Raw genomic sequence first — 72,089 nt, forward strand, 5'->3', positions numbered from 1 at the left:
GCCGGTTCCATCTCAGGCCGCTGGCATGGCGCGACAGACCTCTCAAGCCGCACCCACTGCTCCTCTCAGCAGTGTATTTCTTCAGTCTGCCAGTTCTGTTCCCCGCTCTGGCTCTGGTGAATTCTCTCACCCTCCCACACTTCTGACTGTTCCCAGTGCTTGTATAAATAAATAAATAAATCTTTAAAAAAAAAAAAACTTAAAAAAAATACTTGTAGCATAAATAGTAAAACTTGACTTGCTCCCTACGGTAGAATAAGCAAGATTGGCAAAAATGTGTTAACAAGCCCCCTTTTCAGGCACATAGATGCTCCAATCAATGACAACTGTCTTTCCCTCTGCACTTAGATGCAGCCCCAGAGTCTTTTACAAAACAATGCTCCAGGCAACTACTGCTATTCTATAAATGTTAACATAGGAACATAAGCATATTTGTATTCTTGGATGTAGGAAAGTTATTTAAATTTATATTACCTATGCAGTTGTGAAAACTCTAAGTTCAGGAGTTCTCAGTTTAAATGGACTAAATATTGGAATAAACATTCCACTTTTCCTTTAGTAATCACTAACACAGGTAAAACACTTACACCCCCAGAAATATGTTTAATAATAAGTAAGCATCCAAAAGGCAAGACAAAGACATCACGTCTCACTTTTCAAACTGTGCAAGGTGCCAACCTTAATACCTAAAGAATAGTTACAAAAGATACTCAATTTTAAAAATAAATGATGGTTACTGTCACTTTTGTGTTAAAATTATTGAACATATTTAATACATACCTCATCAATCAAATGTGTAAATAACTATGTCACTGAGATTCATCTTATCATATCAGACAAAATCCAAACACTTTATAATGATCAATGCAATCTGTTTCCAACTTTTCAGTCATATCTGCCACTACTTTCTATAATGTGGCCACCAGATATGTTATATTCTAGCCATGCTGAACTGTACCAAGCAAAGTATGGCATTTTACACCCCCAGATATTTGCAATGTTTTTGCATTAAATGACCTTCCTTCCTCTGCTTTGCAATTTCTAAGTATTTGTCAAGATGAAAATGAGTTCCTCAGAAGCCTTCTCTGAACTTGGGCAACATCTACCATTCCCTCTGACCCTTGTGTTTTCAGAGCACTCTATAAAGATATGTGCAGGTCTCCCTAGGTCATGACACTATTATTAATCTCCCATAAACTATGTACATGATCCTCAAAGATGGGAAACACTGATGCTTTCATGATTGTAACCCAATTCTTGAACACTACTTGAACAGTAGAAATTCCAAATTCCAATTCTTGAACAATTTCTTGAACAGTAGAAATTCCAAAAACATATTTTGTTTTTTTGGTTTTTTTTTTTAAAGATTTATTTATACAGGAACTGGGGTACAGGCCAGATGCACAGGAGGGTGAGAGGATTCACCAGAGACAGAGCAGTGAACAGAACAGGCAGACGGACGAAATTACACTGCTGAGGGGAACAACGGGCGAGACAAGAGAAGTCTGCTGCGCCATGTGGGACCCTCGCCGGCCAGCCGGGATCGAACCAGCGCTGCAGAGGCTGCGGACAACTTCACAGCTCTGTGCTCAACCGCCTGCGCCACCAGGGGAGGCCCTGGGTTTTATTCTTTTTTAAAAAATGTATTTCATATATATATATAATAATCATTGTTCATTTTTGCACAATTTTTGCTTTCTCCTCTAAGCTGTAGTCCCCCTAAAATTGCCACCACCAATTCAACCGTGCACCATCACCATAGTCCCTTGTGCTCTTCCCTCCCCTGTTTTGATTCCTCTCCCTCCCTCTCCCTGCAGATGTCTCTGATTTATAATTCCCTGTTAATTTTGTTTATTTATTTATTATTATTCCAAAAATATATTTTGAATAAATGAGTGAACACTTGAACAATCACACTAGCCTATATGAATTCAAGTTATAACTGAAACCTCTTTTTTAGGTGTATATAATCTCTCCATCACCAAATTCTTAATGATGCTATCTTTGAAAGTCTAACAAAAAATGACAACCTCTTTATTTATCCATGTGAATCCCTCCATTTTCTCTTTCTTCCATATTCCTATAACAGGTAATGAAAAGCATTGTAGGATATTTTGACTTAAGACAAAAAGAATCACGTATCATTATAGAATAAGTTGCATGATTTTTTTTCCTTTTTTAGTAATTGTCTTTTAGTTTAAATTGTGATTTTTAGTTGTCTGTGAGACAAGATAAAAATGAAAGATAGATTGAGTAATCTAATTCTTGTTATTTAAAAGGGAAAAAAAAACTAACATGGTCTATACTAAGGGGAGGCAGACCATTTTTCAGGCACTAAATTTTTAAAGAAAGTTCTCATTGAAACTTTTATATATGAAATATAATACACTGAGTACAATTATAATACACTGAATCCACTGAGTGGACTTTACCTTCAACAACTATGTTTACAGTATTTACTAGAAAAAAAATTATGACTGCTATTCATTTTATTGTATTTAAAGGCATATTATTAAACCAAAATTCAGTGAAGACAATTATACATAAGTTAATATGGTCTAAAAATTAATCTAATGGTTCAGTTTCTGTCAGGGACTGTTGTCAGAGCATCTCAGAAAGTGGTTCTTAATTCCATTTGAATTTTAAACCCTTTTAAGAATCTCTTGAAAGCTATGACCTTGCAGCACAAAAATATACATGAGATGTCTGGCTTTGTGTAAAATTTCAAGAAGTTCATTGGCCCCTTCAGTTTATCCACTAGTGCCAAGGATTAGTGTGTAGATAGATGACATTGTCTTTAAATAATTCCACGTACATATCAGTTTCAGGCTTAATTCTTTTGATAAAAAATGAAGAGTATATGATTCAAGACTGAAGTTTAACTGAAATTCCTAATTATTTTATCTGACTGACTCTGAAAACCCTCAGGACAAAATTCCTCCCTCTGATAATAGCTTTTCTTATACTAACAGTGCATTTATCTGCTGAGGCAATGTCACTTTAACATTCTGCATAAATTTTTATGGCTGCATGAAAGCGGATCCTTAGCCTCTGGTAACTGAACTGTCAGATCATAAAGTTGACATCTCGTTATTAAAAGTCACAGAGAGGCAGGGATCAGAGGTACCTAAGGCAAAACAAAAATTTCTTCAAAGAGATATTTGGGATTTACATGAGCTCAAGAAATGGTGGGTGATGCTGGAGGCTTTTTATGTCCTATATTTTTTACAACATTATTTGATTTACTTGTTTGCAATAAATTAGGCATTGTCAAATAATAAACATGAAAGAACTAAGGTTCTGAAATGTTAGATAGCTTACCCAAGTTTTCCTACATTTACCACCTCACAGAGTTCTTTCTTTGGTTTTGTTTCTTTTCTTTTTTTTTTTTTTTTGGTAAGAATGTTTAACATGTACTCTCAGGAACTTTTATACATACAATACAGTATTAACTATAGTCTCCATGAGAAACCTGTTTATTCATCCTATAACTGAAGGTTTGCCTCAGTTGACTAGCATCTCCTTATTTCTTCCATCCCCCAATTCTTCCATCCCCCATTATCTAGCAACACCATCCTACTCTGTTTACAGGAATCCAATTTTTCTCATTTAAAGTGTATGCATAGAAGTGAGATTATACAGCATTTGTCTTTATCTGGCTTATCTCAGTTAGCTTAATGTCCTCCAGTTTAAAACATGTTGTTGCAAATGGCAGGATTTCTTTATTTTTTTTATTGCTGATTAATATTCTATTCTGTGTTTATACCATATCTTCTTTATCCACTTAAACATCTACTGACACTAAGTTGCTTCCATATCCTGGCTATTGTAAGCAATACTGCAATGAATATGGGAGTGCATGAATTTCTTTAAGATACTGATTTCTTTTCCTTTCAGTATATACCCAGAAGTTGGATTACTAGACCATTTAGTAGGTCTATTTTTAATTTTTTAAAGAACTCTATACTGTTTTCCATAATGGCTGTACCAATTTACATCCCTCTATATATACAGCTTCATTTTTACCTTTATAGATGCATAGCCATGGCTAAAAAAATCATTCTGTAACAGGGTGGTCCCCACGAAAGGGGGAGGTTCCAGGTTTCCTGCCCCACCCAAGGGAGGGTGGAGCTGAGCAGAGAGAAGCTGCAGCGGAGACTGAGGAAGGAAGGAAGCAGGATGGAGAGCCAGAAAGAGACCTGGAGGAGGCACATGGAGCAGAGAGACACATGAAGAAACTACACTTGCCTTTTGGTCGTGGACTGGGTGACACAGATGTGGGTGAGAAACCCGTGGGGAGGTGACAATGGCGGTTTTTGTCTTGATTTTGATTTTGCTCTTTTCCTCTGAGACTTGTCTGGTTGTTTCTGATCCTTTTCTGTAGGTCCCCACTGGAAGATGCTTTAGACTTCGGGCAGGCTTTGGGGCCTTGCTCTGGGCCAATCCTGCTTGGGTGAAATTTTACCCACGAGGGGATGGGTAACTTTGGGTACTTGATTTAGAAACTATATTCTTTGCCTTTCCTGTATTGTTTCCTAATTACATTAAAGTACCTTCCCATATGAATGTTTTGGGTTGATGCGGCAGATGGCAGAACCTATTTAGAGCAGGCAGGTTTGCGGGGTCTGGGGTGCCCCTCTCCCTGTCCTGTAACAATTCTACTTATTACACTGAATTTTACTCCTGGGAGTTGGGACATAGGAAGTATTTTCTCATACATTTCTGGATTGTTTAAATATTTATAAATAGTTTTATCAATTTGTGAAAAGATAAATTAATAATTCTATAACATTTTACATAAGATCATGGAAGCATCATAAAAAGATGGTGCAGTAGATAATCTTTAAAATAATAAATAATAAATAGATGAGGTATCTTATACATTCTGCCAAATATAGAAGATTATGAGGCTGTAAGAGAAAAGTTGAATCAAACTTGCATTTTTAATATCAAGTTATAAAATAACATCTCAAATATCTTTTCTATCTCAAACAGCATTTAATGAAACTCAAAATAGAGGTTAAAAATAGAAGTGTATTATAATATAAATTTTATTTTAAATAAAACTGATTTGAAAAATAGGCTCCTATTATGTGTGTCACCAGATTATTAAAATGTACTATAATATAAATTACTTGCTTTCAGATTGCTTCTTAGAAAGTGTGTTTATTGAAATTTAGTGACATGAAAGATATTATGCAATAACTTCTTGCTGATGTTCAATATTTTTATATTTTTTAAACATAACTTGAATATATAACTACTCAATAATTAATATTCCCAATAATTTAAGCCTTTCCTTTTAAGAAGCTAAATAATTATCTACATGTCTGATTATTGTCAAAACAGCAATAAATAAAAGGTGGTATAGTGGAAGCTGTGTGTTTTTATATTAAAACTATAGAATTTCCCTATAAGACAGTCATAAATAAGTACAATAGCAGAAATATACCGCTTAGTTAATGATCAAATATTAAAATCTCATATTCAATTTAGTTATATCTACTTATGAATGTTTTCTTATTTCCATTTAAAGATGGTTTAAAATAATATAGAGAAAATTTTGATTCATGAGTAATAATCTTCTATCCAGCCATCTAACCAAATTCTCTTATTACAATTTTTAGATATTTACTATTATGAGCAGATCATGGGTTTGTGTATTAGTTTTCCATGACTGGAGTAACAAAATATCATAAACTAGGTGGGTTAAACAACAGATATGTATTTTCTCACAGTTATGAAGCTAACAGTCCAAGATCAATCTGCCAGCGAGGCTGGTTTCTCCCAGGCCTCTTACCTTGACTTGCAGGAGACAGTTAAGCTTCCCTGCTGTGATTTTACATGGTTATCTTATTACTGGGGTCCTTAAAGTGTCCCAGTCACCCTTATGACCTCACTGTAACCACAATTACCTCATTAAAGACCCAATTTTGGGCCTTCCCAGTGGCGCAAAGGGTTGAGCGCAACACTGTGAAGCTGCCCACAGCCTCTGCAGTGTGGTTTCGGTCCCGGCCGGCCGGCGAGAGTCCCACATGGCGCGGCAGACCTCTCCTGTCTCACCTGCTGCTACCCTCAGCAGTGTGTTTTGGTTGTCTGCCTGTTCTGCTCCCCACTCTGTCTCTGGTGAATCCTCTCACCCTCCCGCACCTCACATTAAAGGTTAGGATTTCAACATATAAATTTGGGGGACAGAAGGAGACATAATTCAGTTCATTAGAGTCCAAGAACATTAAGATGCCATATAAAAGAAAAGAAAAAAATCATTTTGTTTTATTTCCCAGTATTTTATATTATTTCATCTTTTTCTCATTGTATTTTAGAGAACTTCCAAAAAACACTGAATAATAAAATATTTTCTAGTTATTTCTATTAGTCTTTATCTTATCCAAGCAATATTCTGCTGTTCTCTTCTTTCCCACCATCATTTTTTTATTTTGACTTACAGAAAAGTGATAAAAATAGAGTATTTCCCATATATCCTATGTCCAGAGTCCCATTATGTTAACATCATACATAATCAAAGAACATTTATCAAAACTAAGAAATTAAGAAATTAACCTTGGGACACTACTAATAACTAAAGTACAGAGCTTTTTCAGATTTGACCAGTTTTTTTAAAGAACATCCTCTTGTTGTTCCATGACTCCACATTATAATTTCATTGTCATCTTGTTGGTCTCTTCTCATGTGTTTCAGTAGTCTGCCATTCTTTACGGCATTTTTTATTAATAACTGCTATCTTTTATTCAAAGCTTTTCAGTGTCTACTAATATAATTATATTATTTTCTCCTTTAATTGGAAATGTAATTAATTTCATGAATAGATTTCTCACATTGAAATAGCATTGCATTCCTGGAATGAGTTCTACTTAGTCACTATATGGAGGCATTATTGTATTCTATTTGCCAATATTTTACTTAGAACTTCTCCCTCCACAAAAATTAAAAATGTATATAAACTTTGATTCAACAGTTCCACTTCTATGACCCTAGCCCATAGAAAGAAAAACACCAGTAGGTTAAGATATTTATATTTGAATACAAATATGATAATTAGTAAATGTTAAGTAGCACAATTTATAGTAGGAGAGAAAATATCTGAGTTCTTGTATAAAAAAAGTCTATTTTTAAAATTTATGTACTGTTAGACAGATGGTGTTCTCAGAATATTATAAGGTTGGGTTGTAGGTAATGAAGAGAGAAAGCAAAGAAGAGGGGAAAGGGTCTTTAAAAATGTTTACCAATTAAAATCCCAGCAGCCTATTTTTGTGAACTTGAGAAGCTGATTCTAAAATTCACATGAGGTGCACAGACCTCTCCTGCCGCCCACTGCTCCCCTCAGCAGTGTGCTTCAGCCCTTCTGCCTGCTCTGCTCCCTTCTCTGGCTCCGGTGAATTCTCTCACCCTCCCGAGCTTCTGACTGTACCCAGTGCTTGTATAAATAAATAAATAAATAATAATTTAAAAAATCTTTAAAAAAATAAAAATAAAAAAATAAATAAAATTCACATGAAAATTCAAGTAACACAGAATATCCAAAAAATGTCTGTAAAACAATGAAGTTTGGTGATTTAATCTGATTTGAAGACTTACTGTAACCAAAGCAACATAGTATCAGTGGAAGAATAAATTTACGGACAATGAAACAAAATAGAGTCCCCTAAAGAGAGCCACATATGTGATTAAGTGATTTTTTAACAAGGATGCTAAAGTAACTCAACAGAGAAAGGAAAGTCTCTTTTACCAATAATGCTAGAATAATTGGATACACATACGGAAAAAATGAACCCTATTCCTTATATAACTATCATAAAAAGCAATTTAAGATGCATATAATCTTCAACGTAAAAGCTAAATCTACAAAACTTTCAAGTGTAAATAGGGGAAAAAATACTAAAGGAGCGCATGGATAAAAAGAAATGTTCAGAAAATGTAATACTATGCAGAAATTAAAAAACTAATAAAGCAGCATGTATAAAACTCAAAAACATTTTCCTAAGGAAAAGAAACCAGAGACAAAGGACATAAATTATATGAGCCCATAGCAGTGAAAGTTTAGTACAGACTAAATAAATGTATAGTGACAGAAAGCTGAACTGTTGTTGCTGGGGCCAGACGTGGAAGGTTGATTTCAAATGCACTTACAGAAACTTTGTGGTGTCATGAAAATGTTTTATCTTTTAGTTGTGGCTAGAACTTTCCTGCTCTCCTTAAATATCTCCTTTCCAATATTCCCATGATGAGGGGTCAGAAATGTAGTTGGCAAGACAGCGAGAAGTAAAAAATTAAAAAGCAAAGAGCAAAGAGTAACCCCCTATTTCTTGCCAATACCATGGTCAAGGATATATATTAATGATACTGGGAGAGGGGGAGGGCCCCAAATATAAAACAAGATTGAATTTTTAACTGGTAAAGGAAACTGGACATTTTAATTACTAAATTAACTACTCTGTTCCTTGACTTGAAATAAACAAAAAACAATTTCCAGAAATGTTACAGGGACTGCTTGAGTTTTCATGCAAGGATAGAACATTATTTAAATGGAGAATGGATTATAAAACCAAGACCCTTTACAATTACATGTGTAGAAATTTAAAGAAATATTTCAGAAAAAAATGAACTATATACAGCATCCCTATAGCATTGTTTGTAGCAAATAAAAATGTGTACCTAACATCACTGACTATTATTTCCAGGGGATGGAAACAATAATGAAAGGCTAATTAAAAGCCAATTTACATTAGCAAGAAAAAGAAAAGTTTTGAGTTTAAAGTTCAAAAAGTTTAAAGGACAGGGATGTCCTTTGGAAAAGAAGACCAAGAGCAGGAGAATCCACTCTTTTCACATCTGGTAAATATATCTGATCCTGCAAAGGACCTCAAGCAAAACAGATTATGGACAATGTTAAGATTCCAATGTTAAATCTGTTCCAAGAAGATGTGCTTCAGTGCAGAGAAATCACGTGAATAAAGAGTTGTTTGAAAAAGTTTGTTTTTGCTCCAACACACAGAATATTGAGGGAAAGATCACTGCTAGAGACCTCTAAAGAGGCTGGTGGGGAAGTTCAACAAGTAGTGGAAACATGCTGAAACCTTAGTATTTAAAGCTCAAAGGGACCTTGGAGAGCTTCTAAATCAACATTCTCCTCTTGCAACCAAGCAAGTGAAACTGGTTCATAAAATCACTGGCATTAAGTTATGTGTGGCAGTAACTTAAACTCTATTTTAACTGAAGCCAATCTGTACTGTTTCTTGTTTGTCCATCCAATATCTAGTGGATTTAGATATGAACATATTAGAGATATGTTAACAGTTCCTTCAAGTAATGCCCTCTTACACAAGAACCTCTTCCTATGCAACCCCCTGTAAAGTTACTCTCATTTACGGTGTCACATACTCCTAGTGTTGGAATGAAGGCCCAGCCCCATGTCAGTCCTTGTACTAGCGTCTGCTGGTCTGTAAATGGAGGTCCCTCCTGATTACAATTTGCCCTATTGGCCTCCATTGCTGCAATTTATGACCAGCAAATTTATAATCCATTCTTTTGGTGTGGATACTGTTGCCAGAAGTAATTGGCCTCTTTCTCTTGCCAACTCAACTCTTTTCAGGTCTTGTTGGTTTCAGACTCTTGGTTTGCCCTGTTGCCTCCAGTCCCCTGGTCTGATGGCTTTTTCTCAACTCTTGCTGTGGGTCACCTCATTCTGATTGCTCGAGTTAGTGTTCAACTCCTCCCCTCCCTAGATTGGTCATGATAACCTCTTCAGTCTCCTCCCTGTGTCCCAGTTAGAGGAGAAAGGAAGAGTGGCATGCCATTGAGCTCCCATCAACTTCCCAAGCACTCCTTCAACACAGGCTAAAGTCAAGAGAAGAAAAATCAGGGCATGTATTTAATTGGCTCCATAGACCACCCCCCACCCCAACTATCTCTTCTTTTCACCAACCCCCTGGCCAAAAGGAGGTTAACTCTTCTTATCTCCCTAGGTCCCTCCTCCCCTTTTTTCTGACTCCAGTCTCTCTGGTAATGCTTAGAACAGATTAGGGGACAATGCATTAAACAGTGTGACATGAAATACACACATTAAGAACTCTGGGCTAAACTTATAAGGGAAAGAAATTCCTGATTCTTCAGAAAACTGGCTTTCAAATCTATTATCTTGATAATTTATTAAATGCATGCCTTCAATCGATAAAGGAAAGTCACAAGGTCAGCCCATATTCAAAGAATGGGGAAACAAACTCCACACCTGAGTAAGGGAAAGAGCAAAATACTGTAGCCAAATATTGAAAGATATCATAAAAGAATAATAACTGAATTAATCTGTCAGTCTTTCCAGAGCCCCACCCAACAGCACCATTTGCATATCATTGTCCACCACTAAGCTACAGGCAAGAAATGAACTCTTTCTGCTGGACCCATGACTATCTAAGGAAAGCAGGATTTTGATGGTAAAAGCAGAGAGGGAAAAGGAAGTAAGCATCTAGCAGACCCTGCCACATTAAGCATCTGCCAAGGTTAGATGGGCTTCTCTGAGTTTATGTTCTCTACTCTTAATGACACTTAAATAAATATCCCTTAATAAAGTAACATCTGCTCTCATTCTGTGTTACATAATAGGTGCTAAACATAAGTTTAAGCCTCCCTTCTTCAAAATAATATATTGAAATCTCCTGATATATCTAGCACTATGAGATACTAAAGATTCCTTCTCATTAAGAGAGTATAGTTGCTAAAGATGGGCTCATAATGTGTAAAGATGTTAATACGGCATTTACACATGTACACACAGAATACTAAGGAAACTCAAACGAGGGGAAGGGTCAATCTTCATAGTCCATTGGTGACTTTCTCTGGTACAACATTTTAAAAATATAATTAAAATTTTAACATTTATTTGTTCAATCTGTATCAGCTTCTGTTATAGACATCGAGAACACAGTAGTAAAGATGGTTCCCCTGGAAGATAGTTTCATAAAGTCATTACTGCTGTATACAAAGAGAGCGTGACCTTGTAGGGAGTGCTGAAGGGAGCATGATAAAATATATGGGGTTGTCAAGGAAGCCATCTTTAAGGAGGTGACCTTTGATAAAAACTAAAAGAGGAGGAGCCAGGTATTTGAAGATCAGGCAGAAGAGTCAGCAGTACAAAGGTCCTGAGGTAAAAACTAACTGTAAATAGAGAGAGGGCCAATGTGACCAGTGTATAATGTGAAAGGAAAAGAGCTGTGGGAGTAAGACTGAATAAATGGGCACAGGCCAGACTAACCATGCACTTGTAACATGTATTAAGCACATACTTGCTAACCGTGCAACATGATAAATGACTGAATTTTGTATTAAATACAATGAAAAGGCATGAGAAGATTTTAATGCACATGCAATTTAATTATGTTTCCTTAAAAATCATTGTTGTGTACAAATATAGACAGCAGGCCTAATGGGTTAAAATAACTGAAAAATAAAGTACTAGGAAACTAGTACATTCATGGACTAAAAGAAAAGTGTTTCCTTTGTTTTCATAACATTAAACAATAGTTATACTGAGCAGAGAGCAGCACTTCAGTCCATTCAATATACTTCCTCTCTTCCATTCATTCACTCTCTCTCACTCACTGCAAGCTTTTTCTAAGCACCTTTTATATTCTAGGTAGTGACACTAATGAGCAGAACAGAAGATTATTTCCAGGACTTTAAGCTGGACTTCTGATTCCTGGAAATGTTAGTGGTAAAATCACTGAAAAAATTCCTAACATCCTACCCCAAGCTATATTTAATAACTGCGATCAAATATTATAAGTCAGATAGCTTCTGATTTGAATATTCTATGAGAGTTCTATGGTATATTTTGAAAATTTTTTCAGAAATTACCTTTGGAAAGTAACATTCAAAGAGAAATATAGACACAAATATGGGGAAACATATTATTCAACATACTATAAAAATATTTAATGAAATCATCATGGATAAAAGGCAGATATCCTAGGAATTTTTTCCAAGATCTTTTTAACCTTCTTCCTCAGAAGATGTATCTCCTCTAGTATTTTTATAATGCACAGATCTATACTGTAAGTCTAATCTTTAGTATCGAATAACTCTATCCATTTTAAATTGGAAAAAAAAAAAGGAATTTGGCTTTAAAGCCACAAGTATAATCTGCTTGAAATTTGTGAATCTGCTTGAAATTTGTGATTGTGTTTATTCCTATTGTTTTCTCAAAAAAAGAAAATATATAATAGTTAGAACTCCTAATCCCTTCACCTCAACCAGTAATATATTGTCATTACTTAGATCACTAATGAAAACAAATGCCATTTCAATATTAACTGAAGATCACAGAAGTGGGAAATATTAACTTCTAATGATTTGCCAGCATGAAAGAGTTTGTAGATATAAATGCATCCTAAGACTGGAAACTAAACATTGCATGAAGAAGCTAAATTCAATTTTGTCTCTCAGTAAATTTCAAAAAACCTGGAAACATTGTGAATCATTTTGAATTTCATTTTGAAAATACATTAGTCAGTGGAGGCACACTGATCTATCATTCTAATGAACAAGATGACTAAGCCCTGGAACAGACACAAGTTCTCATGGACCTCCTCAACCTTTAGCATCTGCCAAAAATCTGGCAAGTTCTGCCAAAAACATTGCCTACACACAGCAGAATATTGTAAAATGGGTCCCCAGAGTATGACTCTATGTTTAAATACAGACTCACCACCTTAGCAACCTCAGGTCTAGGGAACTTACCAGGACAAACCCCAACAGCATACGCCCAGATGGTCTGGTCCTTCAAGCCAAGACATTCAGAGTCATAGCAGAACATATCTATGGGGTATGACTCAAGATTGAACAAGACATAAGGACAAAAACTGATCTTTCATTAAAATAAAATCTTTATTTTAAATTTGAAAAAGCCAAAATGATTGAGACTATAAAATTTTAGTAAAATTGCTTCAGGATCAAAGTGTAAAGGCAAACTTGACTGCCTATACATCCTAATGGCAAAAAACACCCAAAAGAATGAATCAGAAGACAAGTTAGAATTAATATGAATTAAGTTAAATGCAGTTGCTGCTCTCTAGCAAGGTAAATGAGTTCCTGGACCCAATTTCAATGTAAGAATGTGGAGACTTCCCTACATCAACCCTCTGGGTTTCCTTCAATTCATCAATTCAGGTCAATTTTGCCACTATCTACCCAGAGATAGCATCAGATTCCACTGGCAAAGGGCTCAGTCCCCCAAGACCACCCTCCACTTCAGACATCAGTTGCATACCCAGGATGTTACCCGTACTTTTAACCAACTAGTTGCAGATTAGATGTTCCTCCAACCCCTCCCCTAGATTTGACTAATTTGCTGGCATGACTCGAACTCCAGAAACCCATTTATTCACTAGATCACCAATTTATTACAAAGGCTATTAAAGGACACAAATCAACAGCCAAATGAAGAGATATATAGTACAAGGAATGTGGGAAGGGATCAGAGATTTCGTGCCCTCTCCACACTAACCTCCCCAAACTTTTGCTTCATGTTTCACCAACCTAGAAGCTTCCTGTCCTGACCCTGTCCCCTTGGGCTTCTATGAAGATAGGCATCATTACACAGACATGATGCATCAACTTAATGACCTTGATGATCCATTCAAGCTCCAGTTCCTCTCCTTTCCCTAGAGGTTGGGGATTGGAAAGCACAGGAATGAAAGAATCAACTCTCCATTCAAGTGGTTAGTTCTCCTGGAAAACCAGCCCAATCCTTAGGTGGGGCATTAACATAGCAAATACCATCCACCACTCTCAACACTTAAAAAGTTCCAAGGATTTTAGAATTGTGACTCAGAAACTGGATGGAGACCAAATACATATAAGAAATGTATTTTGGCTATCTAAAATAAATCACAGTATCATACAAGATAATGCCATTAAGGAAGGAGGAAGAAGGAAGGGAGGAAATGAAGGTATGAGATAATAACTACAGAGAAAGGTTAGGATAAAAAGATATCCAAAAAGTGGGGCCTCCCTGGTGGCACAAGGGGTTAAGCACCGCACTATAAAGCAATCCGCAGCCTGAGTGCGATCCCTGGCCAGCAAGGGAGCAACCCACCTGACTTGCCAGCTGCTCCCCTCAGCAGTGTACTTCGTCAATCTGCCTGTTCTGTTCCCCACTCTGTCTCTGGTGAATCCTCTCGCTGCCCCCATCCCCCCCCCATCTCTGGCCTGTACCCCAGCTCTTGTATGCATAAATAAATCAATCTTTAAAAATAAATAAAAATAAATAAAAAGATATCCAAAAAGTAACTGTTCTGCTCTCAAAGATTACAACAACATGCTGTAAGGGCTATGCTCACCTATAGCTCAAGTTGATTTAATGATCACAGTAATCAGTTCCCAAATGTACTCTTCACTTTACAGTCTAACTAAACACAGGAAAATAAAAAATCAAAGGTAAGAATAGTCATGGAAATGAGGCCATTTAAGCCTAATTTACTTAGCAAATTGAGATTTATAACAAATTAGTATCAGTCACATTTTTGTAATTCATTAAAATTGAAGTACTTTTTGTGCTCTAAAACAATCATGTTAGGTGAGATTCTAGCTTGAACAAAAACTTAAGTTATCAAACATATTTATGTTCTATTTTTGGTGATCAAATTGATTAAAGTTGGCTTAAAAGCAAGTCATTCATCAGGGAAATTAGCGGTACCTATTTTCAGAGACTTTTAAAAATGCTTTTTTAGGGCCTCCCCTGGTGGCGCAGGCGGTTGAGCACCGCGCTGTGAAGCTCTCCGCAGTCTCTGCAGCGCCAATTCGACCCTGCTGGCGAGGGTCCCACATGGCGCTGCAGACCTCTCCTGTCTCCCCGGCTGCTCCCCTCAGCGGTGTATTTCATTGGGTCAGCCTGTTCTGTTCCCCACTCTGTCTCTGGTGGATCCTCTTACCCTTCCGGGCATCTGGCCTGTACCCCGGTTCTTGCATAAATAAATAAATAAATCTTTTTAAAAAATCACTTTAAAATTTTTTTTAAAAATGCTTTTTTAAATTTACCCAAAGTAATAATACAACGATGAAAGTAACAAATGCTCTGAGACTCAAATTTGGATGGGTTACTTAAGATGGTATTGAGATTTAGATCTGAGATGTAGGTAGGATGAAAAGACACCTCCTAATCCTGTGTTCCAAAAACAGTATCTTACAGGTATGCTATATGGGGAATTCAGCTGAATATTGAAGTTGCACAGGTCCTAGGCTATATGGCAGCAAGAATTACGCTGACTTGTGGCAATGGTTCCACAAATGCTGACAAAATTAAAAATGGAACCCATTGCTACTTTAAAAGCTTCAGTAATTAAAACAGCATATTGGCATTAAAAAGACACATTAATCAATAGCACAGAATAGAGAGCCCAGAAATAAAAAACATGCATATATGGTCAATTAATTTATGACATAAGGAGCTAAGAATATACCATTGGAAAAGGACTGCCATGTGTAAAAGAATGCCAATTCATGCCAAAAATCACAGAAAACTTAAAACAAAATAATTAAAGATGACAAAGACTGAAACCATAGACTACTAGGAGAAAGCACAGGATGATCATTGACATCTTCATGAATAATATGATCCATTTTTTTTTTACTTCTTCATACTGTGTCTAATTGATAAAGCTCCATAATAGCACACAATTTCGAAAGCAAATGAAAGCAAGTTATAGATATAATAATTTGAGCAGGACTTTTTTTTATCTAAAATAGATACCCTCTAAATATTGCAGGTTAGGGCCTCCCCGGTGGCGCAGCAGTTGAGCGCTGGGTTGCGAAGCTGCCCGCGGCCTCTGAGGAGCCGGTTCGATCCCCGGCTGCTCCCCGGCCACCGGAGGGGGATCCCACATGGCACGCGGACCTCTCCTGCCACCCGCTGTTCCCCTCAGCAGTGTGCTTCGGTCCTTCTGCCTGCTCTGCTCCCCGCTCTGGCTCTGGTGAATTCTCTCACCCTCCCGCGCTTCTGACTGTACCCAGTGCATGTATAAAACAAAACAAACAAACAAAATAAATAAAATAAAAACATGCCTCTATTAAAAAAAAATTTAAATAAATAAATAAATAAATATTGCAGGTTGTTTTCAGAATATTTTGGTATAACTTTTTATAACAACTAGGCATCTTATGTTTGAAGGTATTGTGATTTTTCCATATGTATATATGTGTATATAATATATATCATTTTTAATAAATTCATCTTGATTTTTGAAAAAATACTGTAAAGTTTAAAGAAGCTAATTAATCATTAGAGGTTAGTAGTACTACCTTTCATTCAAAAAAATTCTAAAAACGAAATACATAATTTGGTTTTCTACTTCTTAAAAAATACTTTATTTCAAGTTAATTGTACTGGTTTTTCTCATTTATATTTTGTGCATAGAAGACTTGAGTGGTTCACACTAATTCCATAATCAAATATTTATATTCTTCCTAATATTTCCTAATAAGATAGGCTGAACAATTGCTCAATTTTCTCAACCACAAGATCACAACTCTTTCTACTTTATAGGGTAGCTGTGAGAAACAAATCAAACCCAATAAAAGTACCTTAACAGCACCTAAGATATATTATATATTAGCTATTATTATCAACATATAATTGCTAAATAGGAAATATTGAAATTATGTGAATTAAATTTAAAAAACACCAAAAAAATGACATCGGCTATCCATCTGCAATTTAATTACCTTTTAACAACCTTTGTGTCACAGAACTTACTTAACATTATTGCATTCTGCAAACATTGGCCACTGGGGAAGCATGCAGGAAATACAGATCCAAAAGAACTAGGTTAAAAATACAAAGCAGTGACATGTAACATAATACTTGCTATATCAAAAAGGCAAACTCTTGCACACAATTGAGTTCATGTTCACAGTGGAAAACGCATGTAAGACCAGATGGGTCTCTATAAACATGAATACAATGTAGAATTACAGTGCCTTTAGTCAAAAATCTCTGTTGTCCCAGTGTTCTTCTGACTTTTAAAACCTATGTCAAAATACAGTCAATATTAGCAGTTCTTTAGAAACTAATTTTTGGCTAATAAATTAATCTGTTAATAAATAATAAATTACTGATTAATCATTTGAAGTCTTCCTTTCAAAGCAATGAATATGAACAGCCTGATTCTTTCTAGAATATTTGCAACCACATCATAGAGTGGTTAAAGGATATTTTGGCTATGATCAAAGTATATCCACACGTAGTAATTAATGTTCACATTTCCAAATACTAGTATTAAATCTTTTATTAAATAAATGACTAATTAAATAAATAAGTTCAAAAATCTATTATCAATAGTGTTGGAAAATGCCAATTTTACTTTCAATCTTATTTTAATTTTAATGCTGTTCTCCCAAAAACATGGTATTAATGTTTTAAAAGAAATATTTCTGCAAATGTATTACATTTTTTGGTAACAACATTCACAAGTAAAATGAAGAGGTGACAGACTCCATCTCTGAGATAATACCATCGCAGACACAACTAGAAATGTGACAATGTTCAGAAATACTGTTGCCATCAAAAAGCACATATTGCTAAAATCAAAAAAATTACGTTTAGTGCATATTTCCTGCCATAAATTATAATCTTATCCTACTGCCTCTCCTTCATCTAAAACCACCTTCCCCCCCCTTCAAAAAAGCTCCAACAGAAAATGCCCTCCTGGAGATCCTTGCAGGAAATTTCTATGTGGAAAAGTTCTGTAAGTAAACATGATTAACCCAGCTCTGACCTCTAACCATATGACTAGGGAAACTGTATGAAAGTTGGCTTAAACTGGATTACTTATATATTAAAATTCACTTGCATATGATGTTATCCAAATACAAGAAGCCAAGAAACAGCTATTAATTTGTTAAAACAGTTTCTAAGGTGTGGGAAACTCACATTGCAAGATCTTAACACTATTCAGACAAAGAGCCCATAGACAAATCAAAACAAAGGTGAGAAAGATGAAGCTATATTTTATAGGGGTTGAAGAAACTGGAAGGATCACTTCCTATAAACTGAAAGAGAAAAGAATTATAATTGACTTGCCTGTTTCAACCCAGATATCTACTGAACATGTATTAATTTGTACTGTCTGTGAGGGCCAAGTTCTTCGCAAGCAGGAAATGCATCTGAAAAATTTATTAAGGGCTATCCTATCAGAAGGTGCTTAAAGGTTATGCTAAATTTTCAAGAAAATAATTTTTTCAACCATTTTTAGGTCATTTGTTTCAAGTGTTCAAACTCCATTTCTAAAATTTTCTTATAAAGTTCTATTTAGTTCAAAAGGTAAATGATTGCCGTAAGAGCCTAAGAAACTGAAGTTTTTAAATCCTTTGCCTTGAGCCTGGAAAGTGTTAAGAACAGAAAGAAGTGGAAGGGAATGTTTACATCACTCAAAACAGCTACAGCTGTTCTGCATCAAAGGAAAAGTTTCACAAATAAAATGTGCTAAAAGCTAAAAAAGAAGCTCGCGAAGTTTTGAAAGGACATCTACCTTCTTCAAACTTACTTTTCTAGGTTATTATGTTACTTGATCTTGTCTTAATGTGACCATGATCTAACATTTTAATCACAAAAGATAAGACTCTTTCTGCCTTTGATAAATGCAAAATCTTCCATCAACTCAGCAGCTGTGTATGATTAAGAATGTAAATAGGCTCAAGAGACTGATTCCATTTCCAGGTCCTCTGTTTATGAATCACCTACCCAGAGACATAATTTAAATGAAAACAGAATTTCTTCCTAAAGCAACAAACAAATTAACTAGTAGGAATACTACAGCAAGAGAACACTTCTTTATAGCACTGTTGTACTGAACAAAGGCAGGCTCCATTTTCTTTAAGACGTTTGCAAAGGCTGACATATAGTCAGAAAACTGAGAGTTTCTCTGGTTTTCATTTTCTGGAAAAATAAAAATATTACTTTCCCAGTAATAACAAGTTAAAATCCAGGTATTATTATGGCAGATGAAAGATCTTTCAATGATTCAGTATTTTGATGGTGAATTATAGTGCATTACGTAAGGCTCTTCAAACAAAGATTGGGTTGGCTGGTTCTGTTTACCTGGCTACCCTTGACCCAGATTCATGTGCTTGATTTACAAATCAAGATGAAATCTCTCCTAATGTCTGGAGTTGTGAAAAATTGTGCTGTTATTTAGCATTTTAAGTCAGGAAGCCATTATTCTAAGTGAAGGACTGGTAAATGAATACCAACTTGAGTAAAAGTAATGCTAAGTTATCTGAAATAAGAGACTACATAAATGAAGCCAAAAGTAATGTTAAGTCAATCTCAAATACATAAATATCCTGACCACTGTATTATAAGTTGCAGTGCCTGGCCATATGCAGTTTTGCTTTTTGCCCCTCACACATGGTGATGCTTAAAAGAAAGTAAAAAGATAGCATTACTATGTAAATAGAGCTGGTATATTACGTTCAAATCAAACTCTTGAAAATATCTGGAACTATCAAAACATCAAATTTTCAACCTTACCTATATACAATATTTATCTGTTAGTTGTACCTCAATAAAATTATTTTAAGCCTATGACTATTAATTCTTAATATTGGTCTGAATTTATATAATTCATGAAAAGGAAAAATAACCCAGAGAATAAAACTCAGTGACCATGGTGACTTTTAACAGTCAATTTTTAAATTAAAATATAAGTATGTTAAACTAGCACATTGTACACTTTGAACTTACACAATGTTAGGTGTATGCCATCTCATTTAAAAAGGTTAATTTGGAAATAAATAAATTAGAAAATTAAATACCATGATTCATATATTCAAATTCATCCTTTCACCAACAGCCTTACTTTAAATCATCTTTTTAAATGCTGGATTAAGGCTATCCAAGATAATAATCACCATCTCTACTCTTCCCTCAACTCATGTAAACTCAAACCACAATGGCATGTAGTGATAAAAGGCACTCCTGACACAATAATTCAACCACATTATCCAAAGTATCCAGAAATATTTGTGAATCTATTAGGTATTTTGATGTAAAGAACTGAATTATTTATTCAACTGGTACTCTTGAGTTTGATCTGGAAATAGAGGAAAGTAGAGTAACTGAGGGTGTCCATGGTCTGTGTACTTTACAAGTTTAAGTTCAATTCTTGTGACTATAATCATTTACCTGAAAATTAGTATGGACCCATTCCCTTATATGAAGTTTTGTTTATAAAATATTCACTTTGTGGCATCTATTCTTGATAAACAATATACATTTTATCTCAACAGAAAGCTATATTCACAAAGAGAGAGAGATTCTGCTCCCAAAATTGTAGAAATATCTTCATATTTTACTGATTCTTATAAGGCCCCTCCGTGCTAACGCCTATTCCTTAGTCAATTAGAAATGAAAACCTAATTGCTCAATTGACATTATCCCACAGTATTATGTAAGGCATTAATAAAACAAGGAAATTATCTTTAGTTTCTCCTTAATACATTCATTGAGAAGACACTGAAATGAAAATTAAATTCTATTTCAAATTGGGAGGCAAGGTGGGAAAGTTTTAGTAATTACAACAATTCAGATTAAAATTATCACTTGGGCCTCCCTTGCTGGCGCAGGCGGTTGAGGGCAGCACTGTGAAGCTGTCCGCAGCCTCTGCAGCACCATTTCAAACCCAGCCAGCCAGCAAGATTCCCACATGGCATGGCAGACCTCTCCTGTCACGCCCGCTGCTCCCCTCAGCAGTGTATTTCAGTCAGTCTGCCTGTTCTGTTCCCTGCTCTGTCTCTGTTGAATCCTCTCACCCTCCCGCACATCTGGCCTATACCCAGGTTCTTGTATGCATGAATAAATAAATTTTAAAAATAATAATAATAATAAATAAAAAATAAAATTATCACTTAATTCCTTTAAAAACTATTCATTTCATTCTAACAATAAAAATATCCTATATAAAAAAATAAAAATACATTTTTATGAGATAATTTATTTGTGACAAAACTATTAGCCAATTATTTCTTCAAGCAGCTATCATAAATGAAATTACTGAAATTTTACTGTTTACTAAATCACTTAAGAAGAGCAAAAACCTAAAGAATGTCATGATACCTTTCTACCCACTCCTAACCATAGTTTGATGGAAACTTTAAAATGGCAATTACAGGGCCTCCCCTGTGGCACAGCGGTTGAGCGCTGGGTTGCAAAGCTGCCCGCAGCCTCTGCAGCGCCGGTTCTATCCCCGGCTGCTCCCCGGCCACCAGAGGAGGCTCCCGCATGGCGCGCAGACCTCTCTTGCAGCGCCCGCTGCTCCCCTCAGCAGTGCACTTCGGTCCTTCTGCCTGCTCTGCTCTCCGCTCTGGCTCTGGTGAATTCTCTCACCCTCCCATGCTTCTGACTGTACCCAGTGCTTGTATAAATAAACAAATAAACAAACAAATAAATAAATAACTCTTTAAAAAATAATAAAATGGCAATTACAGTACTTAGAATGTTTGTTTTAGAATTATGACAATTCAGACTGTAAAATTAAAAGGGGAATTCAATGTCAGGCACTAGGTAGAAGAGAGCAACAGAAATGCTTCCCTCTTAATTTAAATGTATGTTTTATTCTAACCCAAAAGAAAAATAAAATATGTAAAACACTCTTAGTCCAAACTTTCAACTTTTTAAAGTACATTCTCATAAGTCCCAAGAAAGAATACCATTTATTTCCATGTAATTAAAACTATAGTGTCAAACCCAAAAGATGTATGACTTGAGAATAAAACAAATACTAAAGCCAGAAGAAGAAAAATTATTTTTATAAACTTATTTATAACTTATTTTTTATAAAACAGAGCTAATATGTATATCTAAAAAACCCAATAACAGAATTACTGAAGTACTTCCAGTGACTCTAAAGACTTGACAAAATAAACAGAATTTAGTATTTGAAGGTAAGTTTCTTCACATAAACTCTGCACTTGGTTTTACTTAATGATTTATGTTACATTTAAAATATAATAGACAGGGCCTCCCCTGGTGACACAGGCGGTTGAGCGCCGCGCTGTGAAGCTGTCCGAGGCCTCAGCAGCGCCAGTTCAATCCTAGCCAGCTGGTGAGAGTCCCACATGGCACAGCAGACCTCTCCTGCCTCGCCCGCTGCTCCCCTCAGCAGTGTATTTCGGTCAGTCTGCCTGTTCTGTTCTCTGTTCTGTCTCTGGTGAATCCTCTCACCTTCCCATGCATCTGGTCTGTACCCCGGTTCTTGTATAAATAAAAAAATATGTATATGTAATAGACCTGTCAGACCCCAGACCCATATGTGGGGGGAGGGGGGATGCATAAGTGACCAGAGGCCTCACAACTTTCTATAAGATACCACCAGTACCGGCTAAACCTGCAGAGACCTTACAATTTTCTGTGAGATTCTGACAGTGCCCTCCCAGACTAGTGACACTGAGACCCACACTAGAGAGGGTGTCAGTTGGCCAGAGACCTTGCCACCTTCTGCAGGACCCCTCCTGTATCCACTTGGACCTGCAAAGGACTTGCAACCTCCTATGAGATACCACTCCAGCGTCTGCCCAAACTGTCAGAGTCCTCCCAACCTCCTGTGGGACTCTGCCAGTACCCACCTGGACCTACAGAGGCCTTATGATCTCTCATGAGATCCCCCCACACCCACGCTGACTGTTGAGACACCGGGTCCATGTCAGGGAGTAGGCCAAAGTGGCCAGAAGCCTCACAACCTCCCACGAGACTTCACCATAGCCAAGGCTGCCACCGACACTGTATGCCCAGCCCTGCCCCTTGGGTGTCAGGGATCCTCACTGGAGGACCCACCCTGCAGTCCCCACTGCCCCAGTCATGCCAGCCATGACCACTACCACTGTGCTGCATGCTCGGATCTGCTCTGATTCCCCAGTTACTGTAGCAAAGATGCAGATATGGAATAGCTCTCTCCCCTCCTCCCCTTCTCTGGTAACCTTAGTTCTACAGTCAGTTTCTAGGGTTTGATATTAGTCTGTCTTTATCTGGCCCTTTGTTTGCTTTCTCTGTATTCCGCATATAAATGACACCATCCGGTGTTTGTCTCTCCCCTTCTGACTTACTTTGCTTAGCATAATCCCCTCCAGTGCCATTGTTTTTGTCACAAGTAGTTATTAGGAAAGGGGTTTAAAGCAGAATTTATTTGGGACAACTCTTTCCCAGGAATGAATTGCTACATGCTAATGGGGTCAAAGACACTAGATAATTCTCCAGAGGCCCCTTTCTATTCAAAAAGGATTTTCAAAATAAAGTGGGGAGGTGGAAGAAGCTAGAGAACTGTTGCTTCATGCACCAAATGCATTCTCAGACTACTAACATCTGTTTCAGTTTACATATTTTAAGTATGACTTTACACATGGAAATTAAACTTAGGCAATAGTACTAAGAAGCCAGTCTGCAAAAGAATTACAAATACCATTAACAGAATATGTCTATGTCTATATTCTATACAAAATACCTTGTGTGACACCAATGACCCCATCTCAAAACCCAAGAGTTGAAGAACAGTTCTTCATACTCATGAAATTTTTATAGCAGAGGGATAAATCAGTAAGAGAAGAGGTCTCATTCCAAAACAATGTAGAATTCAAGAGCTTAAAGAGCCCTTTGTGAATAAAGAAAATAAAAGATCAAAAATCTTTTTGAATTTCCCTATATTAAGAAATGTTCATTAAATAACATTCCACTAAATATACTTATTATATAGACATTAAAATATTTTTTAATGTGCTAATTAATAGAATTACAATTTCAGGTAAACTAGAGCACAAAACATGTGAAAATAATGATGTACCTTTGCTGCCACCATGTGGTCGATTTGTGATTTTTGCAATTGTAGTTTAAGTTTTAAAAAATCTTCATGCCAGACTCTGGAAAGCAAATACTATTAAAGCCTTCATGAATATAGGGTCTGTTCACTGATAATTTACATACTGCACAAATCTTCACTCAATGGATAGTAACTAGGAATCTACAAGATAGTAAATACTGCATTATGGTATCTAGAAAACAATATATTGTTTTGCCCTCTGGGAGCGCCCATCTGTGAACATCAAAACACAGCAAATCAAATATTAATGTGAGACAATTCAAGAGCTCTTATAAAACTGAATAGCAATGAGTGATAAAGGAAAATTTAAGTCCTCTGAATAAAAATCACTTCCTCATGCTCTGAGAAAGATAAATGAGAATGTTCATGGAATAGAATTGAGAAGTTTTGTGTCTCTTGAAAAAGGATTTAGATATACAGGATGAAAGCAAGAAGGCAGCTCAAGGAATTGTATGGTGAATATAACCGAGGTGAAAATGCATACGTTGTGCAAAAATGAAAAATGATGTAAAAAATATATAAAATAAAAAAATAAACTGCTTTAGAAATTAAAAAAAAAAGGAACATTGAATAGAAGTACAGATCTAAAATCATCATGAAATATTGGGGGTGGGGGTTTCCCATAGTGAAGGTCATAGAGGTAAAAATAAAAGAAAATAGATTGGAAAATAAGTCAAGACAGTTTGTGACAGTCCTTTATTGCCAGACCGAGACACCTGCACTTCAGGAGTAAATGGTTCATTATATCAGGTATTTCCTTCCCACTGTAGGTGTAACTCCTCTGTCACATGAATGTATATGAGCTTATATAAAAATTTATTTTCCAAACTGAGAATAATCAAGCAGCTAAAATCCTCTAATCCCACTCCTGAGGAAGTAATTTGAGGTTACAAGCCTTGAAATCAAAATCATCCAGAAAATCACAGCCAAATCTCCAGGGGGGAAAATAATTTTAAAAAGTATTAAGGGAATTATTACTGGGCCCAAGGAGATATGTCACCTCTTCTTAATATTTTACTTAAATCTTCCGTTTTGAGAGAAAGGGGTATGCATTGTAGGGAAGGACAAATATCTTAATAAATAAAGGAGAAAGTGAAGCTTACAAGTCCCCCGCACAGCATGGTGTAATGCAGTGTAGGTTGGGGAGGGGCAGAGTCAGGTTTGGGAATGAAAGGCTGGCATAGTTGCAAAGTGTGATTCAGATGCCCAGCTAATAGTAAAAACTCTAGCAGTGGGTCTATTTGCTTCAAATGGCTTATCCAAAAAGTTTTTAAATTAGAAAGTTTTTTGTTTATCATAGATCATTGGATGCTACATTGATTTGTTCTTAAAAATAGTTACAGAGCACCATAAAGAATAAAGTATTTCTGTCCTACCTCAAACCCATGAGAACACCCATATCAAAACAAACCAAAAAAACAGAGACAAGTGTTTCTCAAGGTATGAAGAAAAAGGAACCCTCATACACTATTGGCAGTAATATAGACTGCTCTAGGCTCTCTAGATAACAGTATGGAAGTTTCTCAAAATATGCTTATGATATTGCAATTCTACTCCTATATATCTACTCAAAGTATGCAAAAACATGAATTCAGAAAGATATATACACTCCTGGTCACTGCAGCACTATTTATAACAGCCGAAGTATAGAAACAACCTAAGTAGCCTAGGAAAGATGAGTGCTTTAAGAAGATGTGGCATATACACAATGGAATACTAGTCAGCTATAAAAAAAAAACCCAAACTTGCCATTTTCGACAACTTCTTAGTCACAAGACACAGCAACATTAAAGTCTTCTTTAATTTTTCTACTTTGTAGATAAGTAAATTCCATAGACAGGGATTTCTCTGTATGTTAGAAAAGTAACATGAGGGATCTATTCAAATATAAGGGCTAAACATTTGAGAATCACAAAAACAAAGAAATTATATACCCTTCTACTACTCAGCATTAATGGAATATGATGGAAAGAACTCTAAACTAGGTTTGTCTTGTTATTCTCATTTTGGCCTTTTAAGATAATTGTATAAGCAATTTTCAGTCCCTTTTGTGATCTAATCAATGCCATTTTAAGATAAATTTTCCTCTGATTATTGTTTTCTTTGTAGTTTTTATGTTAGTGTTCCAATTTTTAATTTCTAATAGTATTATATTCTGTTTCACATTTTAATAGTATTTAAAAGATTACTTTTTAATTTCCAAATGGATACTTTGGTTTTGTTTTCTTCATTGTTCTTTTGGCAGTTATTTCACTTTTTGAATTTCTAATTTGTTAAACTCTGGTCAATAAATATGACTTGCACTATGTATGCTTTTGGAATTTGTTTAAATAGTCCATATGATCTAAATAATGGTTCATTTTGGTGAATATTCAGTGTTTGGGCAGAAAATATATTGTCTTATGTAAATAGGTCAATCTACAAACTAGATCATTCTGTCTAATTACTTTAATATACACTACATCTCTACTTTTTAGTTCCCTTGATCAGCTAATTTGTGACTGGCAATTGTACCTTTAATTTATATCATTCTTTATGTAGTTTGAAGCTATGTTGAAATTCACCACTCATATCTTCCTAATAGAATGTATCATTTAACAACATAAAATTATTTCTTTGCTTCTTTAAAAGACATCTCCCCCCGCCCCCCCACCCCCAAGGCCTCCCCAGTGGCCCAGCCGTCAAGCGCTGGGTTGCGAAGCTGCCCAGTGCCAGTTCGATCCCCGGCTGCCTGGTTGCCAGGCGAGGATCCCACATGGCGTGCAGACCTCTCCTGCCACCTGCTGCTCCCCTCAGCAGTGTACTTTGTCAGTCTGCCTGTTCTGCTCTCCACTCTGGCTCTGGTGAATTCTCTCACCCTCACACGCTTCTGACTGTACCCAGTGCTTGTATAAATAAGTCAATCTTTAAAAAAAATAAAAAAAAAAAAAAAGACTTTCCCCTTAGGGCCTCCCTGGTGGCCCAAGGAGCCAAGCACTGCACTATGAAGCAATCCGCAGCCTCTGCAGCAACCGTTCGATCCCCGGTCAGCCAGGGAGCTACCCACATGGTGCAGCAGACATCTCCTGTCTCTCCTGCTGCTCCCCTCAGCAGCGTATTTCAGTCAGTCTGCCTGTGCTGGTCCCCACTCTGTCTCTGGTGAATCCTCTCACCCCTCGCATCTCTGGCCTGTATCCCAGCTCTTGTATGCATAAATAAATAAATCTTTAAAAGAAAGACTTTTCCCTTAAATTACATTAATTTAAATATTGTTAGCCCTACATTTTTAAAAGACTTTCCCCTAAATTACAGGAATTTACATATTGCTAACCCTACAGTTTTAAAAAGCTTTCCCCCAAATTACATTAATTTAAATATTGCTAACTCTACATTTATTTTATAACATTTTTCTATTGTATTTTTCCTGTCTTTATTTTCAAATTTTCTATACTTTTTTTCCTGTCTTTAGTTTTTTCCCACATTTGTGAGGTTTTTAATGAACAAGAAAGTTAAATACAAAGTTTCATACACAAAATAGAATATTATATAATTGGTAACCTCAGAGCCAAGATCTAAATTTTCTTCCACAAATTTCACTTGGAGCAGAGTGGGGAAGAAACAAATACTAAGGAGAACAAAACTGAATTTCAACTTTAGATATCTATATATCTGTATACATAAACCTCTGTGGAAAAAAGCTTTAAATTGTATGTTTTCTTTTGAAATAAACAGCTCAGGCTAGTCTATATAATTCTGAGGTTGATACTGAACCAGATCTGGAATTAAATGAAAATTTAGGATTTATATTTACTTCAAATCCTATTTCAAAAGGTGCTAAGTCACCTCATTTACAGAAATGTGCATCTCTTTAGGATGACCAGGACACTCTTCTGAAGATTCTTGGATAGCCATTTTTCTTACCCATAGTTCCACTTTTCTATGACAACAGGCCTATACTGCCTTGTCAGATTTCCTGGGAAATGCCATCAGAGCTGTACACCACCATGCTTCTCCTAGCACTTTCAAGTCTCGAAAAATAATTTTAAGACTTTCCAGTTTCAAGTTGGCAGATCCTACCTCAGTGTTAGAGGAGTTAATTAACACTTTCTATCTCCCTTAACTGATTTTCCTCCTGATCTCCAACAAATTGGAGATTAAATTTGATTTATAAATTTCAGAAAAGAATGAAATTTATAAATCAAATTTAAAAATTTAATCGTAAAAGAGCAGCAGAAAATGACCACTGCCTTTATATTCACAAATGAGTGAACAAATGAATGTAGCTGAACAAACACAGGGGAAAAAATAGACTAAATCTTGCATTTCTCACATTTATACTGGAAATTAAAACAATGAAACACCACTATAAACTTACTATAATGGCTAAAATATAAAATTACTGATAATACCAAGTGTTAACAAGGATGTTAAGCAACTAAAACTTTCATATATTATTAATGGCAATGCAAAATGGTGCAGAAAGTCTGAAAAAACAATATGGCACATTCTTTAAAATGTAAATATATTGGGCCTCCCCTGGTGGCACAGCGGTTGAGCGCTGGGCTGCGAGGCTGCCCATGGCCTCTGAAGCACAGGTTCGTTCCCTGGCAGCCGGCGAGGATCCCACATGGCGCGACAGACCTCTCCTGCCATGCCCGCTGCTCCCCTCAGCAGTGTATTTCGTCACTCTGCCTGTTCTGCTCTCCGCTCTGGCTCTGGTGAATTCTCTCACCCTCCCACGCTTCTGACTGTACCCAGTGCTTGTATAAATAAATAAATAAATCCTTTAAAAAAAAATAAAATAAAATGTAAATATATGATTTAACTGTAATCTAGATTGTTGCCATTCAGGTTCACAAAAACCTACAAATAAATATGTAGGGCAGTTTCATTAATTATTTACTATTTTTAATTATTTCCAAAAACTGGAGGAAAGAAATCCTTTAACAAAAAAATGGCTAAACAAAATGTAGAGTATTATATAGAATATCTATACAACAGAATATCACCAAGCAATAAAAAGGGAAACACTGATGTACAAAGCAACATGAATCTCAAATACATATGCTAAGTAAAAGAAGTTAGACTCAAAAGGTTATATCCTATGTGTATATCATTTATTTGGCTTCAATATTGCAGGTAAAGAGAATAGATCAATGCCCAATGTGATGGCTAATTTTGTGCCAACTTAACTGGGTCACAGGGTGCCCAGGTGTTTGGCTGAACATTATTTCTAGTTTTTTTGTGTGTGAGGGTATTTCCAGATGAGATTAAATTTTGAATCTGTGAACTCAGTAAAGAGAGTACCTCCCCCAATATGGACGGGAATCTTTCATGACCAACTGAGGACCTAAATAAGACAATAGAAAGAGGAAGAGAGAATTAATTTCTTCTCTACCTGACTGTGAGCTGGGACATTAGTCTTCCTCTGTGCTTGGAATGGGATTTACACAATCAGCAAACACCTTTTCTTGGGTCTTCAGACTCAAAGTGAATTATACCACTGGCTTTGCAGGGTGTCCAACTAGCAGACTGCAGATTATGGGACTTTTCAGTCTCTCCATAATTGTGTGAGTTGATTTCTATAATAAATAATAAAATAAAATAAATAAGTAGAAAAATAAATACATACATAAATGCTTTAAAATGCCGATTTAATAAATTATAGCACATGTGCCCTATAAAACACTATACAGTCATACAAAAGAAGGTACGACCTATACACACTACAATGAAAGCAAATATATTGTAAGAATAAAAAGAATATGCAGTACATTGCATTGAAAAATGCGAAACTGTATGTAACCTAGAAAAATATCAGGAAGAATCTACAGGGAATTCTTAAAAGAGGCAATATGATGTGCAAGATGGATTGGAATAACTCATCTACATTTCTGCACTGGATTATAGCAAATTTGAATACCGAAATTTTAAAATATCATTTTTTTACCTACACAACTTTAAGACACACAAACATTCTTCAGAGAAGAATTAAACTTCCTCAGAGAAAATTGTTCTCTTATATTGCCAGGTCTGATTTATTCAGTTGTAACATTTTTTGTCGTGTCTCTCTCCCATCACATCTGGCTGCATTTTGTCTCACATATAGAAAATCCTCTAGACAGTCTGAAGGAATATGGTAAATTGCCATCGACACAAAGGACCTCAGTTCCTATTCAAGTGTCAGTGGCTCTTTAAACCTTGGGAGCAGTACAGAATTGGTACAGAAGGGCTCAGTAAATATTTACTGTATGAATGATTTAAGGTAAGTATCCTCTAATACATAAAGAACACGAAAATTATATATATGTATATGTGTGTATATATATATATTTCACTTTATTTTAAAAAGAACGGAAATAGAGGCATAAACATTTTCAGAGTTCGGGTTTCTTAACCCAAAATTACGTCCCACTAATGGAAGAAGTGAAGACCAAAGTAACACACACAAAACAACGCAGAGCAAGCCAGGGTACAACATCCATGGTACTTGGCTGGGTTGGTTGGGAGTATTAGATGGACCCCCAAGCTGCCCCAATGAAGCTGAGGAAGAAGGATGCACCAGAATCCTGGAAAGGTGCCAAGCATCTAAAGGAAAACCCAAGGCTGTAGGAACTGCGGAGACTCTGTAGGAAAGTATGTGATGCTTAGAAGAACAGGACAAAATATGGCAAGAGTAGAACGCTAATTTTCCACTCAAGAATTCAACTGAGCAACTAAGAAAGAAATCAATTGGCACTATACACTCCCGTCATCTGGAAGCGCCCCAATCGCGGTGATAAAGAGGAGGGCCGAGGTCACGTGACATATGATGGGCCACCTTTCCCGTACCTCTAAGAAAAGGTCAACGATCTGTACCAAATACGAGTTTAGGAGTATATAATACAAATTATTTGGCTCTGTGTCTCTGCTTTTACCTCTTTTACGTGCGTTCTAGTTTCACGTTGCCCAAAAGAAAGATGGCGGCACAGGCGCCGGCTCCTACCATAGAGGCTGAGGCTAGAGGAACCCGTGCGTGAGGCCTGTGGGCGGAGACACACGCGAGGCCTCCCGACGCCTCCCGGCCTCCGTAGAGGCTGTCCAGGGCGGGCCTGCAGTCGCGAGTTCCGGCATCTGCGCGAAGATGGTGGAGGAGGAGAGTCTCCGCGTGGTTCGTTGTGGCGGCAGCGAGTTAAACTTCAGGAGAGCGGTGTTCTCTGCGGATTCTAAGTATGGAGCCACCGCACGTTGTCAGTCGGGCTGGGCGTGCGTCCCCGGGGATCTTGGAGAAAGAGCTGTCTGGGGGTCTGGCTAATATGGGCTCGGGGCTGTCTGACTAATATGGGCTCGGGGAAGGAGCTCGCTGGGGTAGGAGGAACCGCTGAGCACGCGGGTGGGAGCCGGTGTGCCTTATGTAGTAAGAAGTGCAAACACGCCCGACCCCCGGGGAGGGCTCCTGTTCCTAAAAGAGTCTGGGCTGTAGAGGGGGCTGGAAAGTAGCTCTGGTGTGGCTATGTGCTCCTCTGCCCTCTTTGCAACACTAGAGTAGCCCTCTTTGAGACAGATCGTGATTTGAAGTACTCACCTTTAATGACTGCAATTTCTTCCCCACCCCCGCCCCCCCCCAAAAGGCATTTTAACATCCTTTTTGAAGCTTTGCATGAAAACTGGTGTTAGGTTCTGTGCAAGATAAAAATATTTAAGACCTGTACCCCCTTTCTCGGGAGTTTAATATACCTGGAAATTGAACTACCCACTCTGTTTGAAACCCCGTTCTTACTTTGTGTGACTTTTGCAAGTTTTTAAGTCTGTCATAGTTGTCTGCTCTGTAAAATAGCAGTAATATTTAGCGATCCATTTCATAGGGATTTTGGAAGAATTAAATGCTTTATTACATAGAAACTATGATTGGCAGTTAATGGTTCAGTGTATGCCAGCTAGAGATGTACTGTTGACATCTAGAAGTGACACCTTTTAGGAGGTTTTCAAGTCGTTTAAGGATAGAGTGACACTAAAATTCCTTCTGTCTTAGGAGAGTCAAGTTTGTATTCCCACAGTATCTTGCTTATGGGTGGTGAATACATGCATGCCTGAGAGTGCTTCATAAATTGCATTAGAAGCAAAAATAAATCCTTGTACTTTACAGTAAAGAGGAATTCCTTGATATTCATCAAGAAAGAAGTGGGAAAAATGAGGCTTCGAGAGGTTGCCAAAGTTCTTTGGCCTTACATTTACGTATTCAGTTTTCTTCCTTCCAACTTCCCATACCTTACTCACTGTAGTAAGATCCAGTGTGTTTCATTTACTAAGTCCTGCAGTTCATTTTATAAGTATGTTTCATCGTGTTTTATGTATGACAAATACTGCAGTAATTCAAGAGCTCTGTAAGAAGAGAGAGTACCTCAAACTGCTAAGGATGGAGAAAGTTGAGTAAGTGACATTTAAGCTAGACTTAGATGGGTGGATAGTATTTTGAGTATTTGTAGGAGATAGGAGCAGAAAATATTCCAGATAGGGGGCTACAATATAAGTAAGAGTAGAAGCCTATTTATAGAGAACAGACTAGGGTCCTGTTAACTAGTAGTAATGGTATATAAACAAAGCTTTTGGGAAATGAGGTTGGAAAAAGAACTTGGTGCCAGTTATTTTTTTGTTTGGTCCAAAAAGAGTATTTTTTCTCTAGATAAGGTAAAGTGGCGAGTAGGGAATTAACATTGTGTTTGCTCAAGGATATTAATCTGAAGACAGTGTATACATTGCAGCAATAGGATCTTGTGAAGTGGTGGGAAAAGAGTAGTGACTGGGCCTTAGAGTGCAGATGCAAGCAGCCAAGCAAGAAATGACTTGGACCTGAAATAAGATAATATTGACTTGAAAGGACAGTTTTGGAGTGATTTAGCAATTGGGATGAACAGGGAGAAGATACCATTTCCCCTTAGCCTTGTTTAAGGTACCTATAAAACAACTTCTACCTGGGAAATAACAAGTAGAAATTCAGAATTGAAGTTTGGAGAATTAGGTCAAGACTTACAGATACATTTCTTTTTGTCATTTATATGGACACTAATAATTAAAAACAGTGCTCTACCAAATTAACAAGGTTATATGAACTCAAGAATCTAAACGGTAACCACAAGGGATTCACTACCTTATACAAAGAGGAATAGGTAAATTTTTATTTTACCCTAAGAACCTTATCAAAAAACTGAAATAGTTAAACAGTCAGGTCATGGAATTTTAGCTTCTTCTGGGTCCTCGTGGGACTAAGATAAAAAAACTGTTCTGCTTACTTGATTGTCAGTAGAGGCAATCAGGGGAGATGGGTGCGTGGCATACATGAGCATATGTTGTCATTCACACATCACATGTTTCTAACTTCTGGTCCAGTACTGTTCACATCACATCCTGATGTCTCCCACAACTATGTGGTGGTATGCATTGTAGCATTTGGTTGCTGAGATATAGAAAATAAAAGCAGAGCCTCCCCGGTGGCGCAGCGGTTGAGGGCTGGGTTGCAAAGCTGCCCGCAGCCTCTGCAGCGCTGGTTCGATCCCCGGCTGCCGGGCAAGGGTCCCACATGGTGCACAGACCTCTTCTGCAGCGCCCGCTGCTCCCCTCAGCAGTGTATTTCGTCCTTCTGCCTGCTCTGCTCTCCCCTCTGACTCTGGTGAATTCTCTCACCCTCCCACGCTTCTGACTGTACCCAGTGCTTGTATAAATAAATAAATCTTTTTTAAAAAAAGAGAAAGAAAAGAAAAGCAGTGGGTCATTATTACCTTTCTAAATTACCGCAGAGCTCATGTCCTGATTCTAAATATTTTTCCCTTGCAAAACTTTTATACTGCTGCTATGGTAATACTTCCTGGAGTATGACTATCACCATGTTCCTAGTTTTGCTCAAAACCTGTAACAGTCTTCTGTTGCTTTCCTTGCCTACAACTCAACTTTCTGGCTTTCAGGGCCTTCCCTGATCTAGTTCAGCGCCACTTAATTCACTTATGTTTCATGATATTCAGTTATACACACTTGCATGTTAAATAGTACATTCCCTGTCTCTCCTACATGTGTTATTTACTTGCTTTTTCCCTCCCAACCTTTACATCACCCATCCTTCAAAGCCTCATTTAAATGCTGGCTCCTGCTTAATACCATCTTCAACTTCTTGCTTCTCCAGTTCATCGACAAAGATATCCCCCCTTGCCCACCACACTGCCTAACAGGGTGTGATCTGGTTGATGGCAGGGAGGATGGGATTGGTATTGAGAACCCCTTGATTTGAGCACACTGTTGAAATTGAAAGGTTGATCCAGTCAGAATGGAGACAAATCACGAAAGGCCTTAGGAGTTTGGAATATATCCTGAATGCAGTGGGAAAACATTGAGAGACTTTAGTTATATTTTATCTTTATTTACGGACGTGACTTGGTCAAACTTGCAGATTTAGCCTGGTAAGAGTACGAATGATAAATTGAAGCATCAAACCTGGAGACTACAGGAAATCCTTAAGATTGGTCAAGACTGGAGATGCAAGACTGAACTAAGATACTCATAATACTGGAGAGGAGGGCCCAGCCACAGGGGAGACCATATACCTCAGCTGTTTTTTTTTCATGCTTTCTTGGTCTTCCACTAGATAATTTCACTCGACTATACCTTGACTGTCTCTAACTTCAGCACTTACAAGATATATTCTGACTTCAGAGAAGTGAACATTTGAAAAATCCAGGGTTTTAGACTTGATAAAACAAGGTAGTAGCATCAGAAGATCTATCCTTACTTACTGTTTTTCTAATAATTTTTTTAACAATGAACTAATCAGTCTTAGATGTCCCTGTAGACTTAAACAAGTACACAAATTTAAATAAACAATTCTTAAACTGTTGTTTTGAAAAAAACTTGTACTGCATTTTTTAATGGATAATAAAAAGATTAGAATATATGAAATTTCTCCCCTTTTTGCAGGTACATCTTCTGTGTCTCTGGAGATTTTGTTAAAGTTTATAGCACAACTACAGAAGAATGTGTACACGTATTGCAAGGACATAGAAATCTGGTGACTGGAATCCAGCTCAACCCCAACAACCATCTACAGGTGTCAAACATTTTTTGATTGGGAAGTTTAATACTTTTATTGTTGCCAGGAAAAAAATTAATTGAGCTTAATTTAAGAAAATTTCCAAAATACCACTCACTTCTAGTTATTAAAATAGGAGCATGGCCTAGAGCTGCATTGCTGGCAAGTGTAACAAACATCCAAAAAACACACAGATACTTAAACATAACAATAAATTGTTTGTCCTACTTTCAGAGGACAGCAAGAATAGAATGTATATTTGGAGCCTGTAGTAAAGTCATTGCACTTGAATTTCAAGAACAGCTGATTTTATTTTGGGAAGGAAATGGAACCATTTTTCCACAGGATGCTAACAAGTGCTCCTTGAAAAGGAGGGTTCTTGGCAGTATGAAGTTTCTGAAATTCAGGGGTAGGCACAGTTAAATGAATTTCTTGATTATAGGTCTTAGAAGGTCTCTTTTTACACATTGTGAATATTCAAAAGATGTGTAGAGTATTTGGTGTTTCTCAAACTTATTTGATATCTTGAACTCTAGCTTCTGGAACACATTTTTTACAATGTTGGCAGAGATACATTGATTTTTAAATCTAATCTTTTGGTGGTGAGGCTCTTTAGGTTTAATGCAGGCATTATCTCATTTTAAGGCTAGTGTCTAGACAAGGAAAGGGCTTCTTTAATAGTGGATGGACCAGTTAATTTCTGGACAAACTTGGGAATCTAGTTTAATCCAGACCACTTGTCTGCGAGAAGCCATTTGTCAAAATTCAAGAATAGTGAAATAACCATTTTAAGTCAGCTACTTTTAAAATCATGACTTTCCTACAGGTTCCAAATATACATTCTATCTTTGCTATCCTCTGAAGGTTTGACCAAGTAATTTATTTTTATCTTTAAATATTTAAGTTTTTTCAGAGCAAAAAAAAAAGGTTTGAATTAGAATTTGTTATTTTTATATTACTGTTTATGGTAAAACAAAAATTTTATACAGATTGCATTAAAGATCTACTTCAGGTGACTGACTGTTAATGAAATTAGAGAAGGATGACAATAGATTTGGTTAAGGTCAGAGAGTGCAGAGACTTTTATGAACTTCAGAGTCACAGTAAACAGGACGTTCTCTGAGTGCTTGAGAGGCACTCCTTTATGCCTGTGTAAGGTGAAAGCAGTACTGCTAATAAAAAAGGACTGAGCTCTCGGAGAACTGGCAACAAGCTCTCGACTGCTTTTTGTAATTCAGTACCTTTATCATCTCCCTCTTCAAGATAGAAAACTGACCCTCCCCACCTTCATTTTAGTTAAAACTTGCAAGAGCTGCTATTAGTTTATTTTGCAGTCTAAATAATTAAACTCTTAAAGGCTAATAATGAATTAATGAATAGAAAATCGGCACTTATTTATTTCTTTGATATCTTAATGTCTCTGTTTTTTAATAATTTTGTGCTATTTTACCTTTGTAGCTGTATTCTTGTTCCTTAGATGGCACCATTAAACTGTGGGATTATATAGATGGCATTTTGATAAAGGTATGTGAATTGATCTTCCATTTTTATTATGTAAAAAATGGCAGCATAATTTAATGACAAAAATATTGTTTCCTTCTATAAAGCCTAATCTTTAGATAACATTCCTAAACAAGTCACCCACAATAATAGACAAATTGACTATATAAAAATTTTAAACTTCTAGCAAAACAATAAGCAGTAAGACTGGAAGAAAATCCTTAAATATTCCTAATGTACAAGAAAATCGGAAAACTTTCAATCCAGTGCAAAAAAATTAGCATACTATAGGAAATATATAATTCATAGAATAACAGGTAGCCAATAAACATGAAATGATGCTTAACTTCATTAAAGAAATACGTTAAATGACAACATTTTTCCCTTACCGATTTAATCAAATTGCAGATTGGAAAAAAGCTAGTGATAGGTAAAGTGTAGAGAAGCAATAATTTTATATACATACAATCAATAGGAGTAAAACTGAAAATAAATACCTTTTGCACCAGCAGTCTAACCTTTAATGGCATGTATGTGTAGTCCTTATAACATTTGTGATAGAAAAAAATTGAATATAAATTTTGTGTCAGTTAAACTTTGATATTCATTCCATAGAATACTATACACCATTAAAAAGAAACAGGTACTATATTTAATAGGTATTAACTTATAATTCAACAAGTAATAATGAGCATCTTCCTTTTTTTAATTGTGGTATAACTGGCATAAAATATTAGTTTTGGGTGTACCAATAACTTATATATATATTGCATAGGAAGTTAATTTGATAGTTATGTGTATTGCATAGAAAGATCTTTATTGCATAAAGATCACCACAGTAAGCCTGGTTGGTGCCCATTACCATAAATGGAACAAAAATTCTTATTCTGTATTGAGAACTTTAAGACCTATTACCTTAGCAACTTTCAAATATGCCATACAGTATTATTAACATAGTCACCATGTTGCACACTGTATCCCTAAGACTTAGAGTTGAAATGTCTTTACCTTTTGACCATGTCCACCCATGTTGTTTTGAGCGTCTTCTATCGGCCAAGTGCTCTTCTAATGTTGGGGATATAGCAGTGAACAAAACAGATAAAATTCATGCCCTTAATGGAACTTGTGTTCATGGAGGGAGGTGGGGCAGCAAACAATATGGTGCTTTTTTTCCCCCCAGACTTTCATAGTTGGACAGAAACTTCATGCCCTCTTTACTCTTGCCTGTGCTGAGGACTCTCTCTTTGTGATAATAAATAATGAAAAACCAGGTATAGTATAAGTAGTTTATTTTGTTTTATATAGCATTTAGTGGATCTTTACATTTTATAATTTCTCAAAATTTTCCCCTTCAAGTCTGAAGTTAACAGTTTTTGGAGTTGGCATTTAAATTGCTTTCTTTGTAATTGTATTCATGTTGAGGAAACTTCATATCGGTTCTGAAATAAGCAGTGAGGGAATGATTGCTTTCATATGTGTAAAAGTTCTTTAGAGCAAAAATTTTAAAGGGGTTTGCAAATGTAGGCTAGAATTTGTTCGCCTATTGAACTTAATCTGTCACTCTTAAGTACCACTATCATTTTACTCATTAAAACGCCTATTTGTTGATTTTTAATTTATAGGAATTGGTGTAGAAAGCAGGTTGATATTAAGAATAGTGTGATTTAGTTATTATCGATTACATTTCCCATTATCTCACCTGGATTCCTCCACCTGCTACCTAACTGTATATATAAGTAGTTGAATTAAAATTCCATTTGAAATGTATATAACCAGATAGTGTCTGACTGTAATGTACATTTTGTTCAAGATAACCTAGAATTATCTTGGCATCAAATAAATTCTAAAATGCTGATTAACAATCTCACAATTAAATGGAAACCTTCACTTTAATAGAGACACCTTATATTAACATAGCTTCTTTTGGCTAGATGTATTTCAGCTGGCTTCCATGAAGCTACCAAAATCATCAAGCCAGGAAATAGAAGCTAAGGAACTCTCCTTTGTTTTGGATTACATAAACCAGTCACCCAAGTGCATTGCCTTTGGAAGTGAGGTAAAATTTGTCCTATTTGATTTTCTTTTTGTTCATAAAGTCTCTTTACTGCATTTTGTTAGAGAAATTTAATGTTGCCTTGAGTGGAAGTATTTTTGTTAATGACAAAAAAATCTTCCATTTCTTTAGTATGTGTTTATGGTATAGACTTTTCAAGGGAATTCTGATTCAGTCTGATTTTGAATAGTCTGATCTTGAATACTCTACCTTATTGCTCTTATAAACCCTCTAATTGTCCCCAGATGTTTCTTAGTGTGTCCCTTGCAAAAGGTGACTCAAATTCTTTCATTTTAAACTCTGTCTTTAGAGCATATCCATTTATAGAAAATTTGGAAATTACAGAAAAATATAATGAAATTAATCTCACCAATGATAATATTTGACAAATCTCTTTCTAGACTTCACCTGAACTAAGTAACTAAATTACTGTGTTAACTTTTTATGATTAGAATATTTTTTTAAAGATTTATTTATGCATACAAGAGCTAGGGTACAGGCCAGAGGTGTGAGGGGTGACAGGATTCGCCAGAGACAGAGGGGGGAACAGAAGAGGCAGACTGACTGAAATACACTGCTGAGGGGAGCAGCGGGTGAGACAGGAGAGGTCTGCTGCACCATGTGCGTTGCTCCCTGGTCAGTCTGGGGATCGAACTTGTGCTGCAGAGGCTGCGGACAGCTTCATAGGTGGCATCTTAACCCCTTGCGCCACCGGGGAGGCCCAGTGATTAGAATATTTCTTCACTAAGAGTGTTGATTGTTTTTGCAAATGTTATCTTCTCTTTGAAATAACAGGGAGAATATGTTGCTGCAGTTCGTGACTTTTACTTGTCTGTTTATTTTTTCAAAAAGAAAACAACATCAAGGTAAGAATTCCTTTATTTTCTGTACTCAAGAGTTTCTTATAATTTTATTTTATCTTCATACAAGTGACCCAGTGTTGTTTCTAGTTTCATGTTACAAATGATTAGGAAACTAGAAGATACAACTTTTTTAACCTACAGTGGCTAGGCTTGAGGGAATTTCTAGTCACAAAACCCTAAGGAGCTTTTTCCATCCCAGTTTCCTCTATCTTAGATTGTGACATGCATCCTTATTGTCAAAATTGCATGTGGTTTGAAGAGACTCCTCATTGCTATGTCATGCCTTGAGGAATGAATATAGTCTTTGGATACCTGGGTTTGAAATGAATCATATTTATTATCTTTCAGCTTCTCACACCTCAAATAAAAATTTAAATATTTAAACAAATAAAATACTTTAAATGGGGATAATAACCTATTTCATAGAGTTGTAAGGATGAATAAGGTGACGTTATTTAAAGAGACAAATGCTAATTAAACATGAATAGTCAACTCTTCAGATGATATTGTCTCTCTGCAAAGATTGATATTTGTTTTCCTTTGCAATATAATAATGATCCTGAGATCTTTGGGCACATTAGCCAGTATTCTCAGATATAATTTTCTGGGTCTATCTATTTCTCATGCTAAAACTTTGCTTCAACAAAAAATTTAAACAAACTGTGTCCCGGAAGAAAGCTACTAAGTGATTGTCTCTTCGTCAATATTAGTGAACCCCTGTAGACAAGTTAATTATCTAGAATGTTAGTCATGTGAAGTTTATATTTTATATTAATAAATGCTTAAAACTCCCAATTACTTTTTTTTTGGCTATCCTGTACTTAGGTAAGTGTAGTCTGATAGCGCTCCAGTTTAGGTTATAAGGGTGGGAACTCCCTTTTACTTAACTGCGATAACTGCTTACCAAGAACCTAGTAATCTAAGGAGAATGTTTTGTTTTTTTGTTTTTCTTCTAGGTTTACTTTATCATCATCAAGAAATAAGAAACATTCTAAAAACAATTTTACATGTGTAGCATGTCACCCAAAGGAAGACTGCATAGCTACTGGTCACAAGGACGGCAAAATTCGTCTATGGTCAGTTAACTCATGAAGAGCATGGTGATTACCATATATTCCTTTACGTGAATCCTGTACAATAGGGCTATCTAGGTCCAGGATAAAGACTACTCCTGAAAAGATGCTCCTGGCAATAGAAAGTAGACTTTGTTGGCATCCTCTCTTTTATTACTGTGCTACTTTATTGCATAGCCTCACTGCTTTAGGATCCTTAACATCGGACTTAAAAAGAGTGACAGTGAATATATTACTAGTGGTATACCATGATGGCATATTGTTTGTGGAAGTGACTAGAGATAGAAAATGTACTTTATGCACATTGAGATTCATAAACTTGGTGACGTGGTTTATTATGTTTGGCATGTATTATGTCCATTTTATTTGGTGTACCATAATTTCCTTAATTTGACTATGTCTTTGTCAAATTAAGAATTAGGGTTTTTTTAACTTTGTGTTTTAAGAAACACTAGTTTATAATGTTGGGTTGCAAGGAAACATCACTATAATTCAACATTTGTATGTATTATACATTAAGTTTTCCACTGAAATCTTATTCCATCCTTCAAAGTACATTCAGCCTTCTGATTTATCCCCTCCCCACCCTTCCCTTTCGGTAACCATTAATTTGTTCTTACGGTCTACAATTTTTTATTTACTTTGTTAGTTTATTTACCAGACATGAGTGTTTTGCTCCATCTGATGTAACTCCACTAAGTATAATATCCTGTAGATTCGTCCATTTGTTGCAAATGCTCTCTGTTCCCTTCTCCATTTCCAATAGGAGGAATTTTGATGATGATAAGAAATACACATATACATGCTTACATTGGCACCATGATTTGGTTATGGATTTGGCTTTTTCAGTGACAGGTAAGTGCAAGTTTAATAATTAAAATGAACTTGTGAAGTATGTGATTCAAATCTTTTTTCAATCGCATTTATCATTTGAAAGATTTAGAATTACATGGGTCAAATAAATTATAAACATTTGTGTTACATCTTTGTTTTGGATTTTGCGTAGCACAATACCATATCCTTTAGGTTTCAAAGCCCTTCAGAGTATCAGAATCAACATCTGTGGTAATGTCTGTTATTGACATAAAGAACATACTTAAATTATTACCCTTTTCTAATATGTATGTTTACATAGCCGAGTGCTTGTCCATATGGCAGCAACAGTTTCTCAGATGGAAATGACTGTACTAGTGTTTTACATCCATTATTTTAATAAGTCCTTTGCCCTATGAAGTAGGTAATCATGCTCATTTTACAGATGAAGAAGTGAAGATCTATAGTTAGCTAAATTGCCTATGGTCATGACTAGTACATCTTGGTTTTTTTTGTTTTTTTTTTTTTTAAGATTTATTTATTTATGCATATAAGAGCTGGGCTCAGGCCAGAGATGAGGGGGGTGAGAGGATCCACCAGAGACAGTGGGGAACAGAACAGGCATACTGACTGAAATACACTGCTGAGGGGAGCAGAGGGTGAGACAGGAGAGGTCTGCCTCTCCATGTGGGTTTCTTCCTGGCCGGCCAGGGATCGAACTCATGCTGCAGAGGCTGTGGACTGCTTCCTAGTGCAGTGCTTAACCCTTTGCGCCACCAGGAAGGCCCCATCTAATTGTTTTTAATTATTAGTTTGCTTACTTGCATTCACTCATTTAAATTAATTCAGACCTTTGTTCTGTGAAACTACATGAGAATATGGTTTGGTGAGGAAAAATTACCTTGATTTGAAAATTCAATAGAAATTTCAAGAAGTACACTTTATCCTTAGTTCCTTTTAGCACCCTTGCCACTCTTAAATCTGTTTAAGAGTATATATTAAAAGATACGAAGACACTCTTTGAAAAATAATTTATTTCTCTAACCTGTTAGGAACAATGAAAATGTTGATTATGTTTTTCTCTTTTTTCCTTTTCATTTATGTGGATGCATGAATGAGAAGGCACCAGTCTGCTGAGCGGTGGTCGTGAATCAGTCCTTGTAGAATGGCGTGATGCCACAGAGAAGAACAAGGAGTTCCTCCCCCGTTTAGGGGCAACAATTGAACATATCTCAGTCTCACCTGCGGGGGATTTATTCTGTACTTCTCACTCTGATAACAGTAAGTCTAGTTTTTTTTTTTTACTCTGAGAAAGTACATTTTGGACGATGTCATGAATTAGCCTCTGTAGGAAATGAAAAGAGACCTAAAACTAAAAATGGCATGAGATTTAATGAGGGTTTTTTTTTTTAACTTTCATGTATCTCCTTTTCTCCACCCCTTCCTGCCCCTAGATACCACTAGAATTGAAAAACAAAATTTTCTGATTTGTTTTTATGAAAATGTAGGACTAAATGTGTTTGTCTATAATTTTGCCACTTATATCTTCAAAAGCCTTTTCATTTGAGGAAGGGAAGATCTTAAAGCAGCCATTTGTGTTTTCACAAGTATGGTGGCATTTTCAAGAGTACTGTGAGATTTTCCTTTGTTGAACTAGCCATTACCTCATGCTAGACTCCTGTAAATTCTTACAAAAATGGAAGCAGTCTGTGTTCATCTAAAACTTTTTCCTCATCCTTTACTACTTAGCCTAAAAGGAGATCCCATAGCCTGCTGCATTCGTTCCCTTCAAAAAAGAACATACTTGTGAGCAATCTATTAGTCGTGTGGCTCATTTCAATGGAAACGATTTAACTGTCTCAGGGCATTTAAGTTTCTGGATTAACATTTAAAATCCCACCCTTAGTTTTCTTGCTAAATCACAAAAAAAAGTTGCTGAATTTCCAGTACATTTAGCTTAGTTGCTTTGAATTCTGGTATTTTTCAGAATGATACACATTCAAGTGTTTTTGGTTTTGTTGGGGTTTTGATTTTTTTTTTTTTGGTTTTTTTGGTTTTTTTTTTTTTTTTTTTTTTTTGGTTTCTGACCTACTTATGTTTAAACATTTTTATTTTTTACCCTCAGAGATAATAGTTATTCACCGAAACCTTGAGGCATCTGCTGTAATTCAAGGCCTAGTGAAAGGTATGACAGAACCCACTAGATTTGGTTCCTGTGCTTTCTAAAAGTGATTATTTGTCTGATTTCAACTTTATTTTGTCACTCCTTTTGCAGACAGTAATATCTTCACTGGTTTGATGATTGATCCAAGAACAAAAGCTTTGGTTTTGAATGGAAAACCAGGCCACTTGCAGTTTTATTCTCTCCAGAGTGACAAGCAGTTATACAATGTAAGACTTTGATCCACTAGCTATCCTTAAAACTAGTGAAAATTCTTTACCTGTAGGGTCCAATAACTTACTTGGTTACTTATGCAACAAGATGAATGTAGTTGTATTGATAATGTTTAGTTTGTGGTTACTTGTTCAGTTGTTTACAGCCTAATTCTAATATGGCCTGATTGCATATTAAATTTCCACATAAGCCAGTTGGCACTGTGTTTGCTCCATTTTTTTTTTTTTTTTTTATTTCAGTCTTCCCTCTAATTAGCTGTCACACATATCTATGCCATTGTGTCACACAGAGGAAATGAAAATATGCAGAGGCCTCCCTGGTGGCACGCGGTTGAGCGCAACACTGTGAAGCTGTCCGCAGCCTCGGCAGTGCTGGTTCAATTCCCGCTGGCCGCGGAGTAACCCACATGGCGTGGCCAACCCAACCTCTGCTGTCTTGCCTGCTGCTCCCCTCAGCAGTGTATTTCAGTCAGTCTGCCTGTTCTGTTTCCCGTTCTGTCTCTGGTGAATCCTCCTCACCCTCCCGCACATCTGGCCTGTACCCCGGTTCTTGTATAAATAAATAAATGAATCTTTAATATATATATATATATATATATATCTGCTATACAGTGAAACAGTGTCATATGTGCTTACCAAAGATAAAATTTTCAGTGTAAATTAAAGTAGGATGAATGTAATCTAGACTCTTCCCCCGCTTTCCTTTTATAGACTTCTTTCATAATAGCTCAAACACTTTATCACTTTTAAACCTCTCAAAAAAAAGAAATTGATTGATCTTTGTACATTCTAAAACAATGCTTGGAAGTAGTAAGCACTTAGTACATGTTTAGTAAATAGGTGAGGAAATAAGGATTTAAAAACCACACATAAAATGCTGACCTATTTAAACCATTGGTATCTTTTTTCAAGTTTTGTTTTTGTTCTTGTTTCTAATAATGTGGAATTTAGCCTTGAGATTTTATGTAAAGCTATTTGTTCTTAGAAAAAGAAAAAAGCATTACTATAAAAGTTCTATTGCATCATGTATACGAGTCAGTCATCAATGATATTCTGGGTCATTGAAAGATACTTACTATTGAATTAGTACGTGCAGTGTGCTCCCTTTATTGTACAACATTGATGTCCACAACTAACAATTAGTTTTTTTTTCCCTTTAAAAATCTGTTAGTGTAAATTCTATACGTTTTTTATGACGAAGTTAATTATCATTCCTTGAATGCCTTGACATTTCTGTGTTTACATATAATACATATACAAATAATTATTTGTTTTTTTTTTATCACATCAGTTAGACATTATACAACAAGAATATATCAATGATTATGGTCTGATTCAAATTGAGTTAACAAAGGCTGCATTTGGCTGCTACGGTAGCTGGCTTGCAACAGTGGAACAACGTCAAGAAAAGGAAACGGAGCTTGAATTGCAAATGAAACTATGGACATACAATAAGAAAACACAAGGGTAATACTACCTACATAACCATTTAATTTCTAAGTGGAAAATCTTTTTTTATGGTTTCACTTGTCCATGTTTAAGACATTTTAATAAGTTTTAGATTTAGAGATAATAAGGGATGTATTCTTCTAATATAGCCTTGAAGCTTTGTGTTCTGAGAAAGAGTGCTGTGCTCCAAGTTACAATGTCATCTCATTGCATAAAATGAGGAAACATGGAAAAGTGACACTCTCAAGGACATAATACCTAATTCAGGCAAATTCAGTATTAGACTCTAAATAGCTTAGTTTCTTTGCTCTTTTTAACATCATGCTACACTGAAGAACATAATGTGAGATATAATGTGTAGCATGTGTGTTTTGATTAGATGTTGAGCTCACCAGTATCTTAGACCATGTCTATAATAGCCATCATCATCAAGTCCTTTCTGTGTGCCAGGAACTAGACTTAGTGTTTTCATACTCATTGTCTTAATTATTTTACAACACCACTATAAGATTAAGCCTATGGTCCAAATATTACAGATGAGGAAACAGACCCAGAGGTATTAATTATGACTTTCCCTGTAACCTGGACTTTTTAAAAATCCCAACTCTCTCTTGTTCTAATGTACTTTTAAGAACACAGGGCTAACATAGATTGACTTTTCGTTTACAGCAATGTCCTAGTAAGCAGGAAACAAGCTTTAAGAGGCAATTTAGGCAACTGTAAATATTAAATATTGACCATGGAGCTTTGAATAGGTAGTTTTCTTGCTTTTATTTTTTTTTTCTTGATGATCCCTATTTTATTCTCATTTTATACTAGTCAGTTGATACTGTGTATAGTCATCTTTATGTAAAGTAGATTACATGAGGACAGAAATTGTATGTTAGAACTGTTGGAGCCCTGTAGCCTTTAGAGATAGAGCATTCAGTCATCTTGTCATTCTAGATGACAGTGTTATCACGTGTCCATTCTTGAAGATGCTGCTGTAAAGTGTACACTACAATACTCAAATGAATTTGAAAGTATGCCATGAAAGTTGCCTTAGTGTAAGAATAAATTGCTGATTTCTTTCCTACTAGGTTTATTCTAAACACAAAGGTTACCATGCCACATGAAGATCACATCACAGCTCTCTGTTTCTGTAATACACAAAAATCTGAAACCCCTACCTTGGTTACAGCTAGTAAAGATGGTCACTTCAAAGTATGGATATTAACAGACGATTCAGATATATACAGTAAGTTAATTGAATATGGTATATCTAGAGAGTGTACAATTTTAAGATGATGTATTTTATCTCTGGTGTTTGTATCCATTCTAGGAGGACATTTTCTATCTTGTTTAATTTTCTAGGCTATTACCAAATTGATCTTAAAAGATTTGTAAGAGGTCATGTTTTTGCATGCCTTTCCCTCAACTCTATACTTAGAACATTCTTGATTAATCATCTGCCAGCTATTTCACTTTGTTGAGGGTACAACAAAAAGATCTTTTGCAATTAGTCCTTTCACTTTTCCACTAGGGGGAGGTCAAGGTCCCAGGAAGGAGTATAGATTTCAAATTGGTTCTTTGTAGCACTTTTGCGTTATATGTGTTTCTTAACTCTTATTGCTTACAACTTCAGGAAGATGTTATTTAGTATTTATGCAGTTTCTGAGCTCTGTATTCTGTACTTCCACAGAAAATGCTGTTGGCTGGACCTGTGATTTTGTAGGTAGTTATCACAAATACCAAGCAACTAACTGTTGTTTCTCTGAAGATGGCTCTTTACTAGCAGTTAGTTTTGAGGAAATAGTTACCATATGGGATTCAGAGACATGGGAACTTAAACGTACATTTTGTGAACGAGCTGGGAAAATAAAGTAAGTAAATAATTGAGGATTAAAAAATAATAATTGGAGAATATGAAGTACTTATATTTTATTCATACAACTCTTTCTATATAAACTTTAGTAATAATTTATGCTTTCTATAAAGGTATCCTTTATGTCAGTGGGGGCTAGCAGCTAACCAAAATGCTGGAAAGGCAAAAATTCTGGGTGTATGAATCATATCCAGTGTTTACCCATTTCTGAAATCAAGGTTAACATTTAATTCTTGGCCTAGAGATGTTTTCTTTGCAATAAAGAACATTTTATGGTTGTACAACTTAATAGAAGCTATATATAGACCTTGGTGCAGCTAAGAAATGCATTATCTTCCATGTTCTCCTATAAAAGCTGTAATGCTCAAACCTAAGAAAGGCAAAAGAAAATGGTAATATCTTCCATTTTTACTTCAGGTAAATTGAGTATTGGAAGACAGAATGGCTGATGGCTACTGAAATTATTTCCAATTTCCAATATGTATGATTCTGAATTTTTTTTAATTTTCTGCAAAATTTATATTGCAAATTTTCCCAAGTGAGCATTAAAAAAGATTTCTGTTATATGATTATGAATATTCCACATACATTTTTCTCTATACATGAATGATTCCTGCACAGCATATGGAGGAAACAGGGTCATCAAACCTGCTTTCCTAAAGAAGCAAAGTAGTTTCTTCTATACTGTCCCTTTTTATTTTTTTATAGGATAGTTATGAACAAAATGTGCCCATCTAAAATCTGCATTGCATAAAACTAACACTGTGCCTGTAGTGTGTAATCATTTGTGACTAAGTATCCTAGAATTGACTATTAACTTCCTTGTGCTTTTGTGCTTTTAATCTAGGCATCTTTGCTTTGGGAGATTGACTTGTTCAAAGTATCTTGTTGGTACTACTGAAAATGGCATTCTTTGCTGTTGGAATCTGCTCAGTTGTGCATGTAAGTTTTGTTTGTTTTGTTTTACTGTTAAGTGACTTGGCAAAGCAGAAAATAACCTTTGAACTTTGGCACTGTAGGTCTTCTGGATGATAACTTCATTTCTTTAGCCAGAGAATATGTCATTTTTCACATGTCACTTTATAATACCAAAATCTGGAGTAAAAGGCCTTGAATGAATTCAAATTGTTTATAAACATTTAATTGTCAATAAATTAACTTCTGCCTTTTCCACTGTCTTCAGTGTTGAAGCCTCCATATTTTCCATCCTATCTGCAGAATGTTTCTGCTCATTCTTAATGCATATTAATATAGTGTCCCTGACAGCTTTAAATTTGAATGTGGCCTGCCATGATCCTCCTAACAAATATTGACTTTGTTGCATTTCATTCATTCAAGTCTATGTTTGGAAGGCTTATTGGTTCCTTAGTAATAAATGTGCCTGCTAACAATTTTTCATATTTGTGCAGTGACTGGCTAACATTTTATCCACATTTAGCAGTAGAGGGAAATACATCAGACAGTAGTTGCATTGCAGTAATAACCATTTCCTTATGTGTGGAAGGAGATGTTTGTTGTTTCTCTGCTTCCTGGCCCTCAGAGTAGCCTTTACAGATAATTTCAGTGTGTGTCCATGTGTTATTTGAAAGCATAAAATCCCTCTTCCTAAATAGTAGTAGTACTGTCCCAATAAAGATTAAGAGCAACTGCTTTAAATAACAGACTCAAAAAAACTTTGTTAATAATCTTAAAAGTGAAACCCTTTTTTCTTCCTAGTGGAATGGAGTACAAAATTAAACATTAGAGTTTTAGAATCTGATCCTAATTCAGAGACTATTGCTGCGATCTCTCAGACTTCAGTGGGTTCAGACTGTAAGTACAGACTATACTTTGTTGTTGGTTTTGGGTAGGGTTTTTTTTGATCCCCCTATGCCTACTCCATCTCCATCCCATATCTCTGGTAACCACCAGTATGTTCTATGTATCTATATACTTGCATTTTTTTTCCTCTTTTTAATTGCTTGTGTTTTAGATTCTACATATAACAGATAAACCTGTGGGGGGGCGGTGTTTGTCTGTCTGATGTAGTTCACATATTATAATGCCCTCAAGGTCCATTATGTTGTCTCACTGGCAACATTTTTTGGTTGAATAAAATTTCATTGTATATACAGCCACATACGTGTTTTTGATTGATTTGCATTTCCTTTATGGTTCATCATGTTTTGCACATACTTCTTGGTTCTCTATCTTCTTTGGAAAAATTTCTATTCAGGTCTTCTACCCATTTTTAATTGGATTATTTGTTAATGTGATTTCCTTGCTGGATATTAACCTCTTACCCAGATACATGATTTGCAAATGATTTATCCCAGTCAATATGTTGCCTTTTTATTTCATTGATTTCTCTTGCAATGCAGAAACAATTTGATGTAAACACACTTTTTGTTGTTGTTGCTTTTGCCTTTAGTGTAAGATTGCAAAAGACTATGTTGGGAGCTTACTGCCTATGTTTTCTTCTTGGAGTTTTACTGTTTCAGGGTTTGTGTTCAGTCTTTAAACCCTTTCTGAGTTAATTTTTGTGTATCATATAAGTTAGTGGCCCAGTTTTCTTAGCAACATTTATTGAAGAGAATGTCTTTTCCATTCTGTAGTCTTATTCCATTGTCACTAATTGGGCATATACACATGGTTGTATTTCTGGGTTCTGTTGTGTTCCACTGGTTTGTGTAACTCTCTTCCTGTGAATAAATGCATGTTTATTTGGAAACTGCCCTTCAGGCTGCATCCACATGATTTGCTTGAATAGTTCTTCAAAAAAAAAGGAGAGCTCCTGGCTGTGTGGCTCTTGCTGTGCCCTGGGGTAGCAGCTATTGAGGAAAACTCTTTCCTTTGGTTCCAGTTCTTTGGGACCAGGGAGCATAAACTTTTTTAACTGGTCGCCTTAGCTGGACATTATAGAGATGTCCTGTGGCAGCAGCATCAAAACTTGGGCATCAGACAGATATATAAGCTCCTTTCTTGGTAACACTAATCGTTAAAGTCCCACGGAAAGCAGGAATACAGGTTGCTGACCTCCAAACAGGTGCATGCAGAAGCTCCCCTCTAAGAGTTACTGGTGCTCTGGAGCAAAGCAAAGGGAAAAAGTGAAGATTGCATCGCCAGTCTCCCTCCCTAAAGCGTGTTCCAGTAAGTTTCTAGGTGTGTGATAAATTAGATGTATGTCCCTCAGACTGAAGCTTTAATAAACAGATGAGCCGCTCCACTTCAAGTCTAGTATGGTAAGCTGCCTCTGAACCCTGCTTTAGAGCGGGGTTTGGGAGCCCTCTAAGAGCTTTTTCACAAATAACTTCAGTCCTGTGGACCATGGGTTAAGACCCCATTGGTTTTCAAAGTTAGATAATTTGGTGACTCATCTCTCAGATGCAGGTCTTAAAACCTGGTAAGACTGATGAGTTTGTACCCATTACTCCTCAAGGGGAAGATTTAGGTTTTGAAGGTGCCAAACCAGTGGTAGGGTTTAAGACAAGATTGTGTCCTAGTCTTTTCTATCCTCCTCAGTGTGGTTTTCTTGTTTGACTGATGTGTAGTAGTCATCACTCGGCCAACCTTCAGGTTTTTAGGAGGAAAATAGTTACATATATAGCTAAAAACAGTGAATTTAGGATTTTCATGTGTTTTCACCTTAAACTGAAACCCTCCCTCCCATCCATACTTGGATAGTCAAAGGGTTTTTTTAAAAAAATGTCTTTAATCTTTACTATAACATGAGTCAAACTGGAAATCTTCAAATCAGCTGCTCAGTTGAAGCCATTTTGCCTGAGGCACTGCTTTTCCTTTGCATTCTTGCTACGTATAACACATTGCTATGTATGCATTTATGCTCAGTTCTAGGACAGTTCCAGTGCTGCCGTCATTTTTTCAACATGCCATTTCTTACCCTTAAAATCCAAGATAGATTGTACCTCTTTGCAGCATTCCCTTTTCCCTGAGATGTTGGTCATTTCTCCTCTATGCTCTTGAAGCATTTCTACATACCTCTGTTCTAGTTCTTAAGACAGAATACGTCAATGAGGTTTTGGTGTCAGTCCTCTCCAGTAGGCCCTGGTGCCTGGCTTAGGGGTTTCTTTTCTTTTTCACCTTTATAGCCCAAATTCCTAACCTGCTTGGCACATCAGCGGGCACCCAGTAGATGATTTTGTTGTGTAAAGCCAAAAATACCAATGATGTAGGCCATTTACTCAATGGGATTAGTCTTAGATTTAGTGTGGCCTGCCAATCTGAAGGTAGAACTAACCTTTGCAGGCAAAATGTTATTTGTTTTTTTCCCTTTAGTGTTTGTATTTAAACCTAGTGAGCCAAGGCCATTGTACATTCAAAAGAATATCTCCAGAGAAGAAGTCCAGTGGGGAGTGTTTGTTCCACGAGATATTCCTGAATCATTCACCTCAGAAGCTTACCGGTGGCTGAACAGATCCCAGTTTTACTTCCTAACAAAATCACAGGTAACAATTCCTCCTCAAAGCACAATCATTTTTCATGTGTAATTTTCATTTCTTTTAGTATTTGAGAGTATATTTAGCCCATTACAGGTAGAATGGTTTCAGTAAGGATTACTTGCTAAAAGAAAATCATCTACTATATTTGATACTTCTTTAAGTATTACTTGCATTAACTTCAGGACAGCAAAATGCAGGAAACAAATAAAATACTTTAAGTTGTTTTTAGCATGGTTAATTTTTGTTCTTTTAGTTTTTGACTTACTATGAAGGAACAGTAGGTTAGGGTTCTTAAATATGGTCTCTCATTATCAGTTCTTAAATATGATCTCTCAGAACAATCCTCTAGCTGTCACAATAGGTATTAAATGTTTTAAATCTTCATTACTCTCCTATGGAAGATAAATACATTAAGATGAAAATTTTGATCTTTTTAACTTTAATAGCTTTTTGGGAATTTGTACTCTACAATTCATTGTTTGCTTCATTAATCGATCTCTCTTTTCAGAGTTTATTGACACTTGGTACACAGTCTCCAGAGGAGAAACTCACACCAACAAGCAAACAAGTATGTTTTAGCCATTCACAGTGCAAACTACTTCACCTCCCTACAAAGATAAGGTTATCTTTTAGAACTTAGCTATGGAGACAGATGTTTCACCTGTCCTGAAATAGAAAAAATTTTAAAATATACATACCAATTTTTTGCCTCATTGGACTTTATGTTGCTCTTTTAGGATGTAGTTTTAATTCATAATACTGATAATACAATAATTTAAAGAGTCAAATACTTCTATAAGTCTTTTCAGGGAAAGCATTTCAAGCACCACTGTCATTATTGCTTCAAAGATGATAACCATTCTCAACTGATTTAGCTGGAGTTTTTATTTATCTACATGCCTCTAAGAAATATGCTTATATTGCTAATTCTGTATTTCTCATTAGATTTAGGTATTATTAACTGATCTGTTGAAATTGATTTTATAGCTTTTTTCATACCACTACTCCACCCTCAAACACACACATACGCACACTTTCTGTCCTCCAGTTACCCCAAATGAGATAAATCTTAAATTGGGTCAATAGTATCATAACCATGTAATTTCAGTTCATAGCCAAGCCAGTAGTGATAGATTGTTTGTGACCCACTTTTTGTTTTCTCTAGAATTAATGTTTGCCTTTTTTTTCATTTGCCTAGTTTTCTATTGATTTTTCACCCTACTCTACCCAAGTTGTATAAATCTTCTCTCACTATTTTCAAACACATCATTCTTTTTTGAGTCTTGAAGAAATATTTCCGAGAGGCTCTGATCTGCTTTTAATTTGGACTGATTATTCTATAAACTGTCAGCACAGAAGGTAGAAGGAATTTACCTGTACCATCATTCTGGGGATTGGTTTCACTTCTAGTGAAATAGAGCCCCATGTATTTCCTTTCTTTGGTCACTCCCTTGCTTTGGTGAAGCACATGCTGTTAAGCACGAGAGGCAAATTTAAGATCATGCATGTTTAGAAATGTTTCTGTTCTCTCCCACTTGATTATGTATCAAATTCTAGGTTGAAAATTATCTTTTCTTAGAACTTTGAAGATACTCTGTTATTTTATAGTTTCTGGTTTTTACTAGAAGTCCTAAACCATTCTTGTTATGTATCCTTTATCTCTAATGTGACTTTATTTTCCTTTGAAAACTCATTGAATTCATTTCACAATTTTTTGATTATCTACATACCAAGTAGCTATTTTAGACAATTGAGATGCATCAGTGAGTAAAATAACAGTCTCTAAGCTTGTAATATGTGCGGTCTAAAAAAGAAGTTATAGACAACAAACAGTATTAAATAAGCAAGATAGGTAATATTTTAGAAGGTAAGAATTATGGGAGGAGAAATAAAGAATGAAGGGGAATAAAGGTAGATAGAATTCATCATGCCATTTTAAATAGAAAATTTACAGTTGGTTTTTGACTTTTCCTCATAGGTGAAATATGGGGCCCCTAGAAGGTTTTGATCAGAGAAGCAGTTAAGCATAAATTACTTCTTAGTCTTCATTTTCTCAGTTCTTTTTATGGAATTCCTTTTATTTAGTACTAGACTTCTAGAATGGTACTCTGATTTTCTTTTTTTTTCCTGTTCCCTGGGTGATTCTTCATCTTTTCCATATTTTTTCCCCCTTTTCTTTCTTGCATGGTAGAATACCATCATTTTTCATTTTCACCCTATTTTGGTCTCATTCTAGAAGTTTTCGCCAAAGTCTGGTGATTCTTGGCTGTCTGCTCTTACTTAAAAGTGAACAAAAGCCACTTGGAAGTTCTCCGCCTTGGTGTGGTACTCGTCCCCTGCCTCCAGTTCCTGGCTATTTTGAGAATGTTACCAAGTCATTATTTTTAGTTTGTTTTTTTTTCTCAGACAAAATTCTTCTACAGTCTTACCTGAAGGAGTCTTGACCTAGCTGCCAGTGTTCTAGAAGCATGCTCTATGAAGTACAGCTGCTTTGAGTTGTGCAGACACTACCCTCACTCCCCAAGCAGTCCAGTATAAAGACTTGTTTCAGGGCCTCCCCTGGTGGCGCAGCAGTTGAGCGCTGGGCTGCCCAGCAGCCTCTGCAGCGCCGGTTCGTTCCCCAACCACCAGCGAGGGTCCCACCAAAAAAAAAAAAAAAAAGACTTGTTTCAATCACCAAAGAATATACTTCTTTCTAGCCCACTCCTTGGGCTGAGGTGATGGGGGAATCTGAGTGTTCTTGAAATAGACTTTCAACCAAGATACCTGTTGTTTTTCTATGCTCTTCACAAGGGTACTGTTAGTACCAATTCATGAATATTTGTGGATCCTACAATCTAAACTGGGATGCTTCTTGGCTTTCTTCACAGCCAGCTTAGAATTTTGCTTTTCTCAGGTCTGCTAAGTTAATTTACCCTTTCAACCTGTTTTCTATCTTATATTTTACCTATTCGCTTTATCACTGAGTTTACTCCTTTTGAAAACCCTTCCTGTCAGTTACAGGATTTTGAGGGAGAAGCAGTGGGAACTGCCTGTTTGTTTTGTTTTATCTAAGTGTCCATGTTAGCTTCTCCCATAGTAAGTGACTACCCGGCCTCAGTTGCTCTATCTATAAAATAAACAAATCACACTAGGCAATTTCTGTAGTTTGTTTGATCCCTGACATTTTGTGACTCTATAGTACTTTGGAGTCAAATGCAATTGCTCCTTTTCATTGAAGTAATTTATTTCCCCATTTCTTTCAAATTCTTATAGTTACTAGCAGAAGAAAGCCTTCCTACGACCCCATTTTATTTCATACTGGGAAAGCACAGGCAACAGCAGAATGAAAAATTAAGTGAAGCTTTGGAGAATGAACTGGTACAGTTACCCTTAACAGAAAACATACCTGCAATAAATGAGGTAAGTGATTAGATTAAATGAATAAAAGCACCTTAACTTTTTTATCAATATATCTGTAACAAATAACTTTTGAATAATCTGTATACTACGCCAATTTTAATACCCAAACCAAAGTAGTATAAATTTACAATTTCAGATTATTTTGACCTGGGAGGGGTGGTTGGTTATACAAAAGTTGGAAAGTAGGCATAGATTTTCCTTTGGTTTGGTTTTCTGTAGGAATGATTTTTGTGTTCTGCTAAGGCATTTTACTTCAGAATATGAAGCCCTGTTTTTTTTATTTTTATTCTAGCTTCTTCACACTCCAGCCCATGTATTGCCATCTGCTTCTTTCCTGTGCTCCATGTTTGTAAATTCATTGCTGCTCTCTAAAGAGACTAAAAGGTAAAGCAGTTCTTAAAATGTTTGCGTATTCTGTTTTGGGGAAACGAGATGGTTTGTGTTAGCCTTTAATATAGTAATGTACATATGAAAACTGTTTTCAGTTTTAACATGTAGTCAAAGGATAGAGGAAAACTAACATCAGAGATCTTTTATGAGTGTTTTAAGGATTTGATGTACTATTTGAAATTACATTCATAAATTCACCATAATCTTAAAGTACACTCAGTGTACTTTGTTCATAACATTTCTACATAGGTGTCTTAAGTTAGGAAGTTATTTTGAGGTGCATTTTTAATGGTTTATGTATGTGCATATATATGTATATATTTAAAATTATATAACAAGTTATATATATAACTATTTTTTAAGTGCTGAAGAAATTCCTGAAGAAGAAGACATGGAAGAAGAAAAAGAAAGTGATGATTCAGATGAAGAAAATGACTCCACAGAAAATTTTCAGGAAACAAGTAACACAGAAATGGAAGAAGATGTTATACACCAGCTGTCAAAGTCTGAAGAAAAAGAACTGAGAAAATTCAGGAAAATAGACTACAGCTGGATAACAGCTCTTTAAGCCTTGGTGATAGAAAGGAATTCTTGCACTTTTATTTTTTTATTGTATGTTGATACTCTCAAAACATCTATTTTAATGTTATTTCTGTTCTTTAAATATTAAATAGCTTTTACTTTTTAAATAACTGGTAATATGAAAATATTTTTGAATCATTTATTAGCCTTATAAAATAGCTAGATTTTCTTCACCAGTGATACAGCAGAAGTGGGACTTGAACTTAGACAGCACAGGTCTCCATAATTGCAGTTTGGAGTTACAACAGTTGGAAAATCAAGCTTTTTTTGATAATACTGTTATTGAGATACATTTGGTATCCAAATGTGACCCAAAGTGATGTGAGTTCTTTATCCTTTTTAGTATATATTTATTTCTGTTAGAAAAATAATTTGATTATGTGGTGGTCTACAGGTCCCATTGGTGATATCATAATATGGGCTGTCTAAATTCTGAAAAATTATAAATTCAAGTCATCTGGGCCAAGCCTTCCAGATCAGGGCTTGTCTACAATACTTGCAAAAATAAATTACATGACATCCTTGGAAGATAAGAGTTGTATTATACCATCAAAATTATGGCTACCTATACCGAGTTAAAGAGCAGCTACTTTTTTAACCAAAGTCCCACTGATACATGGCAAACCCAATATGAAATGGGGTAGCCCGAGTATAGGTCCTCACCTGCACGCTTAAAAGGGACTTACATAGTGAGACTCAACTGCAGGCATACACAGAAAGGTTAGCAGAGAAGGTTTAATTACCAAAAAAGGGGAAATGAAGAAAGGAATAACTCAGGGAGAAAGAGAGAAATTGGTGAATGTATCCTACCAGTTCTGCTAAGCTGGGATATCAATAGCACACTGAGAGCCAGCAAAAACCAAGGGACCATCCCCCCCAACTCCCAGGGCCCACATGTCTGGTTATATATCAAGCCTGACTGTTTAACTCCACTCTGAGTTCCCAGCAATCCTCCCTTCAGTGGTGATGACATTATGGGATCTGGAATCCTTGGTTTCTTGGATCTCTTTGGTATGGGGTGAGGGTGGGGTCCATAAAACCTGTGTTTGTGGAGTTCATTCAGGACATTCCCCCAACACCATTGCTAATAAAGAATCCAACTCTCCTCTTTTATGTTTCAGTGGTGCAGTTCTTACATTTTATAGTACTTGCGAGTTTTTCTGTTACATAGTTCCATAAAGTTTACATTAAAAAATTAACTGTAAAGTGTACCAATCATAAGAGCACATCTCAATGAATGTTCACATAGTTATTACAAAAGGCTTTATAGTATTTGAGTCAGTATCTAAGTAAGCATAGTTTCTTAAATAAGATTGAGAAATAACCAGAAGCAATACAAATTTAAACCATGTCATTCAGTTGTTTTTAGTATACTTAAATTATGCACGTCACAATTTACATTTTTATCAACCCCAAAATGCAACATAAGTTATTCCTTGTTTCTCCCAACCTACCCTAAGCAAACACTAATATTTTTGTCTTTATAGATTTGCCTGCTCTGTATATTTTATATGAAGAAATCATATATTATATGGTCTTCTGTGACTGGTTTCTTTCACTTAGCATCCATGCTGTAAGTGTGTATCAGTACTACATTTTTTTTTTATTTCTTATAGCTATATTTTTAGAATAGCAATGAGTCACTCAATAACTTTGTTTAATCTGTTTAAAGACCCATGAGACAATTGTGCAAATCAGATGTGCACATTATTTACATTATAGGGGGCATAAGTTTTTCCACAGCCTGATCCATTAAAATTGGGTCCCTTTTTACAGATAGTTTCTGAGACCAGCCTTTGAAAGTTATTCAGATCCCAGGAGGACTCTAGCTCTCTGCTTTCCTGACTCTTTCTGGTAAATTAGCCAATTTATAGTTTAACTTACTCTCCTGGAGCTACTTAAATGCTCTTAATTGTCTACCACCACAATCTCCATTGTTCTCAAGCACACCCTTAGGCTTGAACTCCACTGTATTTCAAACATCACTGCTCCTAAGGACACCTTCTTGCCCGTAGGCTACATCTCACAACCACAGCTTAAGAACAGGGCAGGCCTTTTGTTCTCTTAAAATGAGTAGACACAATAACCTTTGGTCTTCGTTTTTCCTGGCATGAACCTCTGTCCTATGAGCAAGTGTTCAAGGCAAGCAGGGCTCCGGTGCTCAGTCAGCTGTACTTGGGATAGAGCTTGATTTTAGAGGGAGGGAAATTTCCAGTCTCTAAACTACACTTGAAGCATGGAAATGTTGGCAGCCCTAACCTGGTTGCTGAGGGAAGAAAAAGACCTGTCTTAAAGGCCACACCTCAGACTAGGTTGGGCTGGAAAAGGAAGGACCAGCTTAAGAGTCAGAGTCTCATACTTCTTGCTATTACTTACATTTTTTTTTATTAAATATCTTATATGTCAGGACCATTTCTGGAGATTTTGAATGGTTATTTCATAAATTTCTTAGTTGTTCTGAGGAACATCCTCATTCTGCATTTCTAGAACTCCTTTTCTGCCTTGACCTTTTTTTCCCCCCTACCTGTGCACAATTTACTGAAGAAATCAAGTTTTTCCTGTAAAGTTTCTCAGATTTTGCAGATTGCTCAGATGATGTATCACACAAGACCCTATTCACAGTAGTGGTGAGCCTTATCTAGAGTAGCCCCATCCAGCAGAATTATAAAGCAAGTCCTTGTATAATTTAAAATTCTCTAATGAAATCAGATGAATATACCAAAGATTTTATATCAAACTCCAAAATTAGACATTTTGTTAAACTCCATGTATCTAAAATATTATTTGAACATGTGATTAATACTTAAGATAGTTTACATTATCTTCCCCCATACTGCCTTCAAATTCCAGTGTGAATTTTATACTTAAGGCACATCTCAGTTTAGACTGCCCACATTCCTCGTGCTCAGTAGTAGCTACATGTGATTGCTGGCTACCATTCTGAGCATTTTTAATGTAAAAGCTATGTTAACTTGAAAAGTTTTTTAAAAGATGTGTTAACCTCCATATTGTTCTAATCTCCCCCATGGCTGAGGCACAGTGATACAGTTAAAAATAAATTTTATAAGTTATTTTGCCATATGCAAACACTGACCAAGTAAACCTCTAAGATTAAGTAGTTTTTGTAGTTGTGTATGAAAGGTTTCATACTTTGCAATCAAAAAATTAAATTTAGAACATGTCTTTTTAAAATAGTGGTTATTAAATAATCTGGATAATCATTTTCAAGAGTGGATTCAATTTTTCTAAACTAGTTGGTCACCCTTACCAAACAAAACATGCCAGCCTTACTAGGAAGAGTTAGGATTCTATCTCTAACACTGTTTTTTCCCCAAAAGGCAACTGTACAGATAAAAGGGGAATGGTCACTCTGTAACAGGGTGGTCCCCAGGAAAGGGGGAGGTTCCAGGTTTCCTGCCCCACCAAGGGAGGGTGGAGCCGAGCAGAGAGAGAAGCCGCTGCAGAGGAGACTGAGGAAGGAAGGAAGCAGGATGGAGCCAGAAGGATCCCTGGAGGAGGCACATGGAGCCGAGAGACATGTGAAGTTACTGCACTTGGCTTTTGGTCGTGGACTGGTTGACACAGATGTAGGTGAGAGACCCATGGGGAGGTGACCATGGTGGTTTTTGTCTTGCTTTAGATTTTGCTCTTTTCCCTCCAGACTTGTCTTGTTTCTGATCATTTTCTGTGGGTCCCCACAGAAGATGCTTTAAACTTGGGGCAGGCTTTGGGGGCTTGATCTAGGCCAATCCCATTTGGAAGGACAAAGTTTGCTTTGTAAACCTGTCTTTTAAGTAACAATCCCATCAAGATTACTCACCCTCTACCCTTCCTTAGCTAATTTGTCAAGGCATGAACCTTTTGCTTGGTGCTCTCACTAGTACAGCCTGTACTTAAGGAAGTATACCATCTGGACCTCTCTGGGGAATGGTCCACAGATACCTTGCACCATGCATTTCACACACATCACTGTTCACAACCAAGTTTTTACCACAGTTTGACAAAGTGAAGGAAGTGATGCCAGAGAGAGAAAGAAAATCATATCTATATTGATATGCTAACAAGAAGTGGGGCTAAGACATGAACCTCTCCCCTTCTGTCAAATCCCAAATCCTGGGTTCTCTCTAAAATAACACATCTACTCACAGACACCTGAAACAGCATTACAAAGGTGTTCTTGGGGAAGAACTGTGCTAAGAAACAAACAGAATAGACAGTCCAGATTAGGGCTAGTCTGTTGCTGGCAAGAGCTAGCTAGCTCTATGACCTGGTTAAAATCCTTTAGTCTGAGATTTAGCCCCATCATGACTGTAAAATGAAGTGTTCCATCCCTATGCAAATGGGTTGTACCGTCTAACTAATATCATTGTTTCAACTAAAGGGAGGTGTTAAAATTTGTATATTGTGCAAAATTATGCACTTGGTTTTGTTTTTTGTTTTTGTTTTTTTTTAAGATTTTATTTATTTATACAAGAGCTGGGGTACAGGCCCAAGGCACAAGAGGGTGAGAGAATTCACCAGAGACAGAGCAGAGAGCAGAACAGGCAGAAGGACCAAAGTACACTGTTGAGCAGCGGACAAGGCAGGAGAGGTCTGCCCCGCCATGTGGGAATCTCCCTGGCCGGTTGGCAATCAAACCGGTGCTGCAGAGGTTCAACCCACTGTACCACCGGGGAGCCCCATATTGATTTTGTACAAACTTTTAATGAAAAGTCTAGGTTAATTGAGCTGCATATTATTTAGACTAGGCTTATTGTCAGTGGGCTAGAACAATGTTCCTCTTTGTATGTTCTCCTTATCATAGACTAGCACCTAGTATAGAGATTGCAGAATATGTTGTAATGTTGTAATAATGTGTCTTAAGTAACTTCAGGTTTTTGTACCATGACTATAATGGAGCCTTTAACAGAAGCCTCATAAATTAAACATAACCCCTTGGTTAAAATTAAGTCCCTGTCAGTGACTGATTTTTCTGAAGTTGCTTTATCTAAACTACTACTCTGAAAATTATGCTTTCCTTTGTTAGTTGGACTTCTTGATAGCCATGAAAATAACAAAATTGTAACAAAATCAAGCTTCTACAACACCACAAAATCCTAAATGAAATGGTAAAAACCCAGGATACATTAGGATCCTAGGTAGATACTTATCACTGAGATGAAAGAAAAAGGAAACAGGGATTTGATAGTAGAATACCATGGAGAGGAGAATGTGAGAATAGGTAAAGTGATAACTGTTTTGTTTTTCCAAAAATAATGAGTAAACCACTGAACTTGTGTCATCTTAATTACATAATTAGACAAAACGACCTCTTACTGTTCTGATACTCTGACCACAAAGAGGTCAGGGTGTTGCCTTACAGGCCACACTTCCAGCCCATCCCCCCAAATACCAAGAAATTACCGCAAACACTAAATTTGTGGTGCAAACGTTATCTTAATTTCCCATCTTCAGGCATAAGATACCTCTGACTTAGAAACTTCTTGGGAGATCAGAGCACTTACTTCACAAACAAAATAATCAGCCATGAAAGTGCACCAGTTCCTCCCATTGTTCTATCAAGTTTTGATAATTCTCTTTACTCAATGGTTGCCTCCTTTACCGGAAGGATGAATGTATTTGCTCTGAAAACAAGCACTTTAAATGCAAATATTGATATTATATTCTAAGATAGGAAGGTAAACTTAAACTTCTTGTTCCCTCAGAAATGTCTGTCCACAGATGTGAAATTTAAGTCCACTAACCCAGGTGAGCAGTGGTTCATGCCAGAAAGCATTAGCCAAAGAGTCATAAGGCCCCCAGTTCAGAGGCTCTGCCTCTGAATACCTTTGTGCTTGCATTAAGTTATTTAAGGCCTTAATTTTTTTTATCTCTAAAATAGAGGGCTGGTGTCATAATATGATCCTCTAGGACCTTTCCTTGACTCAAATTATGATCCTTCTAAGTGGCCAGAATTTTATTGGCCCTATCAAAAAGATAATGTGTGACTTTGCTATTCAATTACAGCCGCCCTTGGTGCTGGAAAGAGGAGACATGCAGTTTAAAAGATTTCATTTCTGTATGAAAGAAGATCCTGTACCTACTTCTCCTCAAGATGTCAATGGCCTGAACCTCTTTAAAACTTTAGCCAAGAGAACATTAAGGATCAGAACTCCTCATCAGCAACTTCTCCAGAAGCCATGAGCAAAAATAAAAAAATGGAATGTGAGGACAGAGCATACGACACACAACAGGTTCTCAAATCTGCTGAATGGAGAGCACAGAGGAAAGAAAATAAGGTAAGTTTGTTAATGATTCTTATTTAAATTCAAAGTCAAAGTGAAAATGAAGAAAGAACCAAAATTTGTCCTACCTAATCAAATCTTTTTCCCAGGCTCCAAGTACCCCCTGGAATCACTGAGGGGTTATATATTTCACAACTTGGGCAGCACAGCCCATGAATTTGAGGCAGTGGAGTAGAAAAGAAAGTAGAATATAGGTGTTCTGGTTTAGAGAACAGGGCCTAACTAGGTATTTGAATTTGCTCTCCACTCCCCACATCTGTCAAGCCAGGAAGGAAAACTGACTTGTTTCCTGTTCCACAGATACTTAAATACACATTAGTTCTCACTCCCACAGCTCATGGTTTTGATTTATTCACTCTGCTCGGCTTGGGACCTTACTCTAGCAATCATCACCTCCAGCTCTTCTATCCTTAATTAGCTCTGGGACTCACTCCCTTAGCCATTGCAATCCCCAAGGCCAACAAGTCTGTTTCCTCACCACCATCCCAGCGCCTCCTGGGAACACAGAGCCCCAGTCTAGAGCATCCTCAGTCTGAGACAAGGTCAGAACTGAGGTCTCTGCCCCATCTTGCTGACTATGCAGTGGTCAAGTGGCCCCTTATCCTCACCCCCTGGTAGACTCCCTAATATTCATTCCTCCTCTCTCTCTTGCCATAGCCTCAGCTGGTCTGCAATCCTGGCCTGGACCAACACTACTTGGGTGAATGCTTGGCCCCTTCCCCTGGGAAAAGTAACCTCCCTCTGCAACAGAACCATTGTTCTAGTGGTATAGAAGGGGAAGTGGATGTCCTGACTGGCACAGGGCTCAGGTCACAGGCACTGCATGATGGAGACCTTCTCTGTTGGGGCTGTACCCAAAGCTTTATGCTCCCCACAAGCCTCTGTGTCACCATCTAAGTTGTAGCCCTGCCAGGTCCGCTGGTATAATAGTTGTGAAGAATATAAGAAATCAGTCCAGGGTCCCACCCAGGACTCCTGCAATTGCCTTCTTCATCCCGGCCCTGATCCTGATCCCCATCTGACAGAGAGCTCACGTCATCATCCAGAACTTTTGACTAGCACCTGGTACCTTCCTTTACCTGGGCTGGGCTGCCTCAGCCTCCTGCCTTTGCTGAATGACAAAGAGGAGACTGGCATGTTGTAAATGTCTCAGCCATTGCATGGCCTTTATACTGCCTCTTCCTGGTCTGATCCTTCCTTGGCAACTTCTACATATCCCACCTAAGAAGGGCCTTTGAAGAGAATGCAACGTGGAAGGACCTTGAAGTGGAGTCATGAAAGAGAATGCAGCTTGTCAGTTTTGCGGATTTATTTTTTGTTTCTGATTTCTTGGCTGTTTTGTTTTTTTTATAAGGGGGTTTAATTCTCTGAATTACTGAGCCAAGAAAATCACTTGGTCTCCCACTCTGGGCTCTGCTGTGGGCATTACTTTCGGATGATAGCATCAAAGCGATGATGCCTTGAAGCTAATGGATCTTCCTGCATCCCTTCTCCAAGCCCTGGACACAGTCTCACCTGGGGCGGAACTTGGATTCGTGGACCTTTGTGAAGGAGTGCTTTCTGTCCTGCTTTTTCCTGATAAGAGAGTCTGAGAGGACCTGCAACTGAGATAAGAAGCCCCCTGGACCTGAAAGGATCCACCTTCCCCTCAGGCTTCTAGAACACCCCACCCAGGAGTGTAACTCCTAGGACAGCAGCTGATAAGTTGCCACAGAGCCCTCACCTCCAAGTGTTCTGACCGCTGACTCCTGTGTCTCTTTCAACCTGTCACCACATGTCCTGTGGGAGTAGGACACTTGTCCTCCCCAAGTCCCAGCTGTGCTGAGTCCTCCTGCTCTCACTTCCTGCTCTCACCTCCTGCCTATGCCCACCACTACTGTTTTGGTTTTTCTTCTAAACGAAATGTTTTTATTTTTGTTCAAGGATTTTAGGGGAAGTATCTACATTCAGGCCATATCTTAACCGTCAATCCCGCTGGCTATGAACTCAGGGTGATTTTATAATTGTCAAAACCATCGAGTTTTTAATATTCATCCTTATTAATTTAATCCTGAATGTGAACATGAGGCATTCTGGATCAGAGACAGATTTCATGTTAATAATAAGACAGTAATAAAGAGTAGGATGTTCGCCCGCCCCTGCCAGGGTATCACAATGAGAGCCAGGTCAAATCTTACACAAGTAGCTAGACACTCCATAAACGAATGATGATACAAAAGGATTTTTCTCTGCTTATAGAGAAGGGGCAAGGGTCCACCACCCCCCCGGAAACAGTCTCCTTAAAAATACGAGTCTGAGTTCTTGCTCGTTATGTGAATAAAATGCCCCCAGGGGCCAGAGAGCAATATGTGTCAGTTTTTATGACCTAGAGATAGGTCATAAAGTCTGGGTTTTATACTAAAGGAGATTATCCTATCCATGGGTGTCCCTACTCCCTTGGACTTAACCTAGTGACCTAGTCTGTGTTGTAACCATTTGGTTCTCTCAGGAATATAAAGAAAAATTTTATTAGTTCAAATCAGATCAATTATCCAGACAAGTAGATGCAGATCTAATTCTCACAATAAGTGAAGAATTTTGAGAGGTTAGGACTTCTTACACGAGCTCAAGAAAATCTAGGGAAGCTTTATTTCTCTCAAAGACCCACAACATTCTTATCATTCCAACAAGTGTCTGGAAATTTCCCTTGTCCAAAATTCAATTTCAGTCAACAAATTTTTGAATTTATACTTCGTGAAAAAGTAAGTAAGATGCAGTCCCCTGTCCTTAAGTCACAACAGTGCATGTGGTCTATTTTTACAGGTTGGTAGGACCTAAAATTTACCATTAAATAACAAGACAGGACAAGATTCTAACCAGACGGTCTGCCCTGGAACAACCTTGCTGCCACTGTATATATCTGTCCTGGACATATGCAATTAATAGGAACTTATGTGTCCTTACCCCTCCCCTGTTTACCAAATGCAATGCCCACAGAACTCCCTGGTGATCTCCATAACTATAAAGTAGTTCTGAAGAGTGTTTAGTAGAACCCAAAAGAAATTAATTTTCCCAATAAACACACAATGAATAAGCAGTAGAACTCAAATTTTAATTCAGTTCTTTGAAAATCAAGATTCCTTTTCACCCAATGAGTAGTATATAAGCATTCATTAGTATTAATAATTTTTATCATGTTGATTTTTATAGTAGTTACTGTATGCTGTACTTCTCATTCAACTTCTAATGAGAGGACAGTTTAAAATTTCTTGAACCTGGTCAGTTAAGAAATTGAATAGATAGGATCAACATGGTAGCGAGGAAATGCTGCAAGTAAGATCTCCCATTTAAAAAAAGTTAATAGGGAGGAAAAACAGCAGGTCCCCGTGAGAACTGGGACACGGAAGATAAATGGATGACTCCAGCAAACTACCCGAAGAAGAAAGTTGCCATAAAAGAGGACTAGAAGGGAGGAAAGCTCAGAACCCTGTTATCCTCCCCCACCCACAAAGTCGGCACTCTCTGACCAACAGACAGGAGGAAAAAAAAAAAACTAAAACAACCAACAAGAACAAACTACACATCAAGCAGGACTGTGAGTGGAAAGGAACTATTTCAGCCACCACACCCCGTGGACTGGAACTGTGGAGAACCCTGCATGATTTGCCGCAGAGGTGAGGGAACGGCTCCAGGTGCCATTAGAGAAAAACAAAGACTCCCGGAGACCTACACACAGCCCCGGGCCAGCTGGTAAGCTTGTGTGGAAAAGCGGCACGCTTGAAAAGCAAACGCGGATCACGGCTGCCCAGGTCCCCGCACCTGCGACCTAGGCTTACAGGGAGACGCGTGGGGGGGGGGGGCTCACTGAGGTGAATGTCCCTCACTGAGTAATCAGAAACCAAGCACCCGGACACGGGAGCGGGGTGCAAAAGACGCCATTTCTGCAGACACTGAACTGGACTACAGCCCGTGTCCTGGACCTGAGGGCTTTGGAACTGAGGACCCGGGGCATGAAATTCGGGCGTGGGTTCCCCACAACGGTGGGGCACAAGGCAGACAAAGCACCCCAAAGCCGTTGAGGCTTTCCCCACCACTCCCACTCTGTTCCCCGTCCCACGGGGTAAAAAAAACAGCTCCCCAAGGACACTAGGAGATATCTCTGGTGCCACCTAGTGACCAGAAAAAAAATCACCAACACCCCATAAAATAGGGACCTTTCTTCAGTAAAGACTGCTTGAAACTGTCAGAAGGCTCCCGGAGGAGCCAGTGGTGAGCTGGGAAGTTCGCCCATGCCAGGACCCTTCTGACCAGCAGTCTGAATTCAGAGGGGGAGTGGGCACCCACAGCCAGGGCAGACAGGGCACGTGGAAGAGTGTGCCTGTCTCCGAATCACCATTTTAGAATAGGGACCTTTCTAGAGTAAAGACTGCTTGAGAGAGGTGAGCTGGGAAGTTCACCCATGCCAGGCCCCTTCTGGCCTGCAGTCCGAGCCCAGAGAGGGAGCGGGAACCTACCGCCGAGGCAGACTGGGCGCACAGGGAAGCATGTCCCGCATCAGCATTTTAGAACAGGGACCTTTCTTCAGTAAAGACTGCTTGAAACTGACAGATGGCTTCCGGAGGAGCCAGAGGGGAGCAGAGAAGTTCACCCAAGATGCCGGCCAGTCCCAGCAACACAGTGTCCCAATGCATACGGCAAATTAGAAAACAGACAGTAGGGAGTAGAAGAACCACGTGCAACCTAACAACTCCTCAGGAAAAAAGCACACCACAAAAAGAAAACCACCCCCCAGATTGCAACGACAGTAACTTGGAAGAACTTCTGAGCCTTCTGGAAAGAGAATTTAAAATTGCTATGATTAAAAAACTGACAGAAGTCATAAAGGAAAACAATGATAAGGGAAAAATAATCAACGATCAGAAGAATGAAATTGAGTCCCTAAAAAGGGAAGTAAAAGAAATACAGGAGATCAAAGAATTAATGGAGGTGCTAAAGAACTCTGGGAAAAGCAATGAAAGCAGAATAGATGAAATGGAAGAACAAATAAGTACTCTTGACACAGAAATAAAAAGAACCAAAATAGAAAAGGAAAGAGAAGTACGAAGGAAAAAGACCGAAGAAAGACTTCGGGAACTATCTGACTCCATGAGGAAAGGAAATATAAGAGTTATAGGAGTACCAGAAGGAGAGGAGAGAGATGTAGGAACAGAGAAAATATTCAAGGAGATAACTGAAGAGAACTTCCCAAACATGAAGAAAGAGCTGAAAATTGATATACAAGAAGCAAGAAGAACACCAAACTTGCACGATGAAAGAAAAAATACAGCAAGACACATAATAGTAAAGCTCCCAAGAATCCAGGACAAGGAAAAAATAATGAAGCTGACAAGAGGGAAGAAACAGATAACATTCAAAGGAAAACCAATCAGGCTGACATCAGACTTCTCTGAAGAAACACTATGGGCAAGGAGAGAGTGGAGGGACAAAGTCAACAGACTACAAGAAAACAGATGCCAACCAAGAATACTCTATCCTGCAAAGCTCTCCTTCCTCTAAGAAGAAAGAATAAGGACCTTCCCAGACAAACAGAAACTCTGGAATTTCATTATGACTAAACCCCCACTCCAAAAAATACTACAAGGAGTCCTAAAGCCAGAACCTCAGAGGGATGAATAACAACGAAAGAAGGCAAAAAAAAAAAAAAAAGTTATACAAGAATAAATAAAATCAAAGGAAAGACAAACACAATGGCAATACAGATGCTAACATATCAATATTAACTCTAAATGTCAATGGACTAAACTCTTCAATAAAAAGACACAGAGTTGCAGGCTGGATTAAGAAACAAAACCCAACCTTTTCCTGTCTCCAGGAAACACATTCAGCTACAAAAGATAAAAAAAGACTCAAAGTTAAAGGATGGAAAACAATCCTACAAGCAAATGTACCAAAAAAGAAGGCAGGAACAGCTATACTCATATCAGATAAAACAGATTTCAATCTCAAAAAGATAAAAAAAGACCCCAACGGTCACTACATTATGATCAAGGGGACAATACTTCAAGAAGAAATAACACTCATTAACATATATTCACCAAACGAAGGAGCACCAAAATACATCAGACAACTATTGTCATCTCTGAAAACAGACATCAGAGAAAACACATACGTACTGGGAGACTTCAACACACCACTATCAACAATGGATAGATCAATGAGACAAAAAATAAGTAAAGACACTAAAGCTCTAAATAAGGATCTAGAGCACTTGGGCTTAACAGACATCTATAGAACACTAAACCCAAAAAAAAAAAAAAAACAGAGTACACATTTTTCTCAAGCGCACACGGATCATTCTCCAGGATTGATCACATACTGGGACACAAGACAAACATCAACAGATACACCAAGATTGAAATCATACCAACCATCTTTTCTGACCACGAAGGCATCAAACTAGAAATAAATCATAAAAAGAAGGCAAGGAACTCTCCTACCTCATAGAGATTGAAAACCACACTACTGGAAGACCACTGGACTAATGAGGAGATCAAAGAAGAAATTAAAAATTTTTTTGAATTGAATGACAAGGAGGACACCAATTTCCTAAATGTATGAGATGCAGCAAAAGCAGTAATAAAGAGGAAAATATATAGCAATAGAGGCTCACATCAAGAAACAAGAAAGAATTCAAAGAAACAACCTAATCTCAAAGCTCAAAGATCTAGAAAAAGAACAACAAAAAAACCCAAAAACCAGTAGAAGAAAAGAAATAATAAAAACCAAAGCAGAAATAAATGAAATCGACACTAAAAAAATAATCCAAAAGATCAATGAAACCAAGAGCTGGTTCTTTGAAAAAATCAATAAAATAGACAAACCCCTAGCCAGGTTCACAAAGGAAAAAAGGGAGAAAGCACAAATAAACAGGATCACAAATGAAAGAGGAGAAATCACAACAGACACAATCACAATCAGTAACTACTATGAACAGTTATATGGAAACAAGTTCAACAATCTAGAGGAGATGGACAAATTCCTACAACTCTACAATCACCCAAAGCTAGATAAAGAAGAAATAGAACACCTAAACAGACCAATTACAATTAGCTAAATTGAAATGGTAATCAAAAACCTCCCCAAAAACAAAAACCCAGGACCTGATGGATTTACAAATGAATTCTACCAAACATTCAGAGACGAATTAGTGCCTATCCTTCACAAACTCTTCCAAAAAATTGGGACAATACCAAACACGTTCTATGAAGCCAACATTACACTAATACCAAAACCAAACAAGGACAACGCAAAAAAGGAAAACTACAGGCCAATCTCCCTAATGAACACTGATGCAAAAATCCTCAATAAAATTTTAGCTACCAGAATCCAACAATGTATCCATAAGATAATTCACCATGACCAAGTAGGATTCATTCCAGGGACACAAGGATGGTTCAACATCTGAAAATCAATCAACGTTATCCAACACATCAACAAAAAGAAATATTAAAACCATATGATAATATCAATAGATGCTGAGAAAGCTTTCGACAAAGTGCAACACCCATTCATGATAAAAGCCCTTGAAATTCTTGGGATACAAGGAACATACCTCAACATCATAAAGACCATATATGACAAGCCAACAGCCAGTATCATTCTCAATGATGAAAAGCTGAAAGCATTTCCATTAAGATCTGGAACAAGACAAGGATGTCCACTCTCACCACTGCTTTTCAATATAATACTGGAAGTCCTAGCCAGAGCAATAAGACAAGAGAAAGACATACAAGGAATCCAAATAGGAAAAGAAGTCAAACTATAACTATTTGCAGATGATATGATAATATACATAGAGAACCCCAAAAACTCCACAGAAAACTAATTCAACTCATCAATCAGTGCAGTAAAGTGGCAAGATACAAAATCAACACGCAAAAGTCAGTAGCCTTCCTATACACAAACAATAAATCTGAAGAAGAAGAACTCAAAAAAGCCATCCCTTTTATTATCGAAACAAAAAAAATCAAATACTTGGGAATAAATCTAACAAAAGAGGTAAAGGACCTATACAAATAAAACTATAAAGCACTGTTAAAAGAAATAGAAGAGGGGCCTCCCCCGTGGCGCAGTGGTTGAGTGCTGGGTTGCGAAGCTGCCCTCGGCCTCTGTGGCACCAGTTCGATCCCCGGCTGCTCCCCGGCCACCAGAGGAGGGTCCCACATGGCGCGCAGACCTCTCCTGCCGCCCGCTGCTCCCCTCAGCAGTGTACCCTGGTCCTTCTGCCTGCTCTGCTCCCCGCTCTGGCTCTGGTGAATTCTCTCACCCTCCCCTGCGCTTCTGACTGTACCCAGTGCATGTATAAACAAAACAAACAAATAAGTAAATAAATAAACATGCCTCTCTTAAAAAAAAAATTATATAAAAGAAATAGAAGACACAAAGAAATGGAAAGACATCCCCTGCTCATGGATTGGAAGAATAAACATTATTAAAATGGCCATCCTACCAAAAGCAATATACAGATTCCATGCTATTCCAATCAAAATTTCAATGTCATTCTTCAAAGAAATAGAACAATTATTGATGAAATTCATATGGAATCACCAAAAACCCCAAAAAGCCAAAGCTCTTCTGAAAAAAAAAAAGGGAATGGAGGCATCACACTCCCAGACTTCAAGCTATACTACAAAGCCATAATCATCAAAACTGCATGGTATTGGAGCAAGAACAGACACACAGACCAATGGAATCGAATAGAAAATCCAGAAATAAACCCACAGATTTATGGTCAACTAATCTTTGACAAAGGAGCAAAGACTATGCATTGGAGCAAAGAAAGTTTGTTCAATAAATGGTGCTGGGAAAACTGGGTTGCTACATGCAAAGGAATGAAGCTTGACCACTACCTCACACCATACACAAAAATCAACTCAAAATGGATTAAAGAACTAGACATAAGACCTGAAACCATAAAATACATAGAAGGAAATATAGGCGAAACACTACGTGATATGCACATCAAAGACATCTTTACAGACACATAACCCAAAGCAGTGATAGTGAAGGCAAAGATAAACAGCTGGGACTACATCAAAGAGCTTCTGCACAGCAAAAGAGACAATAACAAAAACAAAGAGAAACCCCACCGACTGGGAGAACATTTTTGCATCCAACACTAATGATAAAGGACTGATCACAAAAATCTGCAAAGAGCTGATGAGACTCAACAACAACAAAGAAAACAAACCTGTCAAAAAAATGGGCTGAATGGGACGCAAGATGGCAGCCACCACGGGCTCGGACAATTTATGAAAACCGAATATACAGCCTTAAAATAGAATGTGGACCCAAATACCCAGAAGCACCCCCCTTTGTAAGATTTGTAACAAAAATTAATATGAATGGAGTTAATAGTTCTAATGGAGTGGTGGACCCAAGAGCCATATCCGTGCTAGCAAAATGGCAGAATTCATATAGCATCAAAGTCATCCTGCAGGAGCTGCGGCGCCTCATGATGTCAAAAGAAAATATGAAACTCCCTCAGCCGCCGGAAGGACAGTGTTACAGCAATTAATCACAAAGAGAAACCACAACCCCCCGCCCCTCCCCATTCAATTTAAGCAGTCTTCATTTTCCACAGTAGTAAGTTTTCTAGATACGTCTTGTAGACCTCAAAGTACTGGAAAGGAAGCTTCCATTCAAAGGCAGTTTATCTTAAGATACTGTAAATGATACTAATTTTTTGTCCATTTGAAATATATAAGTCGTGCTCTAACAAGGAAGCCACTCTTATAAGAAACACTCCTAGGTATCTACCCAAAGGACACAGAAACATTAATTCCAAAGGGCACCTGCACCCCTATGTTTATAGCAGCACTGTTTACAATAGCTAAGCTTTGGAAACAACCCAAATGCCCAAAAATAGATGACTGGACCAAGAAGATGTGGTACATATACGCCATGGAATATTACTCAGCATTCAAAAAAGATAAACACATGCAATTTGCAGCAACATGGATGGCGCTGGAAGGGATCATGCTCAGCGAAATAAGCCAAAAAGAAAAAGAAAAAACCGGATGGTCTCACTCATAGCAGG

General features: G+C 37.1%; 1 protein-coding gene across 1 annotated transcript; it reads left to right on the plus strand.

The window, feature by feature from the left end:
* Positions 1-30,975: 30,975 nt before the first annotated feature.
* WDR75 (WD repeat domain 75) lies at positions 30,976-55,713 on the plus strand (the record flags this gene model as incomplete). The annotated part of the gene is made up of 21 exons (XM_084253054.1): positions 30,976-31,061; positions 34,794-34,923; positions 36,364-36,429; positions 37,586-37,676; positions 38,337-38,461; positions 39,254-39,324; positions 40,278-40,397; positions 41,161-41,249; positions 42,330-42,488; positions 43,333-43,392; positions 43,483-43,598; positions 44,893-45,068; positions 46,130-46,287; positions 46,732-46,912; positions 47,762-47,856; positions 48,631-48,726; positions 51,190-51,359; positions 51,862-51,921; positions 54,609-54,755; positions 55,048-55,139; positions 55,509-55,713. The coding sequence occupies 21 exons, from the start codon at positions 30,976-30,978 to the stop codon at positions 55,711-55,713; spliced, it is 2,493 nt and encodes an 830-aa protein (XP_084109180.1).
* Positions 55,714-72,089: the final 16,376 nt, after the last annotated feature.

Source organism: Talpa europaea, assembly GCF_964194135.1.
Source record: "Talpa europaea genome assembly, chromosome: 1".
In the NCBI taxonomy this organism is placed as follows: Eukaryota; Metazoa; Chordata; class Mammalia; order Eulipotyphla; family Talpidae; genus Talpa; species Talpa europaea.